Source organism: Miscanthus floridulus, chromosome 8 (genome assembly GCF_019320115.1).
Source record: "Miscanthus floridulus cultivar M001 chromosome 8, ASM1932011v1, whole genome shotgun sequence".
Classification (NCBI taxonomy): Eukaryota; Viridiplantae; Streptophyta; class Magnoliopsida; order Poales; family Poaceae; genus Miscanthus; species Miscanthus floridulus.
The window spans coordinates 104,212,205-104,284,293 of NC_089587.1; the positions used below are offsets into that span (position 1 = coordinate 104,212,205).

The following is a 72,089-nucleotide window of genomic DNA, read 5'->3' on the forward strand; positions in this document are numbered from 1 at the left end:
TATCACAAAATGCAATAGTATCAAAGTAAAGTACTTATTACATCGCATATCTCATCATAAAGTTAATACAAAGTTTGCTCAATGGCAATATTATTACAATCACAGCGGAATAACTAGCCCAATTTGCCACAGGGACTCCAACTGGTGAACGTCTTCCTAGTAGTCCTGGACATCCTCTGGGAACTCTTCATATCCATTATCTGTTACCCATCTAGGATTTTCATTGGATATAAAGCAAGTGTAAGCTCACCATGCTTAGCAAGTATATCAAACGGATCTATGAGGCTCAAAAGACTTGACACTGTTTGATTGCGGTTCGTCTCTTCGGCCGTGCTTGCTCCACGTGCTGTGCGGGTGACACCTGGTCTCCCTCTACATCCAGCACCGATGTTGGGGCTTGGTGCTCGACCCCTCCACCGCTTGTCCTTCGCACCGCAGTGGTCGGCGATGTGGGTCCCACCGGCATGGAGGAGCCCCCTTGCTCCGTCAACTCTAGTTGCATCCTCCTCTTTCGACGGACAAGTCAGAAGATGTCTGCATTCTCTCCCTCCTCTATGTCATCATCCGACAGAGTGAAGATCACCTGACGACGCTTGCTGGCCACCGGCCGCTTACCAGCAGCCTTGGCCGCTGCCTTCTCTCCAACTCCGAGCACCGCCCAGTCGACATCTTTGGTCCTGGTGCTGGTCTGGGAGGTTGGGCCGCCAACTTGTGGCCAATCTACGCCAGGGGGTGGCGATACGAACATTGTTGCTCTATCACGACCATTAATCTGGGAAATACAAAGGAGATAACACAGTAAGTTTCTGTTACAACATAACACTATGGGTACAAGGCAGAATGATTTACCTTTGGGGGAGGTCGGGTGAGCTTGAAAGCGTGCTCGATGTCCCTCAATCTGACATAATTTGGATCAGCTAAGTTAAATAGCCCTCCATTCTGGCTTTGACTTCAATCTTGTCAAGCGCCTCTTGCCTGGTCCTCGTTGGGTCTACGCTACCTTGGTACTCGTAGTCAGGATGTACCCTCCTCTGGCAGGGCTGGATCCTTTGGCTGATGAAGTTTTCGACCACGCTCGGACCGTCCATTTTCCTCCACGGGATCATCCCAAGTAGTTCTGGGATCTGTTCCAGGTGCTCGAGCTTCTTCGACCAGCTATTCTTCTTCTCCGGAATGAACCCCACGTCGCACAGTGTGATCGTGTTTGGCTCTTCCCAGATGTAGAACCACTTCTTGTACCAGTCGTCCAGCGACGTGTTCCAAGGGCAGTGTAGGTACTGGGCCTTCATCCCATCATGCAGATTGAGGTACACACCTCCAGCTATCTTTGAGCCACCGCTTCCTTTCTTCTGCAGACAGAAAACATGGCGAAAGAAGTCGAAATGGGGCTGGAAGCTACCATATGCTTCGCAAAGATGAATAAAGGTGGAGACAAGAAGAATCGAGTTGGGATGCAGATTGCAAATTCCAATCTCATAATACAGATAGAGCCCCTGAAGGAAAGGGTGCACTAGAACCCCAAAACCCCGCTTGAAGAAATCTTCGAAAACCACAATCTCACCTGGTTGTGGATCAGGGTACCCTTCGCCCTCTGGCACGTGCCATCCTGCGAGTTCCTTGTTGTGGAGTACTCCCATGATGACGAGGTCTTCGATGGTCTGCTCGTTGCTTCTTGACTTCCACCACTCCTTCGCCATGACTCCGGCTTTCTTCTGGGCGTCACTTTTCGCCATGAATCCGCCCTTGCTGATGAAGGTGGATATGGTGGAGGAGTGATTGGTGATGATTTTGGCGGTATTAGGGTTGGCAAGAGGAAGAAGAAGGTTGCGGCGGCGAATGGTAATGGGGTTTGGTAAAAAGTAACTTACCAGTTCTATATTATAAATAACCAAGAGTTCCGCCGTTTCGTCTGCCCAAGATTCTAGGGAGATGTGCGCACGCGCCGCAGATGGTTGTTTTCACAACCTCGAGATCTATGCCAATATATGTGCCTCTTCGTTATCAGTGTAGGCGCCTCTTCGTTGCTAGTGTGAGAGGGCCCACACTGACGCACCTCCATACAGGTGCCAAGTGACTGTTTGCTTGAAAGGACAAGAAGGCAGTATGACGTGCTATACCCATCTACTTTTTTGACCAGACATGTCAGATTGGACTTGACAGAGTAAGAAGATAAAAAAATACACCAAATAATAGTACAAGTGGCATTTGATTCTTCGCCGCATGTCTCGTGCTCAGGGATGGTCTAGACCACTGTTGTGCTCGGGGACTGCCCAGACCACTATCGTGCCCAGGGACTGCGCAGACCACTATCGTGCTCGGGGACTGCCTAGACCACTACTGTGCTCGAGGACTGTCCAGACCACTACCGTGCTCGGGGACTACTCCGACCACTACCGTGCTCGGGGACTGCTCTGACCACTACCATGCTCGGGGACTGTTCCGACCACTGATCGGCGACTGCTCTCCTTGGCTACATGTGATGTGTACTCACATACAGTCAAGAGGTATTTTATTTGGACCTTGCTACAAGGCTTATACTTCACCCTCTAGCAAGCTCGGGGACTACATCGGTACGATGCACCTGCCGATGCATCTCGTATTGTTTGTACGACGATTGGATTCTTAACTTCATTGGAAATTCCTTTTAGACCCTAGCTCCACGTGCCTACGTCACCTACTACCAGGCTCGGGGACTAAGTGGGCACACTTCACCTTGTGGTGAATGTGTTTATTTTATCGACCCCTACGCTTTGACTGATTGCCAGGATTACTACTGTCCAAGGGTCACTTACATTTTTTATCAGAAATACAAGTGGGCACACTTGATAAGGAAAGAAATCTTTTTCTTTTTTCTTTAAGAGCACCATGCATTCTTCGGACAACCGGAATCTTCGGCTATAATCGTGGTCTACTGCTCTCTGTTCTGACCAGAATACTGGCGCATTCGATTAGTCAATGTTTCAATCAGTTGGAGATGACATAAAGACGGATCGCATTAGTCGAAGGAGATTGAACGACGTGTCGCAGCATAATACATGGTGCTCGGGGACTAGCTGTGGGGATATTAACCCCTATACCCTTACGGCTAGGCTTGGGCCGGCCTAGATCAGGGGGTCCGGTCCACCAGATGATGACGCGCGGCCGGGGCAACCTGTTCGGAGTCCCACGCAAGGAGTCAAGGCAGATTTGGAGATCAAGCAAGATCCTGGTTGGTTAGAATAGGAATCCTTATCCGGCCACCTATGGCAATTGTAACTGGCTAGGATTAGTTTCTAGATCTGTAACCCTGCCTCCGGACTATATAAGGTGGGCAGGGGACCCCTCTAAAAAACATCTCTCATTGACATACAGCAATACAATCAGACGCATGACGTAGGTATTACGCCTTCTTGGCGGCCGAACCAAGATAAAACCTCGTGTCTGTCTTGCGTCACCATCTTGTTTATGGCTTGCGCATCTGTCTACCGACAATCTACTACCTTGGGCATACCCCTAGGTAGACTGCCGACCATATTTCGTCGACACGCGCGGTTGACATTCCTGTTCTCCTGAGCAACGCGCTCCTCCTCGGTTTTGCCATTCCGAGGAGGGCTGTCGATGCTGACGTTGAAGATCTCACCACCCCAGAAGGGTGGAAGGAGGAGTTGCTCGGAGAAGGTTTCGATGAGGGTCTCCATAGAGCCCTAAGACTCAGAGCTCGGAGTTTCTTCCAGGATGGTCTAGAGGGGCACCCTGGGGCTCTAGCCTAAGTGTAGCATGTTGACGGCTGGCGGAAGCTGGACGGCGACCTGGTCAGCGAGTAGATGGGCACAATCCACCTGGTCGGTGAGTTTGCCCCTCAGGGCATGTTGGTAAGCGGCGGCGGTGTTGGTGAACCCAAAGGGTAGGGCCGTAACCCCTGCAGTTTCCCAAACAGCCTCCGATAGATCTAAATCAGAGGGTGGTCAGCACTGAAACAGAGTGTCCATAGCCGATTCGGCGATGGAGAGACAATCGGCGAGCTTCAGTCCGACCCGATCGATGGATTCGATCAGATTGTCGTTGTTGATCTGCCTCCTCTAGTAGCGAGGAAGCGGAAGGTGAGTCGTTGCTGAAGGAGACCTCGGAATCAGCTCCGAGATCGGATCTACTGTTGCAGGTGCGGGGGTGGTCGGTGCAAAACCGATCTGCCCCGGCTCGAGGAGCTCTCCAACTCCGTCAGCGTTGATGACCCATGAGATGGATCCAACCGTGAAGATCTAGCTGGGCTGTGGAAGGGACAAAGAGCCTGCGGAAAAAAACCATCTTGTTCGACAAGGAAATAGCACGCACACCCCTACCTGGCACGCCAACTGTCGATAGAATATCGTCGGCAGTCCTTCGAGGGGTATCCCATGAAGGTAGATTGATCGCAGAGGAGCGTGAGATCAAGAACAAGAAGGCAACAGAGACACATGAGTTAGACAGGTCCAGGCCGTCAATATGATGTAATACCTTACTCCTATGGTCTATTGGTTTGTATTAGCTATCGTATGATATTACGTGAGTTTGGAGGGGGTCCCTGCCCGCCTTATATAGTCCGGGGAGCAGGGTTACAAGTCAGTTAGATCTAAGAGATAACTGGAAAGTAATAACTGATTATAGGAATCTTGGGATCATACATATCCTAACAGATCTCGTAGTATCTTCAGGATATCTTCCCGGTGTCTACGGGAGGCGCCGAGCAGAGTCGTGCCCCGCAAGGCTTCGTCTTGTGGGCTGGGCCACCCCTGGGGGCGCAGCCCATGTGGTTTGCCATGGGTATCTGGGGTCGTACACCCCACAGTCTACAATTACCTAGATAGAGTCAAATCCTCTCTGCGTACGGGGTAATCCAACTATGAAGTCCATTCCAACTTCTTCCCATTTCCACTCGGGTATCTTCATAGGTTGTAGTAAACTTGCTGGCCTCTGACATTCTGCCTTTACTCTTTGGCACATGTCACATATGGCCACATGTTCAGCTACATCTCTCTTTAGTCCATACCACCAGTATCTCTCTTTAAGATCAAGATACATTTTAGTACTCCCGGTGTATGGAATAGGCCGAGTCATGAGCTTCCCTCAAAATAGCCTCCCTAATTGATTTCACTTCTAGCACACAAATCCTTTTGCCAAACAATATTGTCCCTTGATCATCCATGTGGAATCCTGGAGCTTTACCAATTACTATACGTTCAGCAATATCCTTGATCCTCTCATCATTCAGCTGTCCCTTACAAATCTCTCGTCCTAGAGTAAGTTCTACCTCTAACTCCATGGTGTTAGCCGCAATACCCAAATTCAGGTATTTGAACTCCTCACACAACTCTTTAGGTAGTTGAGTTGTATAGGCCATGTTCACATAACTCCTCCTACTCAAGGCGTCCGCTACAACATTAGCCTTTCCTGGGTGATAGTGTATATCCAAATCATAATCCTTGATTAACTATAGCCATCTACGCTGCCTCAGATTCAGATCTGACTATGTGAATATATACTTCAAACTCTTATGGTCCGCATAAATCTCACTTATGAGCAATCAGGTAATGCCTCCAAATTTTGAGAGCATGTACCACAGCCGCTAACTCCAGATCATGAGTCAGATAATTTAACTCATGTTTTCTCAGCTGTCTGGATGCATAGGCAACAACTCTGCCCTCTTGCATAAGAACGCAACCTAGACCTTGCCGTGAGCCATCACAATAGATGGAGAAGCTTTTGGTGAGATTAGGTAAGATGAGCACTGGGGCAGAAGTCAATCTCTTCTTTAACTCCTCAAAACTGTCCTGACATTGCTTAGTCCATACAAATTTTGCATTCTTCTCTAACAAAGCAGTCATGGGCTTGGCTAATTTAGAGAATCCCTCGATGAATCTCCTATAGTACCCAGCCATACCAAGAAAACTCTGAATCTCACTAACATCCTGAGGTGGATTCCAACTCAACACATCTCTAACCTTCTTGGGATCTATTGCTACTCCTCCATTAGAGATTATGTGACCAAGGAAAGATACTTCTTTTAGCCAGAACTCACATTTGCTAAACTTAGCATAAAGCTGATATTCTCTAAGCTTCTGTAACACCAACCTCAAATGTTCTTCATGTTCTTCTTCATTCTTAGAGTACACTAATATGTCATCAATGAACACGACGACAAACTTGCCAAGATACTCCATGAACATTTTGTTCATCAAATACATGAAGTAAGCAGGTGCATTTGTTAGACCAAAGGACATGACTGTGAACTCATATAGTCCATATCGGGTCACAAAAGCAGTTTTGGGGATGTCAGTGCGCCTTATTCTCAACTGATGGTATCCAGATTGAAGGTCGATCTTGGAAAACACATAAAAGCCCCTTTCAACTGGTCAAACAAGTCATCGATTCTAGACAGTGAGTACTTATTCTTAATTGTGACCTCATTAAATGATCTGTAATCTATGCACATTCTCTGTGTACCATCTTTCTTCTCTACAAATTGTACTGGTGCACCCTAAGGTGAAGAACTAGGTTGAACATAACCCTTATCTAACAATTCCCTTAATTGTTTCTTAAGTTCTGCTAATTCATTCACTCCCATTCTATAGGGTCTCTTAGCTATGGGTGTAGTTTCATGTAAAAGTTCAATTATAAACTCGATGTCTCGTTCAGGTGGCATACCTAGTAATTCCTCAGGAAAGACATCTGTATATTCGTTTACTATCCTTATATCCTCTAAGGTTGTGCCCTCTAGCTGATTAACCAGGCAGATTTCTGCAGCTAACTGTGTTGCCACATACTCAACTTTCTCTCCGGATGGAGTGGTAAGATTCATGGAACTATTACCACAATTAATAACTACCTCCTGCAATCTTAACCAATCCATACCCAAGATGACATCGATACCAGATGAGTTTATGACTACAAGGTTTCTTTGAAATTCTACCCCCTTATGCTGAGACTAGCAGCTAAGCATATCCACTCTGCTTTCATTTCCCCTCCAGGTGAGCTAACTAACATGGGTTTCTTCATAACACTTACTGGAATACCATGTTTCTCTATAAATGTATATGCTATGAAGGAATGCAAACCACCAGAATCAAAAAGTACTATAGCTGAGTTTGAGTTGATCGGAAACATACCGATCACCACATCCGGTGCCTCCTGAGCTGTTTCAGTAGTCACATGATTCACCTTCCCCCGAACATAATTCTGCTGCATGTTAGCCGTCCTCTTGGGGCATCTGTTGAAGTAATGTCCCGACTCTCCATAATTGAAGCATTTATTATCATTAACTGCATTTGGCGCTTTTGGTGCGCCATTCTTCTGTGGAGCATTGGGGGCATTGTTCCTCATAGGTACATTGTTGGACTGCTACTGGTGCTGAGCTGGTGCCTTGTACTACTGCTGCTGCTGGTGTGCATGCTGGGGTTGCTGGTTGCGGTTGACTGGACCTGACTGACCTTGATAGCGCTGCTGAGGTTGAGCTTGTTGAGGATTGGCACGGAAGCGAGAGTTGCTCCCATATTGTTGTCCTTGAAACTTCCTCTTTTTGTCCTCCATCTGGCGGCGCTTGTTCTCGATCACCAAAGCCTTATCCACCAGCTGCTGGAAGCTAGCAAAAGTATGAGACAACAACCGGCACTGGAGACCATCATTTAGGCCCTCCATAAATAGCTCCTGCCTCTTCTCGTCCTCATCTACCTCAGTTAGTGCATACCATGACAATTATATGAACTTATCACGATATTCAGCAACAGTCATGCTCCCCAGCTTGAGAGCCAAGAACTCCTTCTTTAGCTTCATCAGTCCCGTAGGTACATGGTGAGAGCGGAAGGCACTGCGGAACTCGGCCCAAGTGATGGGATTAGCTTTGGTATGGCCGAAGTGGAATGAGTCCCACCAATCCAATGCAGCTCCTTGCAACTGTCCAGAAGCATATAGAACCTTCTCCTTATCATCACACTGGGCAATCTCCAGTTGCCTCTCAATGGCACGTAGCCAGTCGTCAGCCTGGAGTGGGTCGGTAGAGTGCTTGAATACAGGTGGGTGTCCTTTTAGGAACTCTCCCCTCTTATCTCTAACGTGAGGGGGTGCATTCCCATTCCCATGCCCCATGTTCTGCATGTTCTGGGCCATCTGCTGAAGCAACTGTGTCTACATCATCATCAGCTGCTCCATAGTGACTGGAGGAGGTGGTGGCAGGTCCTCGCCTCCCTGGTTGTTCCTCCTAGTGTTCACCATCTGTAGATGCATCATATAAGTCTCACATGTCCAAGCATATAACCCTTAAAAGATAATGGTATAACAAGAGTAGGTGTCACAAGATCAAGACAAGAGATATATGTAGGGTATACAAGAAGATAATTGTTCTGAACTATTCCGGCGAGTTGGACAACAGCAGTGCAGTAAAATGAGTATATCTCACTCTCTGTTTATCATCTGATTGCGTATTTTACCTTTCTAGAAATCTTATGAAATTCTCTACAACTTTCATTTAGAACACTTTTTCAGATTCTGAAGTTTACTTAGTCAAATATAGACGACAAGCAGTACTGTTCCAGAATTCTGACAGCACAGAAACCTCAACTTACAACAGCTGTATCTCACAATTTATAATAGGTATTGAGGTGATTCTAGAGACAAAAGAAATATGTTGAAGTCTACTTATCTCCATAAAATTTTCATGACCATTGAACAGCTAGAACATGAGATATGAACTGATAAATACGGACTGCTCAGAATGATACAGAATGGACAGCATGATAAAACGAAACCCAACTATTTATTCATAATATCCTTAAACCTTAACCTTAACTAAATGACCATGGACATGCCCACAAGTCATCACAATCATATCAAAGATCCAAATCAAGCATTGTTCATAATGATAAACATCCAACCATGCAAGTAACACTTGTTCAACCATTAAAAGAAAGAAGCTAAACACTCTCTCGTGCATCTACGCGTGTTTATTACATATTTTTAAGACTTCCTCCTATGGGTATGGGTCGACGTTGGTGCTGGTGTTGGGGTCTCCAAACTCTCCTCTGTTCCTTGGGGGTGACTGAGCAGGTACACCTTGCGCTTCCACATCTGGACCTCCTTGTTGTTGCTTCAGTGTAGCGTTCTCATGGGCAAGTTGCAGATAGGCCTTCCCCATGACATCGAGCTCGTCTAGGGCCTGATCCAAGTCAGTGTTGGTCTCCGCCAAGCACAACAAGGTAGGCATCAGTCTCAGGTTCGCCTCTCCAAGTGGTGCAGTGATGTTGCATGTAGACTAGCCACTCCGACGATGGGGAAGATATCGATCGTCCTCCCAGGCGATGTCATCGAAGTGGCGGTCGCGGTTGACCACCAATGCATGTCGAGCTGTGTCCCTGATGATGGCCGCATGTGTGAGCCATGCAGTGATGGCACGGTGGATGTAGCGCACCCGAGTACCCATGTGGATGTACACTTCTATCTCCCAGAAGCCGGTGTAGTCGGGGTGGGTCCAATGCTCCATCCTGTACTAAATAGTGCCTCTGGCGTGGTAGCGATGTACAAGTGCGAGAAGCTTGGGGTGGTGAAAGGTCCTAGTATGGCTAGAGGGGGGTGAATAGCCTATTTAAAAATCTACAAATCAACTAGAGCAATTTGATTAGTATGACAAAAGGCGAAATGCAAACTTGCTCTAGCTCTACAAGGGTTGCAAGCCACCTATCCAACAATTCTAGTTGCAATGATTACTCGGCACACAACTTGCAATGTTACTACTCACTAAGAGCTCTCAAACTTGCTACTCTAAAGAGCTCCACTAGATGAACTTAAAACAACAAAGCAAGCTCTCAATTCTGATTACACTAAAGAGCTTGTCACAACTAGTTTGCAAAAATATAAATGAGTGAGTAGGATGATTATACCGCCGTGTAGAGGAATAAACCAATCACAAGATGAAGATTAAGCCAATCACCGGGAGAATGCAAATGACAAGAGACAACTGATTTTCTCCCAAGGTTCACGTGCTTGCCAACACGCTATGTCCCCGTTGTGTCGACCAACACTTGGTGGTTCGACGGCTAAGAGGTGTTTCACAAACCTTGTCCACACGATTGGACACCGTAAGAACCTCCCCACAAGTGAGGTAACTCAAAGACACGAGCAATTTACTAGAGTTACCTTTCGGCACTCTGCCGGGGAAGGTACAACTCCCCTCACAATCACCAACTCGTGTCGATCCTCCACCACTGCACCAAGCCATCTAGGTGGTGGCAACCACCAAGAGTAACAAGCAAAATCCGCAGCGCAACACGAATACCAAGTGCCTCTAGATGCAATCACTCAAGCAATGCACTTCGATTCTCTCCCAATCTCACAATGATGATGGATCAATGATGGAGATGAGTGGGAGTGCTTTGGCTAAGCTCACAAGATTGCTATGTTAATGAAAATGTGCAAGAGAGTGAGCTTGAGCTGGCCATGGGGCTTAAATAGAAGCCCCCACGAAATAGAGCCATTGGCTCAATTATTTGGCTGACTGCGCATCGACCGGACGCTCCAGTCAGAATGCACCGAACGCAGCACCAGACGCTCTGATTGTGAATACCGGACGCGTTCGGTTAGCCTACCGAACGTGTCCGGTAGCTCCCAGACTACCACGTGTCCAGTTCAAACCAACATAGCTGTAGCTGCCCATTCTGCCGACGACCGGACGCTCAAACACAAATGATCGGACGCTGAGCCGCTACGTCCGGTCGAGTCCAGTAAGCCCTAGGGCCGACCGGACGTGTCTGTTAGAAACTGACCGGACGCTGAGCCCCAGTGTCTGATCAAGTACAGTAAGCATCCACGCTCGACCAGACACGTCCGGTCACACTAGACTGGACGCTGCCAGTGTCTGATGAACTGTTCTGCCAAACACTACGTTTGCTGATTCACAACGGACGTGTCCGGTGTGGTGACCAGACACGTCCAGTCGCTGAGTTCGTCGCCAAATACCGAACGTGTCTGGTCACCATACCGGACGCGTCCGGTCACTCTGTAACCAGCACGACTAACTCCTTTTCAACTCTATCTTCTTCACCCTTTCTCAAATATGACAACCACCAAGTGTGTCACCTTGTGCACATGTGTTAGCATATTTTCACAAACATTTTCAAGGGTGTTAGCACTCCACTAGATCCTCAATGCATATGCAATGAGTTAGAGCATCTAGTGGCACTTTGATAACCTCATTTCGATACGAGTTCCACCCCTCTTAATAGTATGGCTATCGATCTTAAATGTGATCACACTCGCTAAGTGTCTTGATCGCCGAAACAAAATGGCTCCTACTATTTATACCTTTGCCTTAAGCCTTTTGTTTTTCTCTTTCTTCTTTTCCAAGCTCAAGCATTTGATCATCACTATGCCATCATCATCGTCATGATCTTCGTCATTGCTTCATCACTTGGAGTAGTGCTACCTATCTCATAATCACTTTAATAAACTAGGTTAGCACTTAGGGTTTCATCAATTAACCAAAACCAAACTAGAGCTTTTAGGTGGTAGTAGGCATCACCCTCCAAGTCATAGTGGATCTCCGCGGTCCACCCTTGAGCCAGCAATGCATTATGATCATCATCACTATCATCACCCCTATTTCCACCATCTCCTCCATCATCACCACCATAACCACCATTACCACTGAAAGCATCTAGGCCCCTAGTTGGATTTCGGTGATTAATGTCAATACAAGATTACTATGACTAACGTGTGTTTTGCAGAGGCAATTAAGTTAGGTCATGGTAATGGAGATCGATTGGGCAATCGAGGTTGTAATGCCCCTACGATGGAAATCGTTTCGGTTTTCAAAGGATGGACGACAAGATTAAGGATGACTAGTTCTAAGTGTCGATTGGAGTTGGAGAGACACTTAGAGTAGTTTAGGACTTTGTTTTTCCTTTGGCCGTACTATTAAGGGGGGTATGGACGGGTAGCTTGACCTAGTTGAGTCTAGTGAGTTAGGTGTGGTGCACACTTGTTAAAACTAGCTCTAGGTAGCTCCTATGAATGCCTAAGATCCTTTGGAGCAAACTTCATTCACAAATGATCGAGAGTTGGAAGTGAATGGAGGGTCAAATACTGACCGGACGCTGGCTCTGGTGCAACCGGATGCTGGCCGCAGGGTCCGGTCAGTTCATTTGATCGAGGAGAACAAGTCTGGTGTGACCGGACGCTGGAAGGTCAATGTGACCGGATGCTGAGGGCCAGCATCTGGTCGACTCCAGTAAGGGTCCAGACTTGAGAAAGTGTGACCGGACGCGTCTGGTCAGTACTGACCGGACCCTGAGTATCCAGCGTCCGGTCAACTCCAGTAAGGTTCTAGTAAGGGTTTTATGCGACCGGACGCGTCCGGTCAGTGCTGACCGGACCCTGCCAGCGTCCGGTCAACTCATTACTACTAGTTTACGGGTTGAACTGACCGGAGTGTCCGGTCAACACGACCGGAGCGTCCGGTCACCTCGCAGAAGCTCATAACGGTTCGTTTTTCAGGCTGCCTTATAAATAGAAGCTCCACTCGTGTGTGGAGTTACTTTTGCTCATTCCAACAGCTGAGAAACACATTTGTGAGTGCCAAGAAGAGCAAGGTCCTAGTGAGGTGTTTGTGATTTGAGAATCCAAGAGAGTAGCCTCACTAGCAAATCAAGAGTAGCAAAGTGTGCATCCATCTTCTCATTAGGCTTCGTGTGGTCAAGTGAGAGTTCGTGCTTGTTACTCTTGGTGATCGCCATCACCAAGACGGCTTGGTGGTGATTGGGAGCTTGGTGTTCACCCGGCGGAGCTTGTGGGTGACCCAACTCAAGTGGTGAGCGGCTTTGGGTGATTCGCCGTGACGGAGTGTCGAAGAATCAACCCGTAGAGAGCACTTGATCCTTGCGTGGATCAAGGGGGAGCTACACCCTTGCGCGGGTGCTCCAACGAGGACTAGTGGGGAGTGGCGACTCTCCGATACCTCGGCAAAACATCACCGCGTTCCTTTCTCTCTCTATTTACTTTGAGCATTTACTTTGAGTATTTACTTTGAGCAATTCAATACTTGTTTTACATGCATAGAATTGCTTGCTAGAGTAAGTTTGGAACATAGGTTGCGAGTTCGTTGTGCATTAGTTTGATAGAAACACTTTTCAAGGCACAAGGGGTTAATTGGGCTATCCGTAGGATTTGATTATTGCAAGAGAATTTAGAATTAGCCCAATTCACCCCCCTCTTGGGCATCTTGATCCTTTCAATTGGTATCAGAGCCTCGTGCTCATGTTTTTAAACTTAATCGCTTAGAGTAAGATGTCTCACAGGGATGGACCTCCTCCTATCTTTGAGGGAGATGATTTTCCATATTGGAAAATTCGCATGGAGGCATACCTAGAAGCTCTAGATGTTGGAATTCTTAGAGCCGCCTCTCAAGGGTTCCCAACACCTAAGAATGCCGCACAACTTCAAGGCGATGAAGTGAACTATGAAAAATGGAATGCAAAGGCTCGCAACACCATCTTTAGAGGCCTTTGCAAAGTTGTGTTCAATCGTGTAAGGAACCACAAAGACGCCCATGCACTATGGTCGGACGTTTGTGCGCTCCATGAGGGAACCAAGAGTGAGCATGAGGAACGCTATCATCTTGTAATTAAAAAGCTAAATTCTTTTGAGATGTTTCCCAAAGAAAGTGCTAATGAGATGTATTCTCGTTTAAATGTTCTTGTAGAGGAAGTCAATGGGCTTGGACTTACTCAAATGTCACCATCCGACGTTGTGAGAAAAATCTTGAGTGTCCTCCCCATAGATAAATATGGGCACATTGTGGCCGTGCTACATCAAGGTGATCTTTCCGCTGCTACACCGACACAAATCTTGGGAAAGTTCAATGCTCATGAGATGTACATGCACATCACGCCACAAGATGGCTCATCCTCTACAAAGAAGAAAGAGAAGGACTTAGCATTCAAAGCTAGCCAAGATAAGGGCAAAGCAAGACTTGAGTATGAGAGCTCAAGTGATGAAGATGATGAAGAGAGCCTTGCTCTCATGGTGAAGAAGACCACCAAGATGCTAAAAAGGCTAAACAAGAGTGGCATCAAGTTTGATGGCAAGAAGAAGAAGTTCTTTACTAGCTCAAGAAGAAAGCCAATCTCCGAGATGGATTGCTACAATTGTGGTGAACTTGGCCACCTAGCTCATCAATGCACAAAGCCCAAGAAAGACAAGTTAAAAAACAAGGGCAAGAAAGATGATTCAAGCGATGAAGATGAAAAGAAAAAGAACAAGCCATACAAGAAGAGAGATGGCAAAAAGAGGGACTTCTACAAGAAGAAGAAGAGTGGCAAGGCCTACATTGTCGGTGATTGGCTCACGGACATTGATTCATCAAGTGGATCATCCAATGATGAGAGTGATAATGAGAAGGTGGCCGCCATTGCTATTGATCTTGCATCCTCACCGCCACCATCGCCATCATCCTCTACACACCTATGCCTTATGGCCAAGGGTGAACACAAGGTAACTAAGAGTGATGATAGTAGTGATGATGAGCAAGCTAGTGATGATGATAGCGATAGCGATGATGACTCACCTACATATGATGATCTTGTCAAAATATTAAGAAAATACACTAAGATCATTAGAAAGAGTAGAGCTACAAATGAAAAACTTGATGCTAAAAATGATTCACTCTTAGCTAAGTGTGATACATTAGAAAAGGCTAATGATGAGCTCAAAGAAACAAATGATTCTATATCATCCAAACTCAAGGAGCTCAAATCTTCTAAGAAAGAGCTTAAAGATAAACATGATAAACTTGAGTGGGTGCACAATGAGCTTATCACTAGTCACAACAAGCTAAAAGATGAATATACAACTCTAAAGATCAATTATGATACCCTTGTTATTGCACAAGAATTCTTACCAAATGAGCCACATGATGCTACTAACCATGTTGTTAAGATTGATATAGCTACCTCATGTGATGATTTAATTGGTGAGAGCATTGAGCATGGATCTAGTAGCAAAGGCAAGCAAGTGGTTGAGTGCAATGACTATGATGAGTATGTCAAGCTCAAGAGTGACAATGAGAAGCTCATGAAAGATCTTGAAGAGATGAAAAGTCACAACACCATTGTGCTAGAAACTCTTGATCATGACAAAGAGTTGATCTTTGAGAATGAGAAGCTCAAAGAAGAAAACAAGAAACTCAAGGAAGAGAAGAACAATGATATTCTCAAGGAAGAGAACAAGAAGCTCAAGATGGAGAAAGAGCATCTCAAGGTGGGATCGAGCAAGTTTGCTAGAGGCAAGCATCTCCAAAGTGAGCTACTCATGAATACCATCATGAAGATGGATAGAAGTGGCATTGGATATATGGCAAGTGTAGAGAAGAAGAAGGCTCAAGCTCAACACCAACAATCAAAGCCAAAGCCAAAGCCAAAGAGATGTTTTGAGTGTGGACAAGAAGGCCACTTTGCTCATGAGTGTCAAACTCCACCACCACAACCCTTGCCCAAGCATGCTAGACCCTTTGCCTTCAATGCTCACTACATGCTTAGAAAAGATTCTAGTGGAAAGATGAAAGTCATGTTCTTAAGACCCCCCAACAAGAGTAGGCCTAAGAAGATTTGGGTGGCTAAGTCACTTGTTGAGAAGGTGAAGGGCCCTCAACAAGTTTGGATTCCTAAAGTTTGAATCTCATGTGTGTAGGTGAACTACAAGACCGGTGGAAGTCATTGGTTATTGATAGTGGTTGCACTCAACATATGACCGGTGATCCTCGTATGTTCACCTCACTAGATGAAGAGGTAGATGGACAAGAGAAAATAATATTTGGAGATAATTCAAAGGGCAAGGTTAAAGGATTGGGCAAAGTGCCAATATCAAATGATCATTCCATCTCCAATGTGCTCTATGTTGCTTCATTAAGCTTCAACTTGCTATCCGTTGGGCAATTGTGTGATCTTGGCTTTCAATGCTTATTCACCGAGAAGGAGGTTGTTGTATCCAAGGTAGATGACAATCAAGTGATATTCAATGGATTTAGATACAACTTATATCTAGTTGACTTCACCTCCGAAGATGCAAACTTGAAGACTTGCCTATTCACCAAAACAACACTTGGGTGGCTATGGCATAGAAGACTTGCTCATGTTGGGATGAGCTCACTCAAGAAGCTTATGAAGAATGATTTGGTGAGAGGGTTGAAGGATGTGAAGTTTGAGAAGGACAAGCTTTGTAGTGCATGTCAAGCCGGCAAGCAAGTTGCAAACACTCATCCAACCAAAGCTTTCATGTCAACCACAAGAGTGCTAGAACTCCTACACATGGATTTATTTGGACCAACAACATACAAGAGTTTGGGAGGAAATCTCTATTGTCTTGTGATTGTGGATGACTATTCAAGGTATACATGGGTGTTCTTCCTTCATGACAAATCCGAAGTTGCATCTTGTTTCAAGAAGTTTGCCAAGAGAGCTCAAAATGAATTTGAAGTGAAGCTCAAGAAGATTAGAAGTGACAATGGAAAAGAATTTGACAACACAAATATTGAATCCTATTGTGATGAAGTTGGAATCAAACATGAAGTCTCCGCAACCTATACTCCTCAACAAAATGGTGTAGTTGAGAGGAAGAACCGGACTTTGATCACTCTTGCAAGGACAATGCTAGATGAGTACAACACCCCTGAAGCTCTATGGGCGGAAGCAATCAACACCGCATATTATGCATCCAACCGCCTATTTCTTCAAAAGTTCCTTGTCAAGACACCGTATGAGTTGCTCAATGGGAAGAAGCCGGACGTCTCCTTCTTTAGGGTGTTTGGTTGCAAGTGCTACATCTACAAGAAGCGGCAACACCTAGGAAAGTTTCAAAGACGTTGTGATATAGGTTTTCTTGTTGGTTACTCATTGAAGTCCAAAGCATATAGAGTATTTAATCGTGCCACTGGCTTGGTTGAAGAAACATATGATGTAGAATTTGATGAATCTAACGGCTCCCAAGGAGCACATGAAAATCTTGATGATGTAGGTGATGAACCATTGAGGGAGGCTATGAAGAATATTCCGATGGGAGACATGAAGCCAAAAGATGATGAAGATGATGTACAAGTCATTAACCAACCTTCTTCATCAAGTGTACCACAAGATGGTGAAAAAGATGGGAGAGTAGAAAATGAAGATACTCATATCTCCCATGAGCAAATGGTGGTACAAGCACAAGATGTTGATGCTCCACAACCTCCTCCTCAAGTGGTCAATAGAAGAAATACACCTCTCCTACAAGATCATCCACAAGATCTCATCATAGGGAGTCCATCAAAGGGTGTAATGACTCGATCTCAAAAACTTACTTCATTTATTGCTCATCACTCTTTTGTCTCTTGCTATGAGCCTACCAAGGTAGAAGAAGCTCTTAAAGATCCGGATTGGATCATTGCCATGCATGAAGAGTTGAACAACTTCACTCGCAATGAAGTTTGGACTCTTGAAGAGCGACCAAAAGGTGCAAGAGTCATTGGAACGAAGTGGGTGTTCCGCAACAAGCAAGATGATCAAGGTGTTGTTGTGAGGAACAAGGCAAGACTAGTTGCAAAGGGGTTCTCTCAAGTTGAAGGTTTGGATTTTGAAGAGACCTTTGCACCGGTTGCAAGATTAGAAGCCATCCATATCCTTCTTGCATATGCATCACATCATGAAATGAAACTATATCAAATGGATGTGAAAAGTGCATTTTTAAATGGCTTTATTAATGAACTAGTCTATGTTGATCAACCTCCCAGGTTTGAAGACCCTAGATATCCTAATCATGTTTATAGGTTGTCCAAGGCACTATATGGGCTTAAGCAAGCCCCAAGAGCTTGGTATGAGCGCCTTCAGGACTTCCTCATTGAAAAGGGCTTCACCAATGGGAAGGTCGACACCACACTATTCACCAAGAAGCTTGATGGGCATATCTTCATTTGTCAAGTATATGTTGATGATATCATCTTTGGATCATCAAATGAAGACTCATTCAAAGAATTTGGTGAATTGATGTCGAAGGAGTTTGAGATGTCAATGATTGGTGAGCTTACATTCTTTCTTGGTTTTTAAGTCAAGCAAATGAAAGAAGGCATCTTCATCTCTCAAGAGAAATATACAAAAGATCTTCTCAAGAGATTCAAGATGGATGAATGTAAGCCAATCAAGACACCAATGCCTACAAATGGACATCTCGACCTAGATGAGGGAGGTAACCCGGTTGATTAAACTATCTACCGTTCTATGATTGGTAGCTTGTTATATTTAACCGCATCTAGGCCCGACATCATGTTTAGTGTGTGTATGTGTGCTCGATTTCAAGCTACTCCTAAGGAAACACATTTAATTGCCGTAAAAAGAATCCTTAGGTATCTTAAGCACACACCAAGCATTGGCCTTTGGTATCCCAAAGGAGCTTTATTTGAATTAATTGGCTATTCCGATTCAGATTACGTCGGATGCAAAGTTGATAGAAAGAGCACATCTGGAGGGTGCCATTTGTTTGGTAGATCACTTGTGTCTTGGTCCTCCAAGAAACAAAATAGTGTGGCTTTGTCCACCGCCGAAGCGGAATACATTGCCGTGGGTGCTTGTTGTGCACAAATATTATACATGAAATAAACTTTGCTAGACTATGGAGTAGTTCTAGAGAAAGTACCTCTTTTGTGCGACAATGAAAGTGCGGTAAAACTTGCAAATAATCCAGTTCAACACTCTCGCACCAAGCATATAGATATCCGCCATCACTTTCTAAGAGATCATGTGGCTAAAAATGATATATCACTAGAAGGTGTAAGATCCGAAGATCAATTAGCGGATATCTTCACTAAACCGCTAGATGAGGCTACATTTTGTAGATTGCGGAATGAGCTCAATGTACTTGATTTTAGTAACTTCACTAAAAATTGAGCTTGTGTTGTCCCTTGCATTCATTGTAATATACAACATGCTTAATTTGTGGCAATGCATATAGGGCTTGTCTAACATGGTTAAGATAACCGTCGAAAAGCGTGTGAAGAAGCTTAACCTTGGATCAAACTTGACAAGCAACTAGATTTACTTACAAGTATTGCATATGCATGAATGTTGTTTTGTCGTTTTGTTCCATTTGCCCTTTTGTTGCCTATTTTCTTAAAAAAGAATTATAGCCTAAGGCAAAATATTTTGAAAAATATGAGGGTTTGAGAGAGGTCACTCACATCAGTCCCAATTGGTGTTTATTTGGATCTTATTCAAGTTGGGACTTGATTGGGAACAGGTAGCGCAAAGGAAGTTTGAAGATCTGCTGAAAAAAGTGCACCAGACGCTGCACCGGACGCTGCTGTCCAGCGTCCGGTCAGTTCACAGGAGGTGAACTGCTAGTGAAGGAGTGACCGGACGCTGCGTCTGTGCGTCCGGTCAGGAAGGGTTCAGCGTCTGGTCGATCGAAGGAAGAACAAGTTGTACTGACTGGACCCTGCCTGTGTCCGGTCATGGACCACCGGACGTGTCCGGTCCCGATTCTAGAGGAATTGGACCTCTCTAGAATCGACCGGACGCTGGGTGGTAGCGTCCGGTCGCTACCACCGGAGCGTTCGGTCAGTGGATCTCGCGTGACATCGGGACTCTTTTTATGTTTCCTTATTTGTTACGTTGGGGGTTCCTAATAATCAACTCAGCCTCCTACCACTTCGACGACTCCAGCAATACAGCCCAGTGGGCTTCAGAGTCAGGGACAGCCTCCAGCTACATTTGCTTCACCTACAGTTCAGGTGTCCCAGTGGTTGTCCTCACCGGTGGTTGCCCCACAGTTCACTCCATATCACACGAGTTTCTCACCAGAGCAGTCACCCTCGCTATTCGTGCCTGACACGTCAGTCTCCAGAAGTCTTGGAGCATCCTTCAGCGAGTTGACCGGCATGCCTACTCCGCCTCATATGCATACCGCCGGTCCATCTACAGCTGCTCCAGCTATCATGACTACTCAGAGGCTCCCCTCGTCTGTCGCCTCGTCAGATCCTACGACAGACATACTAGCAGCTTCACAGGCAGCACCAGCCCCAGCTCAGACCCAGACCGCTTCAGCAACACTTCCTGCTTCAGAGGGTCAGTCAGTTCAGAGCTCAGGGTCAGATGATGATGGCGCTCAGTTCCATCTTGCTCCACGTACTTCAGCGCCCGACTCGTCCGCTGTAGCCCCGCCGACCGACCCTTAGGTTTTGGTGTTTGACGCCAAAGGGGGAGAGGGTTTGAGTATGTAGACTCAGGGGGAGCGAGTTTTAGGGGGAGCTAGTTATCTCGTATTAGCTTATTATATACATTTGGAATTTTATTTGTGTGATACACTATTACTTATGCATTCGTGTGTTTACTTTCATGCATACTATTATATATATGTGATAGTGCTATCTACGTGATTGTGATATATGACATGTGTGATTTCTACTTTGCATTATTTAAATGTCATATCACTTGTATTATGCTCATTTGCTTTTGCTTCCGCGTTTATACTTCGAAGCAAATGAGCTTTGTTATTTGTACTCATGCTTAATTCATATCCTTTGAGTACATTATGTTGGCTTGGGTCATATAAGCTTGACTAACACTTTTGTTCCTATTGACAAAAGCTTATATGAACCAAGCCCATCAAAAACCTCACTCTTTAACATACTCGAGGTGGTATTGTCATCAATCACCAAAAAGGGGGAGATTGAAAGCATCTAGGCCCCTAGTTGGATTTCGGTGATTAATGTCAATACAAGATTACTATGACTAACGTGTGTTTTGCAGAGGCAATTAAGTTAGGTCATGGTAATGGAGATCGATTGGGCAATCGAGGTTGTAATGCCCCTACGATGGAAATCATTTTGGTTTTCAAAGGATGGACGACAAGGTTAAGGATGACTAGTTCTAAGTGTCGATTGGAGTTGGAGAGACACTTAGAGTAGTTTAGGACTTTGTTTTTCCTTTGGCCGTACTATTAAGGGGGGTATGGACGAGTAGCTTGACCTAGTTGAGTCTAGTGAGTTAGGTGTGGTGCACACTTGTTAAAACTAGCTCTAGGTAGCTCCTATGAATGCCTAAGATCCTTTGGAGCAAACTTCATTCACAAATGATCGAGAGTTGGAAGTGAATGGAGGGTCAAATACTGACCGGACGCTGGCTCCGGTGCGACCAGACGCTGGCAGCAGGGTCCGGTCAGTTCATTTGATTGAGGAGAACAAGTCTGGTGTGACCGGACGCTGGAAGGTCAATGTGACCGGACGCTGAGGGCCAGCATCTGGTCGACTCCAGTAAGGGTCCAGACTTGAGAAAGTGTGACCGGACGCGTCCAGTCAGTACTGACCGGACCCTGAGTATCCAGTGTCCGGTCGACTCTAGTAAGGTTCCAGTAAGGGTTTTATGTGACCGGACGCGTCCGGTCAGTGCTGATCGGACCCTGCCAGCGTCTGGTCAACTCATTACTACTGGTTCGCGGGTTGAACTGACCGGAGTGTCTGGTCAACACGACCGGAGCGTCCGGTCACCCCGTAGAAGCTCATAACGGTTCGTTTTTCAGGCTGCCTTATAAATAGAAGCTCCACTCGTGTGTGGAGTTACTTTTGCTCATTCCAACAGCTGAGAAACACGTTTGTGAGTGCCAAGAAGAGCAAGGTCCTAGTGAGGTGTTTGTGATTTTAGAATCCAAGAGAGTAGCCTCACTAGCAAATCAAGAGTAGCAAAGTGTGCATCCATCTTCTCATTAGGCTTCGCGTGGTCAAGTGAGAGTTCGTGCTTGTTACTCTTGGTGATCGCCATCACCTAGATGGCTTGGTGGTGATTGGGAGCTTGGTGTTCACCCGGCGGAGCTTGTGGGTGACCCAACTCAAGTTGTGAGCGGCTTTGGGTGATTCGCCGCGATGGAGTGTCGAAGAATCAACTGGTAGAGAGCACTTGATCCTTGCGCGGATCAAGGGGGAGCTACACCCTTGCGCGGGTGCTCCAACGAGGACTAGTGGGGAGTGGCGACTCTCTGATACCTCGGCAAAACATCATCGCGTTCCTTTCTCTCTCTATTTACTTTGAGCTTTTACTTTGAGTATTTACTTTGAGCAATTCAATACTTGTTTTACATCCATAGAATTGCTTGCTAGAGTAAGTTTGGAACATAGGTTGCGAGTTTGTTGTGCATTAATTTGATAGAAACACTTTTCAAGGCACAAGGGGTTAATTGGGCTATCCGTAGGATTTGATTATTGCAAGAGAATTTAGAATTAGCCCAATTCACCCCCCCCCTCTTGGGCATCTTGATCCTTTCAACCACCATTACCATCTCCACCATCATCACCTCTATTCGAATCAGAATCATCCGAGTCATCTCCATCATCAGGGTCACCAGCTCCCTCCTAGCCACCTTATCCATTCTCTTCCATAGCTTCCTCCTCAGACTCCTCTATCTCAATGGGCTCCTCAAACATGGGCCCCTCTTCTATTTCTTCATCCATTGGATCTTCTAGCATGTCCTCTAGAGGTTCCCCCATGGGCACCTCCATAGGTGGTTCCTCTTCCAGGTTCCTTAGAGCTTCCACCAGATGTGCCGGGACACACTTGCCCAATGTGAACCTTGGCCTCTAGGTGGGCATCACGATGGTCCTCTTGCGTGGGGTCTACTTGGTGCGGGCCATCTATAAGAATGAAAAAGGTTGAGTATTAGAATAAAGTAACTTTTGGCAACAGATAAAGAACATAATATAAGCAAAAATTTTATAGCAAATTAAAGGTAGTAAAATAAAGATAATGTGATCCTAGAAACATCCATTTCTAACTAGCTTGATCGTCCTACAGTCAGTTATAGCTCTGATACCAATTTGTTGCACCCAATTTTGCATAGCAAAACCAAGTATTCATATATGTGCGCTCAGGATGTCCAAACACACACATATATCACAAAATGCAATAGTATCAAAGTAAAGTACTTATTACATCGCATATCTCATCATAAAGTTAATACAAAGTTTGCTCAATGGCAATATTATTACAATCACAGCGGAATAACTAGCCCAATTTGCCACAGGGACTCCAACTGGTGAACGTCTTCCTAGTAGTCCTGGACATCCTCTGGGAACTCTTCATATCCATTATCTGTTACCCATCTAGGATTTTCATTGGATATAAAGCAAGTGTAAGCTCACCATGCTTAGCAAGTATATCAAACGGATCTATGAGGCTCAAAAGACTTGACACTGTTTGATTGCGGTTCGCAAGTTTAGTTGATCAAATTTTAGCATCCTGAATCACTACTTTAATGAACAGTCCCAATTCCCAAGTGATGTCAAAGTATAGTCATGTTTATCTCAATTCCTAACCATCCACTACCCACAGTAACCACTAATCTTGAAGGATCTAGACCGCTCGTATCCGTGAGCACGGCTGTTATAATAGGTCAAATATTTTTGTAGAAATTGTACATCTTTACCCACCGAGCGGTGATTCCCAATGCCAGGGTTTGCAAGGCCCACTACACCTCTACCTAGGAAGTGTGGTAGGGTTTCACTATGAAACCCTTAGCTAGTCGCATTAACAAGTCGTAGCTACTAAGGAGTGGCACACGTGGGCAACACAGCACAGTGCACACATCCTAGCAGAAAAAGGAAAGATACCCTCTTACCCTTACTGGAAGCTACAGACAAGCTAGTACAATCTAGTTAATAGGTTAAAGTCAGAGCCATATGACACTCGGGGTTGTACGGAACCTCCTGGGTTGCCGCTTCAGGATTAAGTCCTTATGGAGAGGCACTAGAGTACTCAACCCCGTACTCTAGCCCCCTATCTATTGCTAAAAAGCTTCATGTTATCATATTGCATAATGTCTTTAGTCATGTTTAACTATTATTCTATGTTCAGCGCTGCAGCATCTACCCAAAATGCATACCCAAACCATACGTAATAAGGATATGTGGTACAAGAATTCATCTAGGTAAAGTCCTTAAGGGTATATCAAATTAAACACATGCATGAATATGAATAGTAATTGTTCATAGGTACAAGGGGCCTTTGGTACACTTGCCTTCTTCAAAGTTGTCCTAGAAGTACTGCTAATCCTGCTATGGGTCCTTTGTCACCTCAAATGGCTCACCCTCTAATCGTGTTCCAAATCACCAATCAAGCATCATTCCAATCATTACATGCATACAAGATAGACTTCTATTAGAACATTACACCAAACAGTAAAAACATAAGTTGAAAAGCTTATAAATCTATTCTACGTATTGCTACGAACACGTGAGTGAAATAATCACTCAGATCGCACTTAAAACGTGAAAGTTATGCATGAAATAAGATGTAATGGCATTCCTGTAAATAAACTGAACTTATTTTTGAATTAAAACAATTAAAAATATGAATATACATGGTTATAGGACTGCGGGTACTAATTCTGGAAAATACAGGGACCTAAACGAATAAAAATAGGACTGATATGCATTTATTTTGAAGTAATCTGGACTGCGGGTTGATTCTATGAAAACAAAAGGGCTTTAATGCAAAAAGGGTACGGTTTGACTGCGGGTTTGACCGCGGTGCTGACTGGATGACACATGGCACGCTGGGATTAGTGCGGTGCACCACGTGGCTCAGTGGACCTGCTGACACGGCACTATGGCTGGGTCTACGGGTCCATGGTGGACTGGTTATGATCCAACCGGTATGGTTGGATCTAGGCCGTCCAGTGCCGATCTGATGGCACAGGAGGCACGGGTGAGACCTGCGCCACTGCACAGGAATGTCGGCAAGCATGCCATGGCCGTCGACAAGGCTACCACAGCGGCAAACCCCTGGTACGGTGGTTCCGGCCATTCCCGAGACAACCAAGCACACCTAAATGATCTACGAGATCTCATGAACACGATGGAGGCGCTTCCAAGGCGGGGGGAACATGGCGGGCTGCTGATCCCATGGCGGTGCCATGGCCAGCGGGTCTGGAGGTCACCAGTACGATGTTCCAGAGCACGAAACAGTGAATGGAAGGCACGGGAAGGATGGGGAGCTCACCATGAGTCTGGGAAAGGCGACGGATGCGTTCGGGAAGGGCTCCGAAAGCGGGTCGATGATGGCGGTGATCTGGAGAGAGAGTGAGGGCGCTGGTGAGGATGAATCTGATCAAAGCGTGACCAAAACCTCAAATGGATGGTACCTACGGGCGCGGGGGATTACGGCGGAGCTCCGAGTGGTGTCATCGACGGTGATTGAGGCATGGGTGAGGGTGGATTGCGGCGATGGCAGAACTGGAGTGTGAGCAGAGGATGGGAGAGGGAAGGGGTGTGGCGTGGAGCTTTATAGGTCGGGCGATGCACGGAAAAAGGAAGGGGAGCAAGCGGGATTGGTCTCCTGCCATGTGTGGCTGACGGCGGTGGCTTTCCATGCCGAGCAGCGCCATCGGCGGGCGCCGAAGAAGGAAGGTGCGCTGGGGAAAAGAAAGGAAATTGCTGGGGAAGAAGAAAGGAAAGGGAAGGGAAGGCGCTGACACGCGAGGCTAGTGGCGTAGTGAGAGAAGAAAATAGGCAGCGCATGTGGGCGAGCTGGGCCGCACGATGCGGTGCGCGCGTGGGAGAAAGAGGGAGGCGCGCGGAGCGGGCCGGTGACTGGGCTGGAGCGAAGCCGGCCGACCATGGGAGAAAACAGGAACGAGAAAGGAAGAGAAGGGAAGGGTTGCTAGGCCGCCAGCAGGCCAAAACTGGGAAGGGAAAGGAAGAAGAGGGCCAGGCCAGATCTAGGGCTGGGCTGAAAATGAAGAAAGGTAAAATTTTCAAAATCAAATTCTTTTCCAAATGTATTTTTCAATTCTAAGCCAAATTCAAATGGAATTTGAATTCAACTTCAAATCATCTAGCTCTACACTCAACCAAAAACAATATACTTCGGCATGAATGCAACAAACATGTTTCTAAACCTTATAGTTACTTTTATTAACCAATGTTTATTATTTGGCCTTAGTTAAAAATACCTAGAAAATTTAATAAATGCTAAGAATTAAATGCTAACTTGTAGTAAATTTTTTTGGGTGTTATAGGATCGGGTGTCACTAAAGATCGAGGAGTCAATAGCAAAACCGATAAGAGAAAGCCTGCGTAAATTTAAGGGTAAAATCGACGTAGTTGTTCGATGTTCCAGGCGTTGACGAAGACTTCGTCGCCGATGGTTTTGAGCATATAGGTGCCTGGTTGGAGCACCTCTGCGATGATGTACGGTCCCTCCCACGGCGGAGAGAGCTTGTGGTAGTTCTTGTTGCTCTGGACGAGGTGGAGCACCAAGTCCCCGACGTTGAAGGCCCGCTCCCACACTCGACGGCTATGGTACCGGCGCAACACTTGCTGGTACTTGGCCGAGCGAAGGAGGGCAATGTTGTGCTTCATCTAGCTAGTCCATGGCATTCTCGAGGGATGCCTTGGCTCCCTGTTCATCGTACGCCCTAATCCTTGGTGCTCCATAATCGAGGTCGGTCGGGAGAATAGCTTTGGAACCGTCAACCATGAAGAATGGCGTGTAGCCGATGGCCCGACTAGGGGTCGTCCTCAGGCTCCAAAGCATCGCGGGAAGCTCCATGACCCATCGTCTGCCAAACTTGTTCAACCGGTTGAAGATCCTAGGCTTGAGGCCTTATAGGACCATGCCGTTTGCGCGCTCGACCTACTTGTTCATGTGGGGGTGTGCCACGGTGGCCCAATCGACGCGGTGTGGTATTCATCACAGAATCAGAGGAACTTTTTCCCATTGAACTGCATGTTGTTGTCCATGATAATGGAGTTTGGGACTCCAAAGCGAAGGACGATGTGAAGGAAGAACAACACGGCTTGCTCGGACTTGATCGTGGAGATCGATTGAGCCTCTATCCACTTTGTAAACTTGTCCACATCGACAAGCAAGTGTGTATAGCCCCCGGGTGCCCTCTTGAGAGGTCCAACCAGCTCGAGCACCCAGACCGCAAACGACCATGTGATGGGGATCTTTTGGAGTGGTTGGGCTGGCAGGTGGGTCTACCGAGCATAGTATTGACACCCTTCATAGGTGCGCATAATCTGTTCAGCGTTGGCTACTGTGGTAAGCCAGTAGAAGCCTTGTCGAAATGCATTTTCGACCAAGGTCCTAGGCACGGCATGGTGCCCGCAGACCCCACCGTGTATATCACTCAGCAACTGCTTCCCTTGTTCGATGGGGATGCAGCGTTGTAGGATCTCGGTGTGGCTTCGCCTATAGATCTTGCCCTCAATAACGACAAAGGACTTGGTGCGACGCGTGAGTCGCTGAGCCTCTGTTTTGTCTATCGACAACACCTCTAGGAAGAGGTAGTCGAGGTAAGGCATCCTCCAGTCGACCTGAGGGTCAGGCTCTATCGCTAGATCCTCGTCAAGCTCCATGACTTTGGGGTCGGATGAAGCCGCTGGCTGGTTAGCCCCCAAGCCCAGGGCAAGTGACCCATCACTGGTCTGTTCTGGCTCCTCGTAGCGGACCGAGGGCTTGTACTAATCGCTGGCAAAGACGCCCGTCAGCACCGGCTCTTGGTCGAACGCCATTTTTGCCAGCGTGTCGGCCATCTCTTTGAGACACCTCAGGATGTGATTGAGCTCGAGACCATCGAACTTGTCCTCCAGCTAGCGGACTTCTCGGTAATACGTAGCCATCTTGGAGTTGTGGCAGCTTGATTCCTTCATGACTTGGTCGATGACCAGCTGGGGGTCGCCCTGGACATCAAGCCACCGGATACCCAACTCCATGGCGATGAGTAGGCCATTGATGAGTGCCTCATACTTGGCCACATTGTTGGAGGAGGGGAAATGGATGTGAACCATGTACCTCATGCGTACCCCAAGGGGCGAAACAAAGACCAGCCCCACACTAGCGCCTTTCTTCATCAGCAATCCATCGAAGTACATCGTACAGTACTCTTGGTCGACGACTGCTGGCATCATTTGGATCTTGGTCCACTCTGCACTTGGAACTTGATCCATCCGAGGGGCATATGAAATGCCTTGACTCATCAGCTCGAGTGCACACTTCGCGATTCTTCCTGTGGCATCCTGGTTTTGGACGACCTCGCCTAGAGGGAAGGACATCACGACCGTCACCGGATGTGACTTGAAGTAGTGACGCAACTTCCTTTTGGCGATAAGGACAGCATACAGGAGTTTCTAGATTTGGGTGTAGTGAGTCTTGGAATCGGACAAGACCTTGCTAATAAAGTATAAGGGACACTGCACTTTGAGGGCGTGTCCCTCTTCTTCTCGCTCTACCACCAGGGCGGCGCTGACCACTTGTGTGGTGGCTGCAACGTAGAGCAGAAGCGGTTCCCCGTTGGTTGGGGGGCCAGGATCGAGGCCTTTGTCAGGAGCTGCTTGACCTTATCAAGTGCCTCCTAGGCCTCCATTCGAAGCAGTCGGCCTTCTTCAGAAATCGATAGAGGGGGAGACCTTGTTCGCCGAGGCATGAGATAAAGCGGCTGAGCGCGGCGAGGCACCTTGTAACTCGATGTACCCCCTTTATGTTCTGAATCAGGGCCATCTTTGTGATGGTCGAGATCTTCTCTGGGTTGGCTTCGATGCCACGCTCAGAGATGATAAAACCCAGCAGCATACCCCTTGGGACCCTAAAAATGCACTTCTCAGGGTTGAGTTTGATGCCGTTTGCTCGGAGTTTCACGAAGGTCTGCTCTAGGTCGGCTATGACCTGGTCAGCCCGTTTGGACTTGACCACGATGTCATCCACGTAGGCATCAACGGTCTGCCCAATGAGATCCCTGAAACACTTGAGCATGCAGCGTTGGTACGTAGCCCCCATGTTCTTCAGGCTGAACGGCATTGTGACATAGCAGAACGATCTGAATGGGGTGATGAAAGATGTCACGAGCTGGTCGAACTCTTTCATCGTGATTTGATAGCACCCGAAGTAAGCATCAAGCAAGCAAAGGGTTTCGCACCCTGAGGTCGAGTTGACTACTTGGTCTATGCGTGGCAAAGGAAATGGATCCTTTGGCCACGCTTTGTTAAGACCCGTGTAGTCAACACACATTCTTCAGTTCCCACTCTTTTTTCATATAAGAACGGGATTGGCTAACCACTCGAGGTGGTATACTTGATTAATCCGGCCACCAAAAGCTTCGCAATCTCCTCACCGATGGCCCTGTGTTTCTCCTCGTCGAAGCGACGCAGGCGCTGCTTCTTGGCTTGGAGCCTAGCCTGATCTTTAAGGCATGTTCGGCGACTTCTCTTGGAATGGCTGGCATGTCCGAGGGTCTCCACATAAAGATGTCTCTATTTGCATGGAGGAAGTTGGCGAGCGCGCTTTCCTATTTGGAGGAAAGCATGGTGCCGATCCACACCACTTTGCCCTCAGACCCATTGGGTCTATGAGGACCTCCTTGGCGCCCTCTATAGGCTCAAAAGACACGGCCGACCGCTTGGGGTTAGGCGCTTCTTCGACGACCTCCTCCCTAATGGCCGCAAGCTCTTTGGAGGCGACAATTGTCACGGCGTGTTCGCAGCACTCGACCTCACACTCATAGGCACGCTGGAAGGAGGTGCCGATGGTGATGACCCCGCATGTACCTGGCATCTTCAACTTTAGATAGGTGTAGTTGGGGATGACCATGAACTTCGCGTAGCATGGACATCCCAGGATGGTGTGGTAGGTCCCGTGGAACCCGACCACCTCGAAGGTAAGGGTCTCCATCCCATAATTGGTCAGATTCCCAAAGGTGACGGGCAGATCGATCTGCCCAAGTGACACGGCCTGCTTTCCAGGTACGATGTCGTGGAAAGGCGCCCCGGTCGGCCGGATGTGCGATCGGTCGATGCCCATGGCGTCGAGCATTTCAGCGTACATGATGTTGAGGCCACTGCCTCCATCCATCAGCACCTTGGTGAGCCGCTTCGTGTTGATGATCGGGTCAACCATGAGCGGGTATCTTCCTGGCTGTGGGACGCTTTCTGGGTGGTCGATCCGATCAAACGTTATGGCGGACTTCGACCATCGGAGGAAGGAAGGTGTGGCCGGCTCAGCCGTATAGATCTCACGGCGCGCAAGCTTCTGGTGGTGCTTGGAGTCATAGGCCACCGACCCTCCGAAGATCATGAGGCAGCCATCCAGCATCGAAAATCCACCGTCCTTCCCCTTGGCCTCGTCTACGGTCGGCTTAGGCTCCTTCCTATGCTCCCCTTTGTTGGAGCCTCCGGACAAGAACCGCTTCATGAGGACACAATCCTTGTATAGGTGCTTGATGGGGAAAGCATGGTTCAAGCATGCCCCTTCGAGCAGCTTCTCAAAGTGGTCTAGGGTACCCTCGGCGGGCTTTCGACCCCCCTTGCGGTCGGTAGTGGCCACAAGCGAGCCCTCGCGCCGCTGCTTGTTCTTCTTCTTGTTGGGGCAGTTGGAGGCGCCTTCGCCGGCGTCCTCGTCCTGCTTTGCCTTGCCCTTAGGGCGGTCGAACATTGCCTCGACCGCCTCCTCGCCTGAGGCATGGCTGGTGGCAATGTCGACGAGCTCTTTGGTGGTTCACGGGCCCTTACGTCCCAGCTTGTGAACCAGGATGAGCTCATCCACCACATCCATCTACATCTTGGCATGGTTGATGTCCTCAAAATTCCTTTGAGATTGACCTTGCCGACCTATGCATGACTAAAATCTTAGAGAGGGTTTGCAATTTGTCCATATCCATCTCCAAATCTGTCGATGAGAGCACAGAGGAGTTGCCACCCATCTCAAGACTGCTTGATGGGTTACTTTAATCCACGGAGTATCCCCTAGCACCGCCTCTACAATAGACTCCTAAGGAGCAAGAGGCTTATTGATCTTCGCGAGAAGTATGAGCAACTCAAGGCCAACTAGGTCAACCTTGAGACCAAGAACATAGCTACCTAATTTAAATATAGACCTATGGGCTACTTTATGTTGTTTTTAACAGTTGTCGAAGTAGGTAATTATTTAGAAAACATAATAGATTCTATGGTTATGAGTTATCAATGGTGATTAGAGTTTACCCAATTGAATACCACATAATTCTATTTTTCATGAGAATTTCTAGGATTTATTTTTTCTAGCACATCTCATGAGGATTAGTGTCGAGGTTGGGGACCTCTAGTTAGATATCTAGAATTTGTTTGTTTTCTAGCATAATATGTATTTAATGGAAACCTAAGCTTAAGTTATATAAACTTTGGTTGCATCACTTTTCATGGCATCATGAATCTATATTTTAGCTTTGAATTTTTAATCATCTTAGTTGTTGGCATCCATGTGTTATGTTCAAATTCTACTGTTTATTATATCTTGTATTTAAAACTTTCAATTTTATTCTATTAAAAAGGACTCTAGGTCCAATGATCGGGGTGGATAACTTAGATGCAAATTTGGAAGGTTACTTCATGTATTTGTTTTTATAATGACAAAGATAGATAAATAGAATAGACCCAATAATTATCATTGGTGATGGTGATTAGAGCCTACTAAATTAAAGGCCAATGTTTCTAATTATTGTGATAATTTTTAGGAATTATATTTTTTTCATAGGGCGTCGTGAGAATTAACGTGGAATCTCTGTTGTGTCCTCAGATTCGTAATAGTAACATAAGATGGGACATCCAGTGATCCAGTTAATTTTGGATAAGCAGATCGTTAGTCATCCATTCTGCTGCCGCGCGGCAGGGTCCAGTAGGCCGGCCTCCTCTTTTGGCCCAATTAATTGATGGACTTCTCTGCACTGAAGCTCTAAGGAAAGAAAATTGGGCCTCGCACTGGAACAAGGAAAGTTTTCAAAATAGTAATCTCGAAAATGTACTGTTTTTTTTTCCGCAACAAAAGCACATTTTCATCAAGTCTGGATCTAGGTAAGCCTCGGCTTAACCGGGAGCAAACGGGACAATGCTACACATTCCTACATTAATGGATGACCGTTTTTGCGACCACGCTAGACGACCAAGGAGAAAAGGAAGGGTCTGAAGACCCAGGGAAGCGTTTAAAGATATCCGTTGCTCAGCCTCCTGCTCGGTGTACACACAAGCAACAAATAACAGTAATATTCAGGAGCGGGTGTCCGTTCGACCGGACGCCGCGTGGCCACTTCTGCCTAGCTGCTGCCCACTCCATAAGATTGACCTCTCCTCGCCGTGCGCAACCAAGATGCCCGTACCGACTACCGAGCCGGCGCTCCCGGCGGTCTTTCTCTGTGTCCCATCCCCGCTCCTCTCTAAGCCGTACCCCAACGCCGCACTCTCCGACTCCCCCACACCGTCCTCCCACCGTGCCTCCTTCCTCCCTCGCTCGTGCAGTGGGCCCTGAGCGCTCTCCGTCGCCATCTCTGTCCCAAGCCCCATTTCCTCCACGGTGTCGCGGCTCCATCCTCCTTCTCCACCGTGACCTAGCGCTAGATCCCACTGTGCACACCTACCTACTGCTAGGTTTTGCTGAAAGCGCATATTGCAAACGTCTATTCCAAATGTTTCATCTGTTTTTTTATATGTATGTTGCAAGTGTTTCATATGGATGTTGCAAAAGTAGATCGGGATGTTGCATATGTTGCAAACGTCTGTTCCAGATGTTTTATCTGTTTTTTCGATGTATGTTGCAAGCGTGTTTATTTGGATGTTGCATATGTTTCACACATATGTTGTAAATATTTTATTTGGATGTTGCATATGTTTTGCAATAACTTTTTTAAGTGTTTTCAGGTTTTTTGCAGGTGCTTTTCAGACGCATGTTTCAAGTATTTCATCTGTCTTTGTACGTATGTTGCAAATGTTTCATTTGAATGTTTTAAAAGTAGATCGGGTGTTGCAAATGTTGCAATGGCGCCGATGGTTGGCGGACAGTGGCCTGCCGCAGGGCTTCGGCTCCTACATACCTCGTGCATTCCTCGCTCGGCACGCCTCGCCCTCCCCTCCCTTCCCTTTCCTCCATCTTGCCGTGGTAGTTCGAGCTCGCGCGGGAAATAGAGTGGCGCGGATGGCCCCGCGTGTGGGTGGGGCGAGTCATTCGGGCAGCGCGGAATCAAAACGGGCGGGACGCACGGCGCGGAGCAAGAGCAAGAAACTGAGATCAGCTGTCGCGGGCATCTGTCCGGACATCCGGATGCGCCAAACAAATAAAGCAAGTTATCATTTGTCTTGACGCCCTGATCACTGAGTACGCAGGTTTCCAAATAATAATAAAGCATGACTTTGCACGGTGATCGCACCAGAGATATCCGATCCTTCACCCACGCCTCCTGTCACGTAGTGTTTGGTTTGGGGATGAGGTGGGAGGGATGATCCACTTTTTGACTGTTTTGGTTGGGAGTCCTTAGGAGTTGGGATATCCCACCTAGAGCATATCCATGGAATATTCGGTGAAATTGGGACCGAGCCCGTCCCAGAAAAAAAACGCGGACGGGGACGTCCTCTTGCGACGACGTGGGACGGCGTGAGCATCTCCAGACGATGGCGAATGGGAGCGCGGCCTCCTCCGGCGCGGGCGAGCTCTGGTCGGGCGCCCGCGGGCCCCAGCTCGCGGAGCTCCGGTGCGGTGCGGCACGGCACAGCCCCAAGCTCGCGGAGCTCCGGTGCGGCCCCAGCTCCGGCGCGGCGTGGCCCCAGCTCGCGAAGCTCCGACGCATGGGCGAGTCCGACGAGCAGCAACCATGGCGCGTGCGAGCATGGGGGAGTTTGACGAGCCGCAGCCATGGAGTGTACGAGCGTGGCGAAGTCCGATGAGCAGCAGCAGCCATAGCACGGGAAAGAAGATAAGACATCACGCATAGAAAGAAGATAAGGGAGAATAAGAAATAAAAAATTAAAAAGAGTATGACAAGTGGGTCCTAAGTAAACAGTAGCCAACGGCGTTAAATTCACCCTCCATCCCATTCCTATTTATCTCTTCAACTAAACACAAAATGGATTGATCCCGTCCTTGTCAATCAAACAGAAAATAGAGCCGTCCCATCCCGTCCTATTCCAGAAATCAAAGACTGAACCGTCCCACCTCACTTTAACTCCCAACCAAATGCACGGTTACTTAAGCAGGCCATCCCTCATTGTTCTCCGTGTAAATCTTCTCGGCACAGCATTAATTAAACATAGGCGTGGCACAAGCCTATTGGATTGATGAACCTCCAAATTAAAGCCAACTGTCAGTCCAAAAATTGGTGTTGACCCTCCTGTCCGATCATGGCCTGGAAACTTCCTTCCTTTGCTCGCACGTGCGTACCTATGATTGCACGTGCGTACATAGTGTGTCCAATACGTGCATCTACATCAATGTTGCATAATGCATACTCCGTATAGCACATCACTCCAACTCTCAAAGTTACGGCGAAAATGAAGTGTGTCTGTCAACATAAGACGACGAAAGAGAGCCACGACCTTTCTGTGTTGCTTCCCGTAATAAATTGTTAATTAGTGAAGTTAACCAATCAAATCATGGCCGACAGTGAGGTCGATGGATCGTATCTGAGTCCTGGACCACGGTCAAATATTACCGTTGATTGTGCAGCCACAATACTGGAAGGACCAAGATTTCCAGGTGGGGGAGACCGTAAAACTATTGGGCTCTCAAACTTTCCACACACCTACAGGCGCCACTAAAGTCATCCATGTACAGTGAACTGATCCTTGATTAGTTGGTTGGGTTCTTTGTAGTAGAACCTATCCATCCGGGTTCAAAGTCCTCGACTTGGCACGGGTGTTCGTATTTTTCTGAATTTATTCCAAGATGTAAGAGCACTATGCTTTCAGTGGTAGGCGACGTCCCCGTCGACAACGAGACACATGTGATGACTTCGTGAATCTCGTGATCTGTCAACTCAGTCATTCGGATGTGCTCATAGAGATAGGATTTGCGTACGTGTGTTTATAGGGATGAGCGTACATGCATATTATGGACGTCTACATTGTACTGTGTAATTTAAAAAAAACATCCATGTACGGGGTAAAAAACAATAACTTCACCCATGTACTTGGTTAAAGGAATCTAGTCGAAAGATCAAGAAAGCAAAGCATAAGAACAAGAGAAGATATCGGACATTATTATGTATGCCATTTTGTTGAGTCATTATTTTCATACTCTTTTCTGCAGGAACATAAAAAAATCAATGACATAGCATCCGACGTCTTGTCTCAGCGAAAGATTTTTTTTGGTGCCAAGAAAGGAAGGAGAAAGTCAAGTGTTTCGGATAGGTTTGTAGAATCGTTTCATGGAACGAGAGGTTAAATAAAAGCTCAATTTTACTCGAGGTATCGAAGAGTCATCTCTCTTGGGTACTTCTAATTGGAGTAACCGAGCAAGGGCCTATTAGCTCACCTTTGATCCACACAATGACTGATTGCTCTCTACTTCTCTAGTGGTCAGCAGACTCCAAATTGAGCACAACTTCTTTTTGAATCATTCACAAGTATCCTCCTAGAAAGGTCATCAGTAAGAGCATCTCTGGTAGATCACCAATACAACTCCCCCAATTGGGTAGTATTGAGCTGACACCAATACAACTTTTCATATTATTGAATGAGTTATTTTTTCAGATCATGAATATCCAATCAATACATATTAGCCCCACATGTCAGTTCAACTGTGACTCCTATCCGTCCCACCTCTCCTATAGATCTATCACCCCTCTTCTCCTCCATCTCCGACCACGAGCAAGCACTCCCACAATTGTATCTCCTCCATTGGAAGTCCCGGTTTGGTTCTGGTAATTGAGTGACCACCAAAGGTGGACTAATGAGGTTTCATGTGAGATGAACATGTGATTTGTCCACACACTAGGTTGAGTAAGACATGATGGCCATATTGGAGAAATGGCATGTGCATGTGTTGGGAGTGCTCAACTAGTGAAAATGAGAAGAAGCTTATTGAATATGGGACATGGCATAGTCTCATATGGCAAGATGGTGAAGATCAAGACGAGACCTGGCTGCGAAGGTCTGTGTGCAAGTGTGAAGGGCAATCTAGTTGAGGTGGTGAAGTGCGAGTAGATGGCTTGGCGCTGGTGGACCAAGACAACAGTGAAGAGCAAGCAAGGTTACGATTGATGGACCGTGAAGGCCATATGGAGCTAAGTGGACCATATCATTCATGGAGATCGAGCCAAGTGAAGATACAACTGATATCAAGTGGCTTGATGAAGTGAAGATGGAGGAGTCTCATGCTATGGATAATGATCAAGGTGGTGTGGGTAGCCACACTTGGATGATCATTCTTCATCATATGTTGATGATGATGAAGATGGAAGTTGGATGCTCGTGTGGGCATCATTGACATGGAGATAGAATGGAATGCACAAGGAAAATGTATATTTGCAAGTAATTTTATTTCACCATCCATTGGTGTGTAGAGAAGTGCACGATCGGGTTTATAGACAGTCGTACTAACAAGAGGGGTTTCTTGTTTGTAATTGGTTATCAGTGCCACTAGGTGAGATCAAACTCGAGGTGCATTTAGATTGAGTAGCGTGGAAAGGAAGCAAGTGAAAACCTTTACAAAAATGTTTTGAAAAATGCTTATGCTTCTTCTTCCTCCCTCTCCTAGCTTTATCTTCTTAATTTATCCTCCTTTGTCTTCCCTCTTGTTCACTCGTGGGTGGGTGGGGGGGGGGGGGGCTGTGGCGGGTTAGGGAGGCTCCATGAGCATTGAGCAACATGGGGGTAGGGGTCCGCAACCTAGGTAGGTATATTATTTGACTAGAAGGAATCTAAGCGACCAATGTACCCTCAGTTCACTTCTCATGTTCCTTTTGTGCTGTTAATCTACTAGTCCTACTCCTGCATGCATATATACAAGAGTAAGTATTCAGTAGTATAGTACTTCCTCCGTTCAAAAATACAAGGAATGCGCGTACTTGAAAACTCAAATCTTGTTACATCTTTGAATAATAATTAGCCTAATCATTTAAAAATTTTATAGTACGAAAGCATAACATTAGATTTGTATTAAAAAGAATTTTCTAATGATCAAACTTTTATTGCCATAAATTACATACTATAAGAGAAATTAATGGTCAAAATATGATGTTGAGAACGCAACAAGTTAAATGGTGCCTTCTATTTAGAGATGGAGGGAGTAATTACGATTTAGGAGAGTGAATATTGCATTGCATTGTACTATCTGCACTACATATATTGTATGAGCTCTTTTACAGTGGTGGGGGTACTTCTTGGTTCCTCTTAGTTCCTAAGCAATTAATTAGCGCTAATTAATTTTATGAGTGGAAGGTTAATACGGTAATTGCGGCTCCCTCCCCCCGGTACCCCTCCCCCACGCGCGACCGAACCCGCATGCCTCGCCCACGCGCACCCGAAGGACGCAAGCAGTTTCGTGGACGCGAGGCTTCCCTGCCCTCAGCCTTAGCCGCGGCCGCCTCGCGCAGCGCCGCCGCCACCGGCCTGCCCTCGCCACCACCGGTCGCTCCTCCCTCCTCCCCCCGGCACCCCTCGCCCACGCGCACCGCCGCCGCCAAGGACGCTCCTCTCCTGCTCCACGACTACAAGGCGGTGACGCACGAGCACAACTTCCTCTCGCTGTACGCCGCCGCCGCCGCCAAGGACGCGAGGCTGCGCACAAGACCTAGCCGCCGCCACCTCGCCCTCGCCCTCGCCATTGCTTCGGGGACGCCATCGCTTAGCGCGGCGTCGTCCGGGATCGATCCGAGCACGCCCCTGCCGCGCTCCGCCTCGGTTCAGTTCGGCCGAACCTCGTCGTCGCCGGCCCGCTCGGCTCGATCGTGCTCTCACCGGACGCGGTCGATTTGAAGGTGCGCGCATCCGTTGCTCCTCATTCGCCCTAGCACGTGTCGTGGTCGCCTCGTGATCGAATGCTTCTATATTATGCTTGCATCTTTTGGGCTCCTGTCTACTGTCTAGTGCTGAATCCATGTCTTATATTTGTAATCTTGCCGTTACCGTGAATCCATGTAGCAAAGCAAATATTGACACACAAGCAATACTCAGATCCAGGCAGTGCAATTTTGATTTGGGTAGGCACTTGGTGTTCCTCATAGGTTGCTGTGTTGCCAGATCGAAATTGGCCAGATCGGTTTGCCTTGTGTTAGATAGTTTACTCAATATGTTAGTGGGGTCCCAAAAGTGCCAAATCGAAATTGACCGGATCGATTTGCCTTGTGTTAGATAGTTTACTCAATATGTTAGTGAAGTCCCAAACGATCTGGTCTACACTTTAGTAACCTACTCTGATCATATTAGTTAGGTGTTTTCTACGAGTGCCACCTTGGCAAGCTGCATTCTTGGATTCCAATTTTATTTTTAGTTCTCGCTATTCACGACTGAATACCCACCTTATAAAGTTTCATAAATATTTAAACTGATACATAAAATAACTGTGTTGCTAAAGTGAAAGCAATAATCATACAGATAACCATAATTACACCAGTGATGCCTTCCACTCCTTTGACCAATGTAAAGTATGTTGGCTTTGTTTCACCGAAGTACTGGCCCAGAGGAGCATACTTCTCATTTGATGAATGTATAAGCCGTGGAAAATCACACACAAGGTGGTTCCCTGCATGGAGGATTATACCAACAACGATTGCTGCTGCAATAGTCTGCCCATTAAAACAACAAAACAAATTATTTTATTAGTTTTCTTAGTCAATGTCTCATATTTCATATGTTGCATCTAGTGAGTAGGTTTCCATGTAATTCAAATCCCTGTAGCCACTAAGTATAGGCCATCTTCTACTATGATAAAGCTATTCTTTGGTAGTTGGAGATGAGCAAGCATATTTTATCATTGAAGGAAAAAAAAAAGAAGAGGAAATACTAGATGTGTTTCTGTACAGAGAGGATGGATCACTTCATCAACCAGAATACATTTTGTGTTTTGCGTAATTGTTATGCTCTGCATATAATTCATAAATAAACTGTTACAGAATTAAGCATCCCACTGGACATGAGTAACTGAACATACTTTTTTTTAGATAAACTGAATAAATTTATTTGGCTCACAATGAATTGGTACAATAAGTACACACATAGAATAAAAGGTACAAGAAGGGCAAACACCTATATTCAGACTTCTACAGTGGGGGCCTCCCCTGCTGTATTTTCTGCTAAAAAACACCTATATTCAGACTCACTAAGTATATGATCTTTTTTTTAGAAAAATAAGTTTAAGCACGTGAAAATAAAGTTGAATATCCTGCATCACCATGAACAGATGCAAATGCCCATTTACTTCCTTTCAGTCCTAAATTAACTGATTTAGGTACAAATTAACTCATTAACATGAAACTCTGAAACTATATTGGCAGGATAAAAAGAGGCACCGACAAACTAATGACTAACCTTGTGGAAGTTTATATTATCATCAAATGGTAATGCCCGTGCAGCCCTTGTATTTCTCAACCAAGTAATGGTGTTACGGCATACTGGGAGGAGGATAATTGCCATGTTCAGCTTCAGGGTTTCAGCATCGCCTTTTGCAGTGGTCACGCAGTAGCCCATCACATTAAAGACATACCTGTTGCGATACTGCATGAACTTCCAAGTGAACAGTCCGGCCATTATTCCAATCCATAATGCAAGTACCCATAGGCGTTTCCAATTATCCTCCAAGTAGTAACTCAATGTAGTACTTATCTTGCGAATTGGAGTCTTTTTCCTTAAGCCTGCTAGGTTCTGACTTAGTGCTTGGCTTGTGTAACTTAGCGCCTGACTGTAGTTCACAAAAATTCTTTTCAGGACTATTACAGCATGATCACACTCAAAAGTTTCATAAATATTTAAACTGATACATAAAAATTCTTTTTAGGACTATTACAGCATGATCACAAAAATTCTTTTGCACATCTCTTTTCTTGTTGGAATTTACTGTTCCCTGTTGCATAATATACAAGCATCTATACAGGAGGAAATGTCAGATCTTGAGTCTTTGCTGGAGTACAATGAAATTGTCAAGAAGTTGTTTGCTAATGAAGAAGAAGGATTTCAGTTCTATAACAACTACGGTTTTGAGAAAGGATTTAGTGTGAGGAGAAGCTATTGTGAGTGGGACAATGGCCACAATGAGATGACTCTTCGGAAGTTCGTTTGCAGCCGTCAAGGTTTCCGTGAACAGAAGTAGCTGAAGAGGGCGATTAAGAAGCGGAAGTCGCGGAATATTACCCGTGTTGGATGTCTTGCTAAATTTGTGATTGCACGAGATCAGATCACAGGGCAGTGGTATGTGAAGGATTTCATCGATGAACACAACTATCCGATGGCGCTAGCAGAGCTTGTCTGCTACGTTCACATAGAAGAATCAGCGATGAGCAGAAAGTTGAGGTTGTGGAGATGGAGAGTTCTGAGATCCGCAAACACAAGATAATGGATATTTTGGAAATGCAGTATGGTGGGTATGATAAGGTTGGGTGTACAACAAGGGACTTGTATAATTTCTGCCATCGCTATAAGGCGGAGACAATTGCTACCGATGACGCTCAAACAGTCATCAGTTACCTGATGGAACTTCAGCGCAGAGATCCTGATTGCTTTTTCAAGTACATGGTTGATGGGGAAGGACACCTAAAGGGACTATTCTGGTGTGATAGTCAATGTCTGCTTGATTATGAAGCATTTGGTGATGTCGTTGTATTTGATAGCACCTACAAAACTAATCGGTACAACCTACCCCTTGTTCCTTTTGTTGGGGTGAATCACCATCGAAGCACAGTTATTTTTTGATGTGGAATTATTTCTCATGAGAATATTGAGTCATATGTGTGGTTGTTGAGTACATTTTCCGAGGCCATGATTCAGAAGCATCTGATCTCTGTGATCACTGATGGAGACCTTGCTATGCAGAGAGCAATCAGGCTGGTCTGGCCGAATTCATCGCATAGGCTCTGCATATGGCATATTGAGCAGAACATTGTGCGTAATCTTAAGGATGATGTTGTCAAGGATGAATTCAGGAGTTTCCTTTATGATTGTTGGTCCATAGAAGAGACCGAGAGAAAATGGCAGGAATTTTTGGATAAGCATAAGGTTACAAATAAGGAGTCATGGTTGTATCAGATGTATGATATGAGGGAAATCTGGTGTGCTTCATATCATGCTGGTAAGAGCTACTTAGGACTGAGGAGCAACCAACGGAGTGAGAGCCTAAACTCTAGGCTTCATATGCGTCTAGATCGTAAAATGACACTGCTTGACATGGTAAAGCACGTGGAGCACTGCCTTTCAGGGCTGCGCACAAATGAGGCAAAGTTGGACACTGATGCATTGCAATCTGAGGCATGCATAGAACCAGATGCTTCAATTATTGAGATAGAAGCCGTGAAATCGTTCACTCCAACAGTTTTCGCCACGGTGCAGTTCAGCATAAAGGCAGCCAAGAAGTGTTTTTCGATTGACATTCTAGATGGCGATAATATGAGTGAGTATATTGTTGGCAGGAAGGATAAAGGAGACATGATGTACTATGTCAAATGTCAATTTTGTGATGAAGGCAATCTGAAGGGAATTTCTTGTTCTTGTGGTAAGTTACAATCGATTGGAACCCCCTGCTCACACATCTTCTTTGTATTGGGCTATCTGGATGAAGACAAGCTTCCAGACTATTGTGTTTTGAAAAGGTGGACAATGGGGGCGAAGAATGCATTTCCTCTGAAATGGAAGAGCACCATGTATGACTATTCCGAAAGCCTACAGAGGTACCGTGAGCTACGCAATATCAGTCAAGGTGTAGCCTTCGCAGCATCTCGTTCACTTGAATCATATGAGCGGCTGAAACACGTTCTGCAGGATGAAGTTGCTATGAACCTGCCAAATGAAGGAGATAACAGAGGCGAGAGGTATGGTCCGGTGCTGCCACAAGCCCCAGATGTTGCTTCTGTAGCGTTCAGTAATGTGCTGGATCCCTTGCATGTGCCTGGAAGAGGGGCCCCGAAGAAAAATTTGAAGTCAATTTCAAATACGAAGAAATCTAAGGTCAAATGTAGCCTGTGTAAGGATAAGGGTCACAATCGGCGAACATGCTCCATAAGAAAAGAGGTAGTTCATCTAAGTTGAAAACAGGCCATCTGCGAGGCATGTGTAGTTATGACTGATGTTTGTCCTCTTTATTTGTAAGAATCAAAGCTCCCTGGAGATGTGCTTGATATATGATTTGCCAATGATGAGGCTTATCTGGTGGTCTTATCATTGTAATCCCTAGAGAGGCTTCCTCTGTTACTGTAGTCTTCTTGACTTTGTTGCTATTTGTAACTGTGTTTGTTCAGGACTTGAGAGCCTGCTAATTGTACCAGTTGCTGAATTATGGGAATAATTGCCAGACCTAGTTTTTGTTTCTGTGTTGATCCTTTGTAAAATATATAGTTATTCAATGTTTAGTAGCTCACTTGCTTTGTTTTGTGCCCTGTCCGCTCATCTACAGTCGTAAAATTGTGTGAGGAAAGAGTTGCAACCTCCAGTCAAGGAGGCAAAGTTGCAACTGGATTGTGGTTCATCTTCACCATGAGGATGTGCTGAGTCTGGTTTGAAGAAGGATGAGCCTTCATAATTCTATCTTGCTCCATAACATCTGACTAATGTTTTGGTAAACCATGGCAGAGAATAACAATCCCTGAAATACTGGAGGATGAGTGGTTCAAAAAGGGCTACAAGCGTCGGAGTTTGACGAGAAATATGACACACCATTGGATGATGTGGATTCAGTCTTCAATGATTCAGAAGTGAGTAAATGGTGCATTTCTATTTTCTATCTCATGCAAAATGTCACAGATATTACTTACAGGCTACTTTTCCAATTGTTATTTGACCTCATTCAGGAGCACCACGTGACAGAGAAGAAAGAAGAAGAACCCGTAGCTCTGAATGCATTTGAACTGATTTCAAGATCATCAGGCCTAAATCTTGGGAACCTATTTGACTCGGAGCAGGTATGAAATGCTCCAGACTCCTCCTGGAATGTTGAAAGTGAAATGTGTGACAAGCTTAAGTCACCATGATTTTCTAAGGACATAGCCTCATGGCTGTTATATGAACTTGAATTTCCTTTGTTTTTCTTAGTTTTTTTTTTCTAATTATCATGCTTCTGCAACTTACTTTGTAGGAATTCAAAAGAGAAACAAGGTTCACATCAAAATGTCCACCGAAAGAAATTGTACGCAAGATTGAGGAAGCTGCAAAACCTCTAGGATTTGGTGTTCAGAAGAAAAATTACAAGGTTCCTCCCTGCAACTCTATAATAACTGATTATTTTGATATATTCTTGAAGTCCTGACTTCTTGATAATAAGTACTAAAGCTTTAAAAAGATCATTCTGCGCCCGCCATTCTGAAGTTCTCTTTTGTTGTGTGACCAGTTGAGGCTCGAGAAAGTAAAAGCAGGGAGGAAGGGAAACCTCAATGTTGCTACCGAGGTTATAAAAAATCATGAACTGCAAATAATCTAAGAAATCTTCTTGTAGGGTTGTACCTAACATTTATTATGTATTTTTCATTCAGATACTGCAAGTTGCACCCTCTCTTCATATGGTAAGCAAAAGGTGACACTCTGGAATTCCAAAAGGTATACCTTGCATGCAAAGATCATGCCAACAAATGGAAACACATGTATTCATGTACTGAAGAAGTTACTGAAATTCACAATTTTACATTTTTTTTCTTTTAGTGCCTTTTCTTATTTAGGAGGAAATTTAGCACCTTTCCTCTGAACAATATTGTTACTTAACTGTTATTTTACTGCAGTTCTACAAGAACCTTTCCAAGACCTTAAAGGACGTTGTCTGGAAATATGAAGATCTGCAAATGCAACCTGCTTCTTAGCATCCACTTGGGAAGGAAGATGGCAAACTATTTGTGTTCCATCTTTCAAGCAGATTTCGCTTTCGTAGTCTGGGTCTGCAGTTTTGTTCACTGCGCTCTGTGTACCAGTGGGTGGCTTGGCATTTTCAGAGATTGCATTGCTCGTAGCCGGGATGAAGCCTATGCTATCCAGTAGGTTTTGTGAATATTGTGAGTTTTGTAAATCTATATGCCTATAAGTCATGTTGTAAGCTGCAATAATATGATCAGGAAACTGTGAAATGTAGAAGCCAAGTATGTTCTTTCTATGCTGCCCCATTTTCCGGCACTTTCCATGCATTCTGAATGAAGGGAAAAAAAGGGGCAAACTCATTGATATTTGTATTTGGCCATCATTTCATTTTTTAGGCTTGTCTCTGTAAATTGGGAGCCTTTTTCTTTTAGGCTCCTCTCTGTACGCTATTCTTAAATGCGATGAAGTTTGTTATAAAAAACAGCATATACAAATGAGCGGCTGCCGAATTTTCCAAAACGAACAAAGCCGGCAACAGACTGCCAACCACGCTCTACGAAGGCTGTCGTCCTTCTTGTCTATGCTATCATGCAGCAACCATCGGTTGATAACTTGATATATGCTAGGTCAACTACCATCCAAGATGCTGGCAAAAGCATGCACATATTAAATCTTATCATATATCATAGAATGTTAGCCAACCAAAATTTTCCCATCATGCTCGAACATAACACACTCAACACAAATGCGAACTAATACTCAGGATACACCACTGCATAAACCTGGAATTATAAGCTGGGAGCCCTGCTAACAGAAACACCTATGGCTCAGCAGATGCCATTGCTGTATCAGTGTTGCCAGGAATGGTTGTATCAATGTTGGTAGGCATTAAGGCATCAACACGTTGAAGCCGTCAATTGCCGTTGATATGATCATTGACGGTATCTGTGGGTGCCAGTGCAGTTCTTTCAAGTCTCTCTGGCCCTGCTCATACAAAACAGTCAGTGTCATGTGATTCACTCTTTACAAGCAACAAAACTGTGCAAGAAAAATGATACAGCCACAAAAGATGACGCCATAAGTCGATTAATTTCCAATGGCATCATAAGGAGTAATACCTGATGAGCAAAAAGAAGTTGTGGGGGCAAATCTTCAGGTGCATTTGCCTGCTCTTTCATCTTCGCTCTGAACTCAGCCTCCTCTTCCGCATCTCTTTCCAATGAAAGGTCCCAAATTCTAAATCCAGTAAATTCAGGAGAGGTGTCAGCAAATACTAGACATTTCAGAAATCCAGTGCATCTAAAACATGAATGGGGGAAGGTGAAGAGTGAGTTACGTTAGTTGATGATCTTCAGATGTTACAGCCAATGATGATGCTTCATGTGGACTCCACTCGATAGATGTAATTGCTTTCTTGTGGTACTCAAAGTGTGCTACCAACGAGTCCTCCTGCCAGAGTGCCAGTATGGCAGAGAGCACAAGAAAAGATTCACATGATATACTAAGAAAGTACAAAACCAAAAGTATTATCAGCAGTACAAATTGCCAAATATGTCAATATAATCTGGGTAACACAACAAGGGTACTACCGTGCAAGTCAGCTGCAATGATTTGTGCACAGTGCACTGTTTACATACTAACAGTAACAAAACAATATCTACTGTAGGATATTTCTAACTTCAAAATAGAGTAGCAAAAGCATAGCTTATCTATTTTTTTTTCCATGAGATGGTTTAGTGATTTACTAATAGCTTACGAACACCTTCCTTCTAAAAAAAAGCTTAAGAATACCCAGTCATGTGTAATTCTTCCATTATCTCTCTAAGTTTCTGCGACATAAAAAAGAGATGTAACGGCAGCTTTAACAAAGAAATTTTTAACAAAACTAAGTAATGTCATTGAATTGTAGTACTACAGATACACAGATAAATGAAGCAAAATGCAATCAGGACTAGTGCACAAACCTGTGAAGCTAGTTTCTTCTCTCAGAATATCATATAATGCGTTGCAAGTAACATACAAATTCCATGGCCCCAATCACCAAACCTGACACCAAATCTGTTATGGGCAGTGCAGTAACCAGTAACGTATAAAATTGAACGCTAGCTAACAAAACCCACACCATATTCATATTCATATTCATATGGAATCCTGTATTTACACATTCTTATTACTTTCTTGATTGACACAAGGCTGCCTAATCATGAATGCAACAAGATAGTGCATGACCCAACAACGCAACTAACACAGGCAAGCAGGTTCATGAAAACAAGTCTGCAAAGTCTTCAAAAAAAATGAAAACAAGTCTGCACTCAGTGAAAGCCCATCTTCTTCTTCTTCTTTTCCAGATACCAATCATTATTGTTTGCTTAATCATGGAGTCAACGTTGTTCTTCTTCATCATAGTAGCCTTGTTCTTCTTCCTCATTGTAGTATGTTTCCATGTCCGACATGTCCTGCATTAAGTTGCTGTCATGTTATACATATATGTTTGTATGAAGTAGTTTTTTTTTGTGGAGAGGAACCAATACTCACGCCGTACAAATCGTCGTTACATCCTTTCACTAGGTACAGATGACAAATTTTAGTCCCCTCTTTTTCATGAGCAGGCACCAATTCATTTACCTCTTCTTGTCCGTCAATCGGTACTAACCCAGTTGATGGCTGACTCCCAGGAGCAGGATTGAGGTAGTACAACTGTCCGTCTCCTCTGTATCCAAAAGGTTTCAAAGCCCCCAACATCGTGACAAACTCAACAGTAGTGGCTGGTTTTACAATTGTAAACTGGCCTAATTCTTCTCGACTATCGTAGTACTTCTTCAGATCCGAATAAAGTTCCTTCACTGAGTGAAGGATAAATCGCATTACAACAGCCTGCACTAACAGATTAGACGAATAAGGACAATTTGGCCACACGGAGTTCTTTCACAGAAACAATATGAAAATTTCATATACCGGGCCACACTCGTTGTCCAATAATATATGCATGTATTTCCGTGGTATGTAGATCCCATCTTGTACCTGAAAGTGTAAAGATTCGAGGTGTTCAAATGGCTATCTATGTAATGCAAAATATGAAATGCTAGCGTACTGTAGTTACCTCTACATTCATGTTGGCACGGACCTCCTCTTCTTGGATCAAGGACCGGCCCCCCTCTTGTTCGATCAAGGACTGAATCATTGACTTCAATTTTGAGCGCTCATTTTCCAACTCCTTATCCATTTGTTCCCCTGCCTGCTTAATCATGGAGTCAACGTTGGCTCGCTCTTTCTTTATGTTGGCATCAATTTCTTCAAGGACCTTTGATAAGGATTGATTTAAGACGGCGCTTTCCTGCTTCATCTTCTCAGCAAAGGCAGCACGCTGGTCATGTAACGCTTGCTTCAGCAAGCAACCCAGTGCGACCTCCATTCTCACAACAACGTCATTCTGCTCAATGGTTGACCCTTCGTCCAACAGTTTTCGCTGAGAAATTATGTACCGCTCATTTTATTGTCGCACTTGTTTTGTTCTTATGTCAGCGTCGGAACGGTCAAGCTATAACTTCAATTTCGTATCCTCGAAGTCCGCCTTTAGTTTGGTAGCCATCTCGTCCCACTCCTTGAGGTGGTTTGCAAGATCCATGGTACCTGAAGTTTGACGTAGCAGTTTCGTAAATCATCATGTGTCTCTAGGAAGCTTCAGTAATTTCAGGATTGCACTATAGTGTTAAGACTAACATAGGGAGAGATGGTAAATAAGAAAGAAATGTCTGGATGAGAACAGAAATCCATCAACTGGGCATGAAAATTATTATGCTTCCTTTCCTAGCCACCAGTATTGTTGCTTTTGTTATCACGGTCGCATCCCATGAAGCCATCAACCTACCATGGATCCTGGGGAATAACTTAGTGGGAAGATTTTCCATTTTGGTTAGTGTGATTCCATCAGTCTAAGTTTCAGAGCATGTTGCTTAGTGTGATTCCACCATTGCAGCCTATGCGGGTAACTAGATGCCTAGATCCAGGCAGTGGTCAAGATCCATCTAATCCAAAGATTACAAATATAACAGATCAAGAATACTGTAGCAACAATACATTCATGAATCATGCTTATACTGATCTGAAACAAGTACCACGGGACAGGAAAAGCACATCATCACGTGCTGGAGTTCAAAAACAGCAAGGGAGAGAGCGAGAGAGAGGGCGCGTCGGGCACCGACGAATTACTCACCTCGCTGCGAAGGTCGTGGAGGGTTCTAAACGCCGGTGACGCGGTGAAGGCAGAGATCAGCTACTGCAGCGGGTAGAGCTCGGGGCGGCAGCTATGGCGGTGCGTGGGCTAGGGCTAGTGCTCAGGGCGGCTCCTTTAGGGTTCAAAGGGGGCGGCACGCTGGATTGACCCGGTTGATGCGGCGCAGCGGGGAAGAAGGGACCGGTAACCAACACCTACAAACGGTCCAAATTGGGCCTGTCCATCAGGTCATGGCCCAACAAAGCCAATTGAATAAGGCAGTCAGCCATCTGCACTGGTTTAGTCCCACCCCGCTCGCTGACCAGGCATGAACGCAACATAAAAGAACGGGAGAAGTAGCAGCAAACGAACTCAAACTATACAATGCCTACTCTCACTCGTCGCCTGGGCCAATTGGGCTGGCGCGGCCTGGTTGGGCTCCCTCCGTGGTTGAGCCCGACCTAGCTGATGCTGGCCCATGGCAACAAATTTTGTTGCCACCATTTATTTTAATTTCTTTTTTCATATCTGCCGCTAGGGAGGCTATCACCATTCATATCCAAATTCTATGTATTTTATTTATTTTTCACCCTCCACAATCTTTTCCTCATCCATAATCCATGCTAATTGTTTTGAGTTACACTACTAATTTCTAATAAAAAGCAAGAACTTAAAAATAAGAAAAACTCGCGTTCACACTTTTTAAAACACATGGTTAGAGTGATCAGTTCAAATTACTATCATGTTGGCCTATTAGTGCACTCGGACGACACGTGCGAATGGCGGCTTAGTTCCTATCATGTTATGCCTAGTGGTTCATCACTATGTAAAGACATGAGACCGATCGGTACACTTCCTATCATGTTAAGCATATTAGTACACTCGGAGTACATGTAAGAGTGATCGGTTCACTTTGGTTCATGTTAGGCCTATCAGTCCACTCATCGAATGAGATGCGAGAGTGTTCGGTTCAAATTACTATCATGTTGGCCTATTAGTGCACTCGGACGACACGTGCGAGTGGCGGCTTAGTTCCTGTCATGTCAAGGCTAGTGATTCACTCTGGCGGGATGCGGATGGCGTGAGGGGGTGCGACGGGGAGATGGGAGGGGAGGCGTCAGGAGGCAGGAGGCAGGGAGATAATGCCACGGCATGACCAACAACTCGGCTCAGTTGCTATTGTACATGTCGTGGTGTCGTACTGATAGTGCTACGTCATGACCAACAACTTGGTATGCAGTCTCTGCTTACTATTACTCGAGATCTTTTTCAATCGACAACCATCCGTCAAACACGATCGAGCATACGACACGTAATTAGCACGTACGGAGTACACACGTACGATCATATACCTAGGTACGTAGTAGCCAGGCCCCAAGCTATGCCCGTGAAACACTGGCACGTACACGTACATGTAGACGTACAACGGTAGATATATAGTAGCCTTTCGTTCTAAACGGGACAGAACGGAACGGGCCAACCGGCCAAGCAAAGCATATGCCATATGCTGCACTGCATCAGCATGACTGCATGATGCATGCTAGCTTCTTTGTTCGTTCATGCTGTGCGTGCGTGCGTGTAGGTGTTGACGAACGGGAGGTTCATGCTGTGCGTGCGTGCGTGCAGGTGTTGACGAACATGTGTGCGTGCGTCCATGGTTTTCTTCGGCGGCCCGCCGCCTAGCGAGCCACGTCGGCCCAATATGGCCCACTAGCAAACTAGTGATGGGCTTACTTCTCTTCTCACCTTGGCCATTTCAGTTCCACTTTCCTAATTTATAGGATCTCAACAAACCACGTCCCTCTCTCCGTTCTCAGTTTCTTTCGGCGGCACAGTTTGTCTCGGCGGCAACCCACTCGGCACCATGGATAGCACAGGAGAAAGAAGATGGTACAGTAATTCATCGCCTAGAAACAGCACCAGGATTGAAGGTAACTGATATACATCTCTCCTTCATATTCATTTGTGCCACATAAACATCATTGCAATTAGTACTAAGATCTACTGCTATTAGACATGGCTTCTGATTTGTGAGGCTTAGCTTAATACATCTGGATCCATCACATGAACCTGTCATACATCTCGTTTTCTCTCGCTGGCAATGGCTATGGCAGAATATAGAGGCCAGCCGAGTCCATCATCTGGAATCGTCACCATGGATACGGCGGCAGATGGAGGCTAGCTTCGTACTCCAATCGGCAACAGGGTTCAAAATGAGTCAAAGGTTATAGGTAAGTGATGCATCCCTACTCCAGTGATTAGATGTATGAATTTGTGTTTGTTCACTTGAATGTGCAACACACAGAGGGTATCCACATCAAGACCTTTTACCTGCAGCGTAGAAATTCACATAATTACCATAATACTATGAAAGCAAAGATAGGTCAGACAGAGCATAGTAGAATTGTAGACCTCAGCATTGCTCTCTGCACTCTTGAGAAGGTCTAGAATGAATCTAGTAGACTTGACAGGCCAGCGTCCCTACCCATTTGAGTGGCGAGACTTAGCCTGAGTAGGATGGCCTACTTGTGGGCAATCACATCCTCAAGGTACCTCTTGGCCTTGGTGAGTGAAAACTTCCTGAGGGCAAAAGCTGTTTCACGGGTGTTCTGCAAGTATGACAGGAGCATTAACAAACACAGCATTTCACCCTATAACAATGATCATGGATGAAAACAGAAATTATCACAGCCATTATTACACCCTAGCTAAGAAATATGTGAAAAATCAAATGTGCCATCATTTACTAAACCAATTGACATGGAGTTGTCCAACACATGGACAGGACCAGCAGTTCACCCTATAACAATGATCATGGTGTTCCTAAAGTTTACCGGGATACTGCTAGTAAATAGCACAGCATCCTGCTTTTTTCTTTAGGGTATTCAACTACAGAGACCAACACTACAACTAGGAATGTCACCCAAAAACAGTAGAGCACTGTGCAGCTGCGCTTAATGATATTATCAACGAGAAAATTTCAACAAAGGAAGTCTAATTTTCCTTTAGCACACAAACATAACCATTTACTTCAACATCTGACAGTTCATTTGGCAGCATATATCCCACAGAAGTGGGGAAATGCATGCCATTCAACCAGAGCAGCTTGCACGGCAGCAACAAAGAATTCACCAAATAAACAAACAGGGCAAAATGGCATCATTTACTAATCTAATTGGAGCCAAGTTGCAACACCTGGTCCACCAAATAACAACAAAGCTGGCATTCTAAAGGTTTACCAGTATATGTAGGCACATTCTTTTGGCGCCTGATGCCTTAAGCTGCCGCAATCATAGAGATTCACTAAAAGAAGAAACACAAGTAGACATCACTTACTAATCTAATTGGAATCAAGTTGTGAAACCTGGTCCACCTAATAACAATGAAGCTGGCATTCTTACCAGGATATGTAAGCACATTCTTTTCCCACCTGGTGCCTTAATCAAATAAGCTGCTGATCAAAGTATCACACCCTAGCTAAAAAATATGTGAAAAAACAGTAGAGCACTGTGCAATAACGATGATCATGGTGTTCCTATAGTTTCTGGGGATACTGCCAGTATATAGCACAGCATCCTGCTTTTTTCTTTAGGGTATTCAACTACAGAGACCAACATTACAACATTCTTTTGCGCTTAATGGAGTTATCAATAAGAAAATTTCAACAAAGAAAGTCTAATTTTTCTTTACCACACAAACATAACCATTTACTTCAACATCAGACAAGTTAAAGAGTTTTACACATGTTATAAAAATAAAACTCAAAGCACTCACATTAACCTCTCCAGATATTCCTTCCAAAAATGTTTCACCACGAAAGAACATTCGTTTTGCACCATCATCGTCTCTTTTGTTATCATGACTACTAGAAGAGTTAAATCTTGCATTGGTGAACATGTCAGGATGAGGCAATAGATCAACTGACAATGATTGCCACTCTAGTTTCTATGAATTTTAATAGATATACGTGAGATCAGAAATCCTTTCTGAGTTTGACAGTCCTAGTTTGCAATAGATCAGGAAACAGTAAAAGCAGGTATTAATCTTCTGGAAGCAAGTAAGGGGCATCAAACCTTAAAAACATAAATGAACCCTTTGTTGTTGGAGAAATCCCTTGCTTCTTTCAAGTTTACTACCTGTAAACATGGCACTGAAATCAGGCAATGGCAAATAAATCATTTAATAAATTAATTATAGTTCTTCAAATCACAATTGAGTACCTACCATTTTTCATTTGTTGTGTACAATACAAGATCATGGAATGTGATTGCTGCTAGTGGTGGTGACCTGATAGTTAGAAGGATTAGCATTCCTTTTTCCAGGCACAAACACTGCAGCGAACTCTACTTGGTGAAATAAATTTAAGACAAACAAACAAGAACCAAGATATGCAAAGGAATATAATAAAAGGGCACCAAAATGCTGAAATATAGGTAAATACCATGTTGCATCTCCTTGATGGCGAGCCCCTCCATGTGTTTCCAGTTGCAGGTTAACAATCCCTACTTGCACTGTCATTCCATCTGCCCTGCTGCTATCACTGTGGTAGAACTGCTATTCCTCGCCTGCTGTTGCATTGCTGCTATCCCTGAAAATAAAAACAGACTCAGTGAAACTCTATAATCAGTGAAAACCTATTTTTGCACATAACCAGATTACAACTGCAGCATTCATTATTAACATTTCTTATTCACATCATTTGATGCAGTTGACAGTGGTAATTTATGTTGAAAAAAACTGTAGTACTGAAAAAGCAGGGAGGGACCAAGAAGTAGGTAATTTCCATATCCAATATCTAGTCCCTATTTTTGTGCAAGTTGCCTTTGCATTGTTAGCAACTTATCATCGACCAACTGGTTGCTGCAGAAATATATGCATTTAATAAACTCAACTGTGAGTTTTGTAAACGCTGTGAAAGCCTTATCGAGCGACCACAAGGATGCTATTAAGTCTATGGGATTTGGGGGGCTGCTTCGTATGCCAGGGACGTGTCTCAGAAGATAAATGATTGACAAAATTACAAACAGATATGAAATCAGCAACCAATGCTTCTTTATATGTGGTAAGAATGTTCCTATTTATCTAGAGGATGTTAGGGACATAATGGGACTCCGGATTGAAGGCATAGATGTTTTTAAACATGTAAACCAAGAGGAGGTCAAAGATGAAGACAAAAAAGTGGACATTGAATTGATGAAGAGGTATGAAGATGTAGACCACCTTCTCACGATAAGCAAGTTGAAACAAATGATGATGAAATCAGGCACTCTGGATGATGACTTCAAAAGAATATTTGTCTTGTTCACAATTGGTGTCATTCTAGCACCAACTGTGAAGCCCTATGTTAAAGCTAGTTATCTACCCGTGGTTAGAAAAGTATCAGACATTCCGAAATTCAATTGGGGCCAATTCACTCTGACCCATTTATTGACCTCATGTAATAATTACATAGTGAAGAAATGAGCCAACATACAGGGCAATTTGACTTTGCTGCAGATCAGTTCTATAAGCTACAACCACCTATAAACAATGTTTACTTTTGGTCTTATGTATTTTTTGCATTGTGTTCATAGTTTTGGTACTGGGAGCGCGTCATTGCGTACACCAAGTACGGGATCAATTATCACACAATCCAACCACCACTGATGGTGAGGTGGACTAAAGACAATGCTGGTCTTCGGTGGCATGCTTTTAATCAGGCCGGCCTAGATGGAGGAACTGTAAGTTTTGAAACATACCATCAATATGCTGTTGTTCATACGCATACATCTTAACTATCTTATTAATTGTTTCCAGCTTATGACGCGCACTACTGGTTAGACCACCCTGCAGCAGACCACCAAGCCAAAAAATATAAAGATAGAAACATCAATGTCAGAATAAGCGCCAATACGTGAGGAGGGTCTAACCAACGAACAAGTATGTATGACACCTATTTATGTGCACAACCTCGTTTGTGTGCCTAATTCATTCTTTCCTATTTATGTAGAAGCAATTCCTTGAAGAATGGGCGAACGACAGCCAAACGGACATTGCACTAGCAATGGAAAAAAATTATGGATATAGACCACAAATATGATAGGAAAATATTATCACAAAACAAGGAGTTAGCTAAGATTAGAAAGGAGAAAAGGCTGGACAACAGACTGGAAGCTAGGGTGAGCAAGATAGAAGACGATACTACATAAATGAAAATGGATATCAAGGTAACCAGTGTGAGTACTCATTTTCGATTCCCACCCATGCTTCATTGTCTAACACAATTTCTTAAAAAAAATAGAAAACACAACAGGTACAACAACAAATCCTTCAGCTACTGCAAAGTATTATTGACCCATCTACGCTAACATCTGCACAAGGTCAGCCGTCTATGGCTACATCTTCGCAAGTTCGGTTATCTATGCCTACATCTGCACAAGTTCAGGTATGCAAATGTGGCTTCAGTTGCTTTGCCTAATGTTGGATTTGATATTTTGGAATTTAACAAAAAATACCAACTACAGGAATCACCACAGATACTAGTCAAGAAGTCAGCACCAGGTGGCCCATTGCATTTCTCCCATGCACTGGCGAGAATCAATGCTGAAGCACACACTAGAACAAAAGTTAAGATGGAAAAGAACACACAGCAGCAGAACAACCCCTCTACACAACACCAAGGCGATGCCTCTACACACATCACACCAAGGAAGCCAATTGTCGACAATGATTACAAAGTGAGTCCAATAGACATAGAAGCCTGATGCTTCGTAGTAATGAGTTACGACCATGCTAAGGTTGTACAAATAGGTGACCATGTTCTTACAGCCAAACAGCTATGCCCTAATTTCACAGATGGCTTTATAGTAGATGAGGTAAACTGATTTCAGATCCTTTTTGTCCACAATAACATGCAAACACCTACTATATACTAATAACTCCACCCTTTACAGGTCATAAATGCCTATGTTGATTTCAGCAATGTGGAGACTGAAGAGGCATCATTCACAACAACTTTCCAAGCCAGGAAGTTGGCTACAGATAATCTGGGTGACCAACGCCTGACATTTAAGAAGTTAATTGCCGACAAATGTGTTCGAAGGCATTTGGTATGTAATACTGATTTTGTTTGGACACTTTTACTTGACATTTGCATTCAGGATAATATCCGTATTTATTTTTCAAAGTTTTGTTAATTAGGACAGTTTACTGTATTTCTGGTAATCTCTATTGCAATTATTGTTTTCAGGTTTTTGTGCCTATGCATATAAACAAAAACCACTGGGCTCTACTAGTGCTAAATTTTATAAAGAAAGAGGTCCAGCTACTTAACTCCTTAGCCTCAACCCGAGATGAAAACCAAGAGAAGGCATTGGTAAGTACAACATAACACATACCACCTATTCAATTACAATTACAGTTCGATCAAATTTAACATCTATCTCACCATCCACTAGGTGGAAAGCATACAAGAATGCATTGATTCTTCGGACAACGATGGCTTGGTTAACTTGCGCGTCTAGAAATGAATTCCTTATCATAACATACCGCAACAAACAGACAGGTACTCCTTTTCCCTTTTCTACATTAATGTTCTACTTCAATTACTAATTCTTATGTTCGTTGCAGTCATTCATGCAGGGCGTTCATAATATTTATATGCTGGCATGGGATGGAGAAAAAATGGCCTTTCATTTCACAAACGTGAGTCTTACAATCCTTGTTAATTCCAAATATCTACAGACTCGTTCAATAATTGTTCTATGATAGTGCACTATTTTCACTTGTATAGACACAAATGCGAGGATTTAAACGGAGAATCTGCACGAGGTTGCTCCTTTCTGGTCGCAACATGAGATGACAACAATCGTCCCAAAATCCTATCACAGTCTGAACTTTTAATTCATATTAAAAATGATCCAGATGCATCAACTTATACCAGATTGTACAAAATTTGCTGGGTCTAACATTTTTCTTGATGATTCTTAGGAGGAAGAGTACTATGCAAACAATCCGGATGAACAACGCTAGCACGAACAGGCTAAAAATTCAAGCGATGTTCAAATAATAGAGACTACAACTCCAAACCCTGAGGCCAGCATGAAAGAAGGGAAAGGAACAAAAGGAGGGAAAGGAACGAAAGGAAAAGGATCTGAAAAAGGGACAGGAGCTCAAAATAGGAAAAGAGGACGACCACCAACAAAATTAGTTGTCAATACTCCTACTATCGTAGATGAATTTAGTAGCGAATCTATCGCTAAACGAGTTCAAAGGGCCAAGCATCCAAGGAAACAGCAGACCAGCCCTTTTAGGTCTTTTTAGAACTAATGTGTTGTCTATTTAGTAAGCTATATTTGATCTTTAGTTTGTCCAGATGGCTAGAATGATGTGTGTTCAGACCTAAACGATGTGCTGAACTAAATTCATGTGTGTTCAGGCGCAAATACTTAGTCACACATCTACCGGGAGACGCTGGATTAAAAGAATCACACAGCATATGCAAAGAGTGTATCACATCATATCTTAATGGAATGAATGCTCAATGTTTGTGATGCAAAACCAAGGGCAAGGTCTCGAGGAAGCCCAGCAGCAACTCCACCATCAACCATGGCCTCTATTGCTAAGAAAATGTATGCCAGGACACTACCACTACATTAACATTAAAAAGATAGAAATTAGCTCACTCATGAACGTTGACACCTATTTTCAGTATCATAGTAATATAATAGCACTAAGATTGTAGAGCAACTTAAATACTGACAGAGGTCAAAAGATTCCCCTAACTTTAGACGCCTAAAATATCATGCTTAACCTAAAAAAATAGCAGATGCATCTGATTCATCACTTGCTGAAAAGTGGAAGCAAGGGAAACCCCTAGCCCTCCACTGATGCAGGCCATATTGATGTATAACAAATGATTCCCCACACCAAAACTATCTAAACATGAAAAAAAACCTCTCTCCTGCATGCCAGTATCATGGATGTTAAGACGACACCCTATCTTAAAGTTGAGTTTTAGTAGCAGATAAAAAGATCAAATATCTTGAGTTAGAGTTTCATTTGATAAATCAGAAAAACAAATTGGTTACAGTACGGGATTTTTATCAACTGCATGTATGTTGCATAACAAATGATTCTCCAATAGTGTCATTATCAATCAAATTGTTCAAGCAAAGTTGGGATTCCTTCTCCCATAATCCTTACTAAGCTGATTCATTTTCTAAATAATAAACTATGCAGCATAAATTTTTCAGCGAATCTGCATCAATTCCTGTAATTCTAGAGGCTCTGGGCAAGGTAGCCTGACTCATTATATTTCTAGAAGATCAGGAGCACATTGCCACCAGAAATGCAGATATCATAATATTGAATGCACAATGACATGACAGCAACTTATGTGTAGTGTAACAAAACTGTGGCAATTATCAGTAGCAAGATGCAGTAGAAGACCAACCAAAGAGATACATATCGAACATCCCCAGGTAGAGGTAATCGTTGCCACTACCATGCACTCAAATCCAAAACTCTCATCAGAACTTCCTAGATAACCAAGCAAAAATCTTGCTACATGGCTTCATGGGAAGGGGGGAAAGGGGGTACTATAGGGGCATTATTTTATCATAGAGAGTAGCAGGTTACGGACTTACAGTACTGAGACAACTAACAGATCGATGCAAACTCAGCTCTGAACTTACAGGCAGGGGCACGCTTCTAAATATCTTATGGTTTTGTGCAAGGGCACGCTTCTAAATGTGCAGCAAACATAAGAGGGGACAAACAAAACATATAGTCAAGTCCTTTCAACTTTACCCAAAAAAAGTAATATTTTTTCCCGTCTCTCTTCTGTTGAAATGAATGGAGAAAGCAGTTGTAGATTCGGAGCTCGAAATCAACCCAAGCAAACATATTGCAAATTCAGAACTCTAAATCAACCCGAGCAAACACAATGCAGATAAACTACTGAGAAGAATGCCAGTGCATTTTGCTACAACGTGATAAACCAAATCAAAATAATCAAACAAGTGGAGGAGGAGAGGAAGGGGTGGGGGCATCGGACCCGGGTAGAGCCACACCGGATCACTGCACCGTCCTCAATGTTGGCCGAGGTGGGAAGAGGAAGCCACCCAGGCGCTGCATCGCCGAGGCCGACCGCTTCCCAGCTCGGCTAAAGTGCTTGGCCTGCCTTGCGCACCAACGAGATCTAGCAGACGCTGGGATCTCCCTAATCAAGCTTCTGACGAATGTCACCCTCTTGGTAGCTTTCTGAAATAAAAGGGCCACGACAAAGATATAAGACCATGATGCTAAAAATAAAAATAAAAAGTCATTAACAACCAGAAAACATTAAGAAAAACTAAGATAGCATCATGTCAAAATTCCATCAACTGATTCAGGAAGTTGCATTTAGCAAGATGTTTTAGAAACATAATCAAAATGTGACATAGCTTATATGTCATGTCTCGCCAATAAATATATGCCTCTAGAACTAGCGACATGAAGTAATGAAATCCTCCGATTGCCAAAGGTGAGATGAGACATGATGATCAGTATGAACTTTGGGGCTGCTTATTAGTTACAGTAATGATCCTGGTATCATTTCCACAAATGTTTTAAAACTATAGTTTTGCCATTCCAAAGCACCACACCTAGCTTAGTAGACTGACCAATTCAGATCATTCAGCGACAAACTCACATTATGCCTCAATTTTACAACCCAAACCAGTCATAATGTAAATTAGGTAAAACTTCTGCTTACGAATCATGTGCTAAAAAGATGCATTTAGTGAGAAGTTTTAGAAACAAAATCACAATGTGACTAAGCTTCCACGTTATGTCTCACTAATTAATATCTGCCTCCAGCACTAGCAACTTGGAGTATTGGAAAATCTCTAGATTGCCAAAGGTGAGATGAGGCAAGAAACACAACAAAGCTGTTAAAAAAAAGACTATTCAATGTACAAATGTTTCTACGTCCATAGTTTTTTCGTCCAAAAGCAACAGGCCTGTTTGACCTAACAATTCGGATTATTCAATCATCAAACCTCAATTATCTAACATTAATGATACACCAAAAGTAACATTGCAGTTCAAATATGCAAAACTAAGCAAGTCATCCACTAGAGTATGTAATCCAGCATAATCCACCATACCAAAATGCCAATCTCTTACCAAGTCAAAAATAAAATTATTGCACAAAACAGTCAGCGTTCTTTTATGTCCAATACACAAATCATAAATTCATAACCTGCAATTAAACTAAGATATATACAAGCACGGCACAAACTAGCAGGACTTTGGTCCTATAGGCTGGATTACACCTACAATTGAGATCGCAGAGCAGTATTAAGAGATCGGGGGCTTCGGAACGGATATTCTTACCCCCTTGTGATCGGACGGGCGAAGCAGCAGCTCTCGCTTGGTGACGACATGTCCCTTGTTTATGCCAACGAAGAGACCTGACTTGGCCTGCGTCGGTGCCATGGCCGGTCTTGTGCTAGCTTCGCTGACCTGAAACGAACGCAATCGAAGAAACCAAATCGAATTAGACACAAAATTAAGCTGAGAGACTTGTAGCTTCGGGTGCAATTGGGATTGAAGATGGCGCTTGAGGTTACCTGAGTGGGGCACGAGCGAAACCCTAAGCCGCTGAAACGTCCTCGATTTCCACAAAGGGAAATCCACAGAAACAAAGTGTAAAATGACAAAACAATCCATCATTTTACCCAAATCTCAGTGATACAGCAAGTCATGCACGATTATCAGAGTACAATATAGATTATTACATGAATTATTCTCTTCGCCACGTAGGGCGGAACACACTCACACATAGCATCCTGAACAGCCTCAGATGCGGATAGCAGCAGAAAACGATCTCCCGGAACCAGCTCGAGCGCAGAACAGACCCTCTAGTCCTCCCAGTCATCGCCCTCATAGTCGTACTCGGGCTCGGAACCTATCCAAGAATCTATCAGTACACTTGGTACTGGCCACGCATCGCCCACCCTATGCTTGCATTACTTTGTGGAGAGTAGAATGCATTGGGGAAGTAGAAAGAGACCTATTTAGGCTATGGGTTTCCTATGCCAGTAGTTAATGTTATAATAATAATATGTTCATCAGGTTTTCTCTTCTTAACCCATCTTATTCACACGTTCTCCCCACCCATCACACACACACCTCATCTCATCTCACTCTCTAGGCGACGAGATCAACTCCCGCTCAGATCTCGCCTCAACGGCCCAAGCCGGAATCCAACATGTAACCCGGGGGAAAGGTAGAGAAGGACTCATCTCTCTAATCAAGTGAAGCGTAGGTCATGGGAATGTCCATATCCGCGGACGCGGCTATACGTATAGTTCGATCAACTCTGCAGAGCGGGTACACCTGGTAATCCACAAGATCGCCATCCTCGACGATCCGGCTCGTCTAGGCTGATTTCGACTGCCTCCCAACCGGTACAGTACCACCCTACCACTCAGTCCTGGGCCACCCCGGAGTCCACCGAAACGCTGAGACTGTGAGACGTAATACCGGGCCCCTAGGGTCAATACGCTGTCTTAGGAGGGTGTGGGTCCCCATGCCCGTACCTCCCTACACTATCACCTTCCAACCTAGTAGTAGTGGTACCGCCCTAGTCGGTCGGGTAATCGTCCCCCGCCCATCGGGAGCGAGTGGTGTGCATGAAGGTCCCATGGTTCCGGTTCTCAAGACATACCAGTCCTTAGGGGGACCGGACAGGATATCTTCTCAAAAGGGGATCACCAACTCCCCGTGCCACAACAGCACCTCCCAGGGATAACCAACACCCCGGTCCACCTCTCACATGTACCCGCCACAGGTAACTCTCGCAAGGGATGCCTAGGTCGCACCCCTTCGGCAAGACTTGCCCCAAAGACTCATCGTAAGATCCTGTCCGATCGACTCAACCCTCACCACACATCCAAAACACACGCCAAGATTTCCCCATGTTTATTATCTAGTTTTTACCAATTTTTACGGCACCTCATGCTTCACGCACATACGTCTCTCCCTCACCAGCATCACATCACAAACATAATGCGAGTAAGAGTAAAGCAGTAAGTATATAACAAGCAAGCGTCTAGCCTATCAGCGGGTGTGCAGGAGTAAGGTTGCAACAAGGTATATGGCTCAAGTAAAACTACCATGCAATCCTAACATCATATTATTGCATAACAGATTAAGCGCTAGCTATTCTAGTATAGCATGCGTAATAGGATCTATGAGATTGGGTGGGGCGTGGCACCTGGCAGGTCGTCTCCCAAGTCCTCGTTGTAGTCGGGGTCGTACTCCTCAGTCGGTAGGTCCTCCGGCTCTGTTAATCGTAACATATGGTCGCGTGAGCGACTCTTATAAAAATGCACAAAGGAGCAACAGAAATTCAAAAGATCCAAATGCACTCAAACACAAGCCTATGATGTAGAGCTCCTTTTTAGAAAAATTTGAACACTAATTTGGTATTTTTCTGAGTAAAAATGAATTAGTTATGAATTTTTAAAGATTAATTAAATTTCTAGAAAAGAAAATGAACCGGGAACTCCAGGCGGTGATACGTGGCAGTCCCCCGTGTTGCCACGTTGCGCTGTGGATTTAAAAAAAAGGTTCCAGTCATTGTGGGCTTGGCTCACGGTGGGCATGACCGAGCAGTTCATGGGTGCACGTGGGGTCTACGGTGGACCGTGTTCACCGTTTCTTTCCCCCTCTTGGTTCATGGTGCACACGGTGCACCGAACTACTGTCCCGGCCCCTCCCCTTGCTTCCCCGCACGGTGGCACGTCCTTCGGTGGCGAGCGGCCGTTTCCTAGTCACAGCGGCTCCTCGGCAGCGTGTATCGACTCAACCGAAGACTTCTCGTCCGCCCTTGTCCAGCGAGGTGACTAGCGCGACTAGGTACGCCCTCGGCATAACGGCGCTCGAAAGCGCGGCTCCGCCGGCGAGGTGAACGTGAGCGGCTCTCTGCTGGGGCTCTCTCCCTCCACCTTGCTATGCATGGCGCGTCCCTTGCCGCGGCGAAACAGGTAAACCATCTCTCCTCTCTTCTACTGGCCTGACGTGGCAAGAACGGGACCTCGCCATGGTGAGCTCTAGCCATGGCGGGCATGCTCCGCGGCGCGTCGCCCTTCGGCGTTCCCGGGCCCTCGGTGCGTGGTGAGGTCTGTGGTCGGGGCGGCAGCTATGTGTGCGTGTGTGCAAGCAGGGTACAGGGGTCTGGGCCTTCTCTCGCTCGCTCCCGGTACGGTGACGACGAATGATGCCCGCGATCGCTACTGTGGAGAGCCGGAAGGGTGATGGGGCTCACCGTAGGTGGCGATGGCGAAAGGATGTCGATGCCAGGCGAGTCGAGGCAGTGTCGAGGCGTGGCCGTGCCGTGCCGAGCAGCTGCTCCGCTATGGTCGGACGGTACGTCGTCCTCCGATCCAGCGGCTCCTCTTCGACGGCCTTCTCTTGCTTCCCCCTTCCTTTCTTCTTCTGGTCACGACGGGAAGTGGTGGCCACCAGGGCGGCGGTGGGGTGATGGGAACTAGCTAGGGCACCTCGGGCTGCCTTCTTATAGGGAGGTGGTGATCATGGCGAGGTGAACGGCAGGAAGTGAGCTTAAGGCCACGTGGAGGTGATTGGCGTGTTTAGGCTAGGGTTGCGGTCATGGCGCGGTCGCGGGTCACCCTGGCGCTTCTGATTCAGCGCAACCACCCACTCAGGCTTTGTACGATGGTGTCGGAGGTGGTTGCAAGAACGCGGGCCACAGCGCTGGCGTCATGGCGCAGTTGGCTCTAGCAGGGGGCGGTAGCAGTGCAGGTGGCCGAGGTGGCATTGCATCCACACGTTCGCTGCCACCTGATGCAAAGAGACGGCTGGCGATGGAGATTCCCTCTCCTCTGTCCTGACTCGGCGTGAAAAGGAGAAGAGGCGCAAGGAAGGTGATGACGATGGGGTCCCAGCTGGCGGTGACTGAGAGAGAGGGGAGGGCAGCTCCCAGCTGGGCCGCTTGACGTTGTTGGGCCGCGCCGGATCCGTGGCCCGTCACGGTGGAAACGAGGCTACCGGTTGGCTGGGCCGTTTGGGGCGGGGGGTTGGGCCAGCCTGTGGGTGCTGGTGCGCGGCCAGATGGGCTGGAGTCTGTTCGTGGGCTGTGGAGTCAGGCTGGCTTGAGCTCTAGGGCCTAAAAGGAGTTCCTCCATTTTAGCTTAATTGGATTAGCTCTTCTATGTTATGTCTTCTTTATTTCTAGCTACACCATGATTCCTACATGCTTACACATGTGTTGCCTACACATGTATGCCCTAATGGGGTCCACTAGAGGTCATTTAGGGTTCATCCAAGGGTTGGCAACAACACACACATTTATCTAAATATTGAAATAAATATTGTTGCTTTTATTAATCAGTACAAAAGAACATAAGAAGCAACTCATGCAAATTAATAAATACAAGGGTATAAACATCTACAATAGATACTACTTATGCAACTAGGGTAGTTTTCCTACAAGACAGTCACCAACCATTGGCTATTTCTAGAAAAAAAAATTGTAGTTGTGATTTTTATTCTTTTTGATTTCAGGAAAATTCTGGGTTGTTACAGTCCTTCCCCCTCACAGAAATCTCGTCTCGAGATTTAAGGTGTGACATACCTTTCGAATAGGTAGGGGTAAAGCATCTGGAGTTCAGACTCCTTCTCCCATGTAGCTTCCCGTTCAGTGTGGTTGCTCCACTAGACCTTGCACATGGGTATCACTGTGCTTCTAGTCTCTTTCTTGGCTTTGTCTAGTATCCGGATCGGGTGTTCTTTGTACTCTAGGGTGTCCTAAATATCTAGTGCGTCTGTATGCACCTCTTGCTCCGGCAACTGCAAGCACTTGCGTAGCTGGGACACGTGAAACACTGGGTGTACTCCTGTCAACTCCTCGGGCAACTCTACCTTGTATGCCAACTTGCCGATCCTCTGACAAATTTTGTAGGGTCCCACGTACCTGGGGGCCAATTTCCCTTTCATATGAAATCTAACAGTGCCCCGGAGTGGGGAGACTTTGAGGTAAACATAGTCCCCCACCTGGAACTCAAGGTCTCTCCGACGGTTATCTGCGTAGCTTTTCTGTCGGCTTTGGGCAATCCTCAGGTTCTCTCGCACTTGGGTGACTCCTTCTTCGGCTTCTTTGATCTTCGTGGGTCCAAAGAATGATCTCTCTCCTACCTCTGACCACATCAGAGGGGTTCTACACTTTCTGCCATACAATGCCTCAAACGGTGACATCTTGAGACTAGCCTGGTAGCTGTTGTTGTATGAGAACTCTGCGTGGGACAAGCTTTTCTCCCAATCTGACCCATACTTCAAGACACAAGCTCGGAGCATGTCCTCCAAAATCTGATTAACCCTCTCTGTCTAACCATCTGTCTGTGGGTGGTATGCGGTGCTGTAATCCAGTCGCGTCCCTATGGCCTTGTGGAGACTCTTCCAGAACTTGGACATGTATTGCGTGCCACGATCAGACACTATGCTGGTGGGGGCTCCGTGGAGTCTGAGAATGTGCTCGATGTACAGATCTGCTAGCTTATCAACTCTGTAGTCAATCCTCACAGCTACGAAGTGAGCTACCTTGGTCAGTCGGTCAACAATCACCCAAATCGAGTCATGGCCCTTAGGGGTTCGAGGTAAACCCACTATAAAGTCCATGGATATGCTCTCCCATTTCCACACCGGGACGTCCAAGGGTTTAAGTAGCCCGGCCGGTCTCTGATGCTCAGCTTTGACTCTATTGCAGATGTCGCATCACGCGACATGTCCGGCAATATCTGCCTTCATGTTTTTTCACCAGAACTGTTTCCTCATATCGGCATACATTTTGGTGCCCCCCGGGTGGATACAATACTTAGAGTCATGACCCGCTTCCAAGATTTCTTATCGCAAGGTAGGATTAGATGGTACATAGATTCTGTCCTTGTACCAGTACACTCCTTGCACATCTTCCCTGAACTCGGGGCACTTGCCCCTCTTCATGAGTTCCCGGATCTCCCAGATTTCCGGACACTCTAGTTGCGCGTTGTGGATCCGATCCTTGAGGTTGTATTGCACTCGAAGCTCATTTAGCATACCCTTTGGTAGAATCTCAAGACGAAGGTCACCCATTCCCTGACATAGCTAGAGTGGTACAGCTTCCATGGACAGATTGTGACAATAACTCTTTCGGCTCAAGGCATCAGCGACTACATTAGCTTTTCCCAGATGATAGTGAATCTCCAGGTCGTAATCTTTTATAAGCTCCAGCCATCTACGCTGTCTCATGTTCAGATCCTCCTGTGTGAAGAAGTACTTCAGGCTCTTGTGATCAGTGTAGATATCACACTTATTTCCGATCAAGTAGTGCCTTCAGATCTTTAGGGCATGCACAACAGCGGCAAGCTCAAGGTCGTGGGTCGGGTAGCATTGCTCATGGTCCTTCAACTATCGGGACGCATAGGCAATTACTCTTCCACATTGCATCAGCACGCAACCCAGTCCCTGTCTGGATGCATCACAATAGACTACGAAGTCTTTCTGGATATCGGGTAAGGCAAGAACAGGAGTGGTGGTAAGCTTCCGTTTCAGAGTCTGGAAGCTGTGCTCACACTCGGGCATCCATTCAAACTCATTAGTCTTCTTTAGTAGGTTGGTCATGGGCTTGGCTATCTTTGAGAAGTTCTCGATGAACCTTCGATAGTACCTAGCCAATCCGAGGAAACTATGGATATCGGTCACATTGCGGGGTTGTTCCCACCCCTTCACAGCTTCAATCTTTATGGGATCTACAGCGACTCCCTCAGCAGTGAGAACATGACCAAGAAAGGTGACTTTTTCGAGCCAGAAGTCACACTTGCTAAACTTGGCATATAGCTGATTCTGCCTCAACTTCTCCAGAACCACTCTCAAATGTTGTTCATGCTCTTCGGCGGTGGAGGAATAGATAAGGATGTCATCAATGAACACCACCACGAACTTGTCCAGCTCATCCATGAATACCTTATTCATCATATTCATGAAATAGGCCGGGGCATTAGTGAGTCCGAAGGACACCACTGTGAACTCGTATTGCCCGTATCTGGTGACGAAAGCCATCTTAGGAATGTCCTCGGTTCTGATTTTCATCTGATGATACCTAGACCTAAGATCAATCTTGGAAAAGTACTTGGCATCTTTCAGCTAATCTAGGAGGTCATCGATCCTAGGCAGAGGATACTTGTTCTTGACTGTCACGGCATTCAAGTTCCGATAGTCAATGCACATCCTCATGGATCCATCCTTCTTTTTCACGAACAGAACAGGGGAACCCCAGGGTGAAGCACTGGGTCTGATGTACCCCTTGTCCGACAACTCCTTGAGTTGTTTCTTTAGCTCCTCTAGCTCATCGACTGACATGCGGTAGGGTCTTTTAGCAATAGGTCCGATACCTGGCAGAAGGTCAATCACAAACTCCACATCCCGATCAGGTGGCATGCCTGGCAACTCCTCAGGAAACACATTAGGGTACTCATTCACAACGATTACCTCTTCGACTGTCTTGGCCTCTAAGGCACACAACATAGCGATTGTCTTTCCCTGATTAGGCTTATAGCGGATTATGTGACCACTCGGGTGTGTGATCTCCACGTACCTTGGTGAACAAGATATCACTCCTTTGTGATGTGTCAACCAATCCATTCCCAGTATGACATCTAGTCCCTCAGATGGAAGTAAGGTGAGATCGGCTAGAAAAGGGTAGCCCTCGATGGTGATACTCACTCCCTGACATATCTTGGTGCATATAATGCGACCCAAAGGTGAACTGGTGTCGATGGGCTCCTTGCGGGGGGTCACAGGTATGCTATGCCCCCGTGCAAATTTGGTGGAAATGTATGAACAAGTAGCTCCAAAGTCGAATAAAACCGAAGCTATAACTCCATGTACTAAAAACATACCGTACACCACGTCGGGAGTGTCCTGGGCATCCTCCGTGGTCATGTGGTTGAGATGACTATGGACAGCCCCTGCAACATTCTTGCACGGAGCAGCAGGTGTAGTAGCCTGTCTCGCCTGGGTCGGAGCAGGCGGTGTGCCGTTCTTGATGGGGCACTCAGCGATCTTGTGACCAGGCTGGCCACAACCGAAGCAAGTGAAGGGCGCACTACCTATGGGGGTGGGCGTAGCGGTCCTCCACGTGCCAGCTCCCTGAGTGGGGCGACTCGGAGCAGGACGACTCTGAGTGGGGCGGTGGTAGTTGGCGGTGTAGGTACCACCTCCACGGCTCGGAGCGGTCACAGCCCCCTGAGTGTAGCGTGAGCGGGGTGGGGGAAGCACGTGAGCACGTGGCCTCTGCGGGGCCAGGCCACGAGAGGAACTCTCGAACCGATGCTTCTTCTCCTTGTGGAGGGCGTCCGCCTCCAGATGATCCCTCTCCATCTCCAGTACCTTGTTGACCATCTCACGAAGGGTGCGGTAGGCATGACCTGAGAGGGCCACCTTGAGACGAGGGTTCAGCCCCTTCTTGAAGCAGTACATCTTTTTCTTCTCGGTATCGGTCTCACCTGGAGCATACCTCATCATGCGGGTGAAGCGAGTGGCGTACTCCTGAACCTTCTGGGAGCCCTGGGAGATGTTACGAAACTCCTCCACCATGGCATCCATGACACCTTCGGGCACGTGATGCTCACGGAAGGCCTCGGCAAACTCCTCCCAAGAGATTCTCCCCGGGTCCTCGTGGGCGTCACAGTAACTGTCCCACCATGCGCGTGCAGCACCAGTGAGCTAGTGGGCGGCGACCCCCACGCACTCCTCATCAGTGTAGGTGGTGAGGTCCAGCTTCTTCTCCATCTCACGGAGCCAGTCTTCGGCGGCGATGGGGTCAACGTCGGCGGTGTCGAAAATAGGAGGCCTTAGCTTGAGGAAACCCTCCAACTTCCGCTGGAAGTTGTTTGGAGGACCCCCACGGTGGTGAAGCATCCCCTGAGCCAGCATCTCCAAGAGGCAGGTTTGGCGGTCCATCACCTCCGCCAACTATGGTGGTGGCGACAGTGGTGCTCCTCCCCCAAGCTGCTAGGCGGCACCCGCCCCCAGTGCGGGCTCCTCTGGTGCGGGCTCCTCCCCGGCACCGAAGGGTGCTCCCCTGCCCCCTCCACGGCCACGGCCATGACCATGGGCCATGGGCACGGGGGAAAGCGAGCGATTGTTCAGACGAGCAGAGCGGCGGCAAGACATCTCTCTGCAGGGTTAGGTCATTATTTAACATTTTTCGTTAGATTCATTGTTAAGTGGTCTATCCAATAAAAATAAAAAATAAAAATAAAATGAGATTTCTATCCAACACTCATACAAAGAAGCAAATAAGAACCATAAGATGCAATAAGATCCAAAACATCCATTACATTAATTTATTACATAGCGACATCTCCAGTAGCTACACTGACAGATTCGCGGGAATTGTGCTACTCGCAGGCAGCTCCAAAAGTGGGACATCCTACTTTACTTCATACGTGCATCATATCTTTGGCCACGCAGGGCTCAACATGTCTACTACTACATTAGCTACTCCTGGCCGGGAGTGACGAGTGGTGTAGAAGGACCGGAAGTGGAAGCCTCGGGAGTGCCCTCCATGGCACGGAGCTCGTCGTCGGAGCGGTGGATCCTCGCGACGTAGGTGAGCGCGTAGTCTAGCATCTCTATCCTCGGAACCTCTGAGTAATCCTCTGTCGGGCAAGCCTTGAAGTTGAGCTTGGTGGCCTCAACGTGGAAAGGCTGTCTGCGTGGCTTCTTGCGCATCCCAGGTAAGAGGACGCCCTGGACCTTCCCGATCTCCTAGACGCGCTTGCGATCAGCGTCGATCCAAGCCTGGCTGATGCGGTTCACCTTGTCCTGTAGGTACTCGGTGCACTTGATGTAGTGAACCAGATGTTGCATGTTGTAGGTGGTGGTGATGGCAGCCTCCACAGCTAGCTTCTCCATCGTGTTGCAACGAGCCTCCAGGGCAAGCTTCCTGATGCCACGGTGCTTCTCCTTCTCATGGAACTCCCTTAGGGTAAGCCTCTGATGCTCAATTCGATCCTCACACTCAAGCACCTTGGACTCAAGATAGTCGTGGCGAAGCTCAGCCTCCCCGACTTTGTCCTTGAGGTTGGCGATCTCCTCTCGAAGTGACTTCTCGCGAGTCTCTTAGAAGGTCTTCATCCTGTCATAGCCCATGCGCTCCTCCTCGAGTTTGCCGACCATCTCCTCCTCCTTGCGCTCCACCTTGAGAAACTCCTCGTCGCAACGGAACAGGAAGTCTCGGTAGCGGCGGTTCTGCATCTCCACATCCATGATGTAGCGATCCTGGGCGATGATGTACTGCGCAGAGGCCCTCAGGCAGGGGTCGACCTCATCACGCGCAGCATGTTCTGCAGCAGTGATCTGCGGCTCTGAGAACCTATTGAGGTCCAGAGCGGCAGGCAGCAGGCGGTATGGTCCCGTCTTGAGGTAGTCGTGTGCATCACGCATCACACCACGGAGAGCAGTGCGCGAGACGGATTGCATGCATGAAGTGATGGAGTTCTCCACCTCCAATGTCTCGAAGGCACGCAGCATGGGTACAAACTCGCTAGCGGGGACCTTGAGGTGGACCATGATGTGGCCCTTGAACCCGTCGGGTCCCGGCTCACCCCGGCACACGTACTCGATCTTCTCTGTGGGGATGCCTAGCGAGTCCAGTACATCATACAGGATCGTGGCGAACCCACGGTAGGCCAGTCCGTCCACAGGGAGCTCGACAATAGGAGCCATCTGCAATTTTAACCGTAAGACGGAGTCAGTACTTGTTATTTATGAAGTATTTGAGTAATATAGAGTGAAACTTGGTAAAACAAGGTGAAACAAGGTAAATCAGGGTGATACTAGATGAATTCCGAGTGATACAGGGTGAATCAGAGTGGAACGGAGCGATGTGACATATGAAATTTAGGTAAGAGAGTGTGAAATTGAGGTAAGCCGTGCACGAAAATGCAGCACGGTCGGTAATATAACCGAAAGTGTCAAGATCTTTCAAAATCCTATTGTCCAAACCTACGGGTCCGTCCTAGGGTCAAGCATGGCTCTGGTACCAACTGAAACATCCTCGATTTCCATGAAGGGAAATCCACAGAAACGAAGTGTAAAATGACGAAACAATCCATCATTTTACCCAAATCTCAGTGATATAGCAAGTCATGCACGATTATCAGAGTACAATATAGATTATTACATGAATTATTCTCTTCACCACGCAGGGTGGAACACACTCACACATAGCATCCTGAACAGCCTCAGATGCGGATAGCAGCGGAAAACGATCTCTCGGAACCAGCTCGAGCGCAGAACAGACCCTCTAGTCCTCCCAGTCATCGCCCTCATAGTCGTACTCGGGCTCGGAACCTGTCCAAGAATCTATCAGTACACTTGGTACTGGCCACGCATCGCCCACCCTATGCTTGCATTGCTTTGTGGAGAGTAGAATGCATTGGGGAAGTAGAAAGAGACCTATTTAGGCTATGGGTTTCCTATGCCAGTAGTTAATGTTATAATAATAATATGTTCATCAGGTTTTCTCTTCTTAACCCATCTTAGTCACACGTTCTCCCCACCCATCACACACACACCTCATCTCATCTCACTCTCTAGGCGATGAGATCGACTCCCGCTCAGATCTCGCCTCAACGGCCCAAGCCGGAATCCAACACGTAACCCGGGGGAAAGGTAGAGAAGGACTCATCTCTCTAATCAAGTGAAGCGTAGGTCATGGGAATGTCCATATCCGCGGACGCGGCTATACGTATAGTTTGATCAACTCTGCAGAGCGGGTACACCTGGTAATCCACAAGATCGCCATCCTCGATGATCCGGCTCGTCTAGGCTGATTTCGACTGCCTCCCAACCGGTACAGTACCACCCTACCACTCAGCCCTGAGCCACCCCGGAGTCCACCGAAACGCTGAGACTGTGAGACGTAGTACCGGGCCCCCAGGGTCACTACGCTGTCTTAGGAGGGTGTGGGTCCCCATGCCCATACCTCCCTACACTATCACCTTCCAACCTAGTAGTAGTGGTACCGCCCTAGTCGGTCGGGTAATCGTCCCCCGCCCATCAGGAGCGAGTGGTGTGCACGAAGGTCCCATGGTTCCGATTCTCAAGACATACCAGTCCTTAGGGGGACCGGACAGGATATCTTCTCAAAAGGGGATCACCAACTCCCCGTGCCACAACAGCACCTCCCAGGGATAACCAACACCCCGGTCCACCTCTCACATGTACCCGCCACAGGTAACTCTCGCAAGGGATGCCCAGGTCGCACCCCTTCGGCAAGACTTGCCCCAAAGACTCGTCGTAAGATCCTGTCCGATCGACTCAACCCTCACCACACACCCAAAACACACGCCAAGATTTCCCCATGTTTATTATCTAGTTTTTACCAATTTTTATGGCACCTCATGCTTCGCGCACATACGTCTCTCCCTCACCAGCATCACATCACAGACATAATACGAGTAAGAGTAAAGCAGTAAGTATATAACAAGCGAGCGTCTAGCCTATCAGCGGGTGTGCAGGAGTAAGGTTGCAACAAGGTATATGGCTCAAGTAAAACTACCATGCAATCCTAACATCATATTATTGCATAACAGATTAAGCGCTAGCAATTCTAGTATAGCATGCGTAATAGGATCTACGAGATTGGGTGGGGCGTGGCACCTAGCAGGTCGTCTCCCAAGTCCTCGCTGTAGTCAGGGTCGTACTCCTCAGTCGGTAGGTCCTCCGGCTCTGTTAATCGTAACATATGGTCGCGTGAGCGACTCTTATAAAAATGCACAAAGGAGCAACAGAAATTCAAAAGATCCAAATGCACTCAAACACAAGCCTATGACGTAGAGCTCCTTTTTAGAAAAATTTGAACACTAATTTGGTATTTTTCTGAGTTAAAATGAATTAGTTATGAATTTTTAAAGATTAATTAAATTTCTGGAAAAGAAAATGAACTGGGAACTCCAGGCGGTGATACGTGGCAGTCCCCCGTGTTGCCACGTTGCGCTGTGGATTTAAAAAAAAGGTTCCAGTCGTTGTGGGCTTGGCTCACGGTGGGCATGACCGAGCAGTTCACGGGTGCACGTGGGGTCTACGGTGGACCGCGTTCACCGTTTCTTTCCCCCT

At 45.9% G+C, this 72,089-nt stretch overlaps 1 long non-coding RNA gene, 1 other non-coding gene and 3 pseudogenes across 2 annotated transcripts; 2 read left to right on the forward strand and 3 right to left on the reverse strand.

Annotated features, from left to right (window-relative positions):
- The first annotated feature begins 39,839 nt into the window (after positions 1–39,839).
- LOC136469668 (protein FAR1-RELATED SEQUENCE 5-like) lies at positions 39,840–41,977 on the forward strand (annotated as a pseudogene).
- Positions 41,978–42,007: 30 nt separating this feature from the next.
- On the forward strand, positions 42,008–44,019 carry LOC136469670 (CBL-interacting protein kinase 32-like; annotated as a pseudogene).
- A 598-nt stretch (positions 44,020–44,617) lies between these two features.
- Positions 44,618–45,190, reverse strand: LOC136473148 (uncharacterized). Its single transcript, XR_010762526.1, has 3 exons — positions 45,063–45,190; positions 44,845–44,962; positions 44,618–44,710 (listed from the first exon to the last, which is right to left on the reverse strand). It is a non-coding gene; the product is annotated as an uncharacterized lncRNA (long non-coding RNA).
- Positions 45,191–46,107: 917 nt separating this feature from the next.
- Positions 46,108–47,351, reverse strand: LOC136469671 (uncharacterized; annotated as a pseudogene).
- Positions 47,352–50,668: 3,317 nt separating this feature from the next.
- LOC136478902 (small nucleolar RNA snoR74) lies at positions 50,669–50,813 on the reverse strand. Its single transcript, XR_010764562.1, has one exon. It is a non-coding gene; the product is annotated as a small nucleolar RNA snoR74 (small nucleolar RNA).
- Positions 50,814–72,089: the final 21,276 nt, after the last annotated feature.